General features: G+C 33.3%; 4 protein-coding genes across 4 annotated transcripts in view; all 4 read right to left on the bottom strand.

The window, feature by feature from the left end:
- Positions 1-33,157: 33,157 nt before the first annotated feature.
- Positions 33,158-35,206, bottom strand: LOC131074974 (putative anthocyanidin reductase). Its single transcript, XM_058011732.2, has 5 exons — positions 34,981-35,206; positions 34,536-34,699; positions 33,832-34,201; positions 33,513-33,717; positions 33,158-33,421 (listed from the first exon to the last, which is right to left on the bottom strand). The coding sequence occupies exons 1-5, from the start codon at positions 35,108-35,110 to the stop codon at positions 33,277-33,279; spliced, it is 1,014 nt and encodes a 337-aa protein (XP_057867715.2). The 5' UTR covers positions 35,111-35,206; the 3' UTR covers positions 33,158-33,276.
- Positions 35,207-41,770: 6,564 nt separating this feature from the next.
- LOC131074981 (putative anthocyanidin reductase) lies at positions 41,771-43,571 on the bottom strand. The gene is made up of 5 exons (XM_058011735.2): positions 43,376-43,571; positions 43,042-43,202; positions 42,338-42,707; positions 42,006-42,210; positions 41,771-41,915 (listed from the first exon to the last, which is right to left on the bottom strand). The coding sequence occupies exons 1-5, from the start codon at positions 43,503-43,505 to the stop codon at positions 41,771-41,773; spliced, it is 1,011 nt and encodes a 336-aa protein (XP_057867718.2). The 5' UTR covers positions 43,506-43,571.
- A 3,905-nt stretch (positions 43,572-47,476) lies between these two features.
- Positions 47,477-49,035, bottom strand: LOC131876041 (putative anthocyanidin reductase). Its single transcript, XM_059220808.1, has 5 exons — positions 48,906-49,035; positions 48,570-48,730; positions 48,031-48,400; positions 47,712-47,916; positions 47,477-47,621 (listed from the first exon to the last, which is right to left on the bottom strand). Exons 1-5 carry the CDS (start codon positions 49,033-49,035, stop codon positions 47,477-47,479), a joined length of 1,011 nt encoding a protein of 336 aa, XP_059076791.1.
- Positions 49,036-71,443: 22,408 nt separating this feature from the next.
- The window catches only part of LOC131876040 (phenylacetaldehyde reductase-like), a 46,804-nt gene continuing 46,158 nt past the window's right edge, over positions 71,444-72,089 (bottom strand). Inside the window, exons 2-3 of the mRNA XM_059220807.1 lie at positions 71,941-72,041; positions 71,444-71,658 (exon numbers count right to left, since the gene is read on the bottom strand). Coding sequence (XP_059076790.1) covers positions 71,486-71,658; positions 71,941-72,041 — 274 coding nt within the window. The 3' untranslated portion in view covers positions 71,444-71,485. The remainder of the gene's footprint in view (positions 71,659-71,940; positions 72,042-72,089) is intronic.

Below are 72,089 nucleotides of genomic sequence, written 5' to 3'. Positions count from 1 at the left end.
TTTGGAAATATGACATTAAGTAGCCTTAATGTGGAATCATCATGTTTAGATCCATCTTTTTTATGATGCTCAAATGAATTAACATAACATGTATAACAACACCACTCTATGTGAAATTATAATAACAATGAATAAAAGATATCATTACTATAAGATATCAATAAAGAGGCACAAATAAACAACATAAAAGAAGATCACATAACACAAGATTTATATGGAGGAACCCTTCCAAGAAGAAAACTCCACCAAGGAGGGAGGTCAAGTATGTATTATCTTTGAAATAAGAAGTAGACGTATGTCTAACAACCCTAATCACAATCAAATCATAATATTTTTTTATAATATTTATAATATAAGTATTAGACTCATGTACGACTGTGAAACATTTTTTTTAAAATTTTATATAAAGTAGATAATTATTTATGAATTTTTTACTACAACTTTTCAGAAATTCAGAAACTCCTACGTCTGACCATCTTAACTTGGTCAAAACCTTATGAAATTTAATTTTTTTAAATTTTCCCCTATAGTAGAAAAAGCATAGGATGTGATGCATGTTTCAAATTCAAAAAATGTTATACCATTTGAAAGTTATGAGTGTTTTACAATCAGTCTATCAATCAGGACTATTGTCAGAATTCAATTAGACAATAAATAATAATTATTTATTAAAGTCAAAATAAGACAAGCCTTATATTGTTGGAAATCTGGGAATGTCCTTAAAAACCCCTTTGCATTTTATCAATTTTGGCTACAAAAAAAGTCGTCAGCCACCGATGTAAAGTCTGGAAAATCAAGGAATACTGAAAAACACGTTTTTCAGTTGACTTTCTAGGCTTGTCACTTCCAAGCCAAATATCAAAGCACTCCCGAGCCAAAATTTGAAATTGGAAAATTTAACTACAAAAAATTGGATATCCGATTTTAATAAGTAAATTCTCTAACTAAATTTGCCCATAATTTATCTAATGTTTGTTAATATATTAATATATTAATTTATAAATAAATTAGTATATGATGTTAGGGAGAGGAAGAGGGAGAGGGGGGAGTGGAGAGAGAGAGAGAGAGAGAGAGAGAGAGAGAGAGAGAAGGGATAGAGAGAGATTAGGGGAGAGAGAGAGAGAGAGAAGGATAGGGAGAGAGAGAGAGACAAACAAATAGACAGACAGAGACAGAGAGAGATTAAGACACCATAGGACCCAAAGCGACCCAATATGGTGTCATAATGGGTCGTATGGTGTCGTAAGGGGTCATAAGGGTTCATGGTACACCATATGACCCCTAAAGACAACATACGACCCCTTATGACACCATATGGTGTCGTTAGGGGTCATATGGTGTCCATAGGCATCATATGGTGTCCTACGACACCATATGACCCCTAAAGACAACATATGACCCCTTATGACACCATATGGTGTCGTTAGGGGTCATATGGTGTCCATGGGCGTCATATGGAGTCCTACGACACCATATGACCCCTTAAAACACCAAATTGTGTCGTTATGGGTCATATGGTGTCCTAAAGGGTCCTAGGACACGATATGACCCCTTAGGACACAATATGACCCAAAGCGACCCAATATGGTGTCATTAGGGGTTATATGGTGTCCTAAGGGGTCATATGATGTCTTAAAGGGGTCATATGACACAATATGACCCACTAGGACACATTATGACCCATAATGACCAAATATGGTGTCTTAAGAGGTCATATGGTGTTCTAAGAGGTCGTAGGACACCATATGACCCCAATGGACACCATAGGACCCCTTATGACACCATATGGTTTCCTAAGGGGTTGTAGGACATAATATGACCCCTTAGGACACCAAAGGACCCAAAGAGACCCAATATGGTGTCATAACAAGTTGTATGGTGTCCTAAGGGGTCATAAGGGTTCACGGGACACCATATGGTGTCGTTAGGAGTCATATGGTGTCCTAGGACACCATACGACCCCTTAAGACACCAAATTGTTTTTTTATGGGTCATATAGTGTCCTAAGGGGTCGTTGGACACCATAGGACCCCTTATGACACCATATGGTGTCGTTATGGGTCATATGGTGTCCTAAGGGGTTGTAGGACATAATATGACCCCTTAAGACACCATAGGACCCAAAGCCACCCAATGTGGTGTCATAGCAGGTCGTATGGTGTCCCAAGGGCTCATAAAGGTTCATGGGACACCATATGAGCACTAAGGACAAAATAAGACCCCTTATGACACAATATGGTGTCGTTAGGGGTCATATGGTGTCCATAGGGGTCATATGGTATCCTAAGACACCATATGACCCCTTAAGACACCAAATTGTGTTTTTATGGGTCATATGGTATCCTAAGGAGTTGTAGGACACAATATGACCCCTTAAAACACAATATGACCCAAAGAGACCCAATATGGTGTCATTATGGGTCATATGGTGTCCTAAGGGGTCATATGATGTCTTAAAGGGGTCATATAACACAATGTGACCCACTAGGACACAATATGAACCATAACGACCAAATATGGTGTCTTAAGGGGTCATATGGTGTCCTAAGTGGTGGTAGAACACTATAGGACCCCTTACGACACCATATGGTGTCGTTAGGGGTCATATGGTGTTCTAAAGGGCTGTAGGACATAATATGACCCCTTAAGACACCATAGGACCCAAAGCAACCCAATATGGTGTCATAACAGGTTGTATGGTGTCCTAAGGGTTCATAAGGGTTCATGGGACACCATATGACCCATAACGACCCAATATGGTGTTATTAGGGGTCATATGGTGTCCTAAGGGGTCATATGATGTCTTAAAGGGGTCATATGACACACTATGACCCATAACGACCAAATGTGGTGTCTCAAGGGGTCATATGGTGTCCTAAGGGGTCGCAGGACACCATATGACCCCTATGGACACCATAGGACCCCTTATGACACCATATGGTGTTGTTAGGGGTCATATGGTATTATAAGGGGTTGTAGGACATAATATGACCCCTTAGGACACCATAGGATCCAAAACAACCCAATATGGTGTCATAATGGGTCGTATGGTGTCCTAAGGGGTCATAGGAATTCATGGGATACCATATAACCCCTAAGGACAACATATGACCCCTTATGACACCATATAGTGTTATTAGGGGTCATATGGTGTCCATACGCATCATATGGTGTCCTAGGACACCATATGACCCCTTAAGACACCAAATTGTGTCGTTATGGGTCATATGGTGTCCTAAGGGGCCATAGGACACCATAGGACCCCTTATGACACCATATGGTGTCATTATGGGTCATATGGTGTCCTAAGGGGTCGTAGGATACAATATGACCCCTTAGGACACCATGTGACCCCTTAGGACACAATATGATCCCTTAGGACACCATATGACCCCTAAGGACAACATACAACCCCTTATGACACCATATGGTGTCGTTAGGGGTCATGTGGTGTCCATAGATGTCATATGGTTTCCTAGGACACCATATGACCCCTTAAGACACCAAATTGTGTCATTATGGGTCATATAGTGTCCTAACGGGTCGCATGGTGTCCTAAGGGGTCATAAGGGTTCATGGGACACCATATGACCCTTAAGGACAACACACAACCCCTTATGACACCATATGGTGTCGTTAGGGGTCATATAGTGTCCATGGGGGTCATATGGTGTCCTAGGACACCATATGACCCCTTAAGACACCAAATTGTGTCGTTATGGGTCATATGGTGTCCTAAGGGGTCGTAGGACACAATATGACCCCTTAGGACTCCATATGACCCAAAGCAACCCAATATGGTGTCATTAGGGGTCATATGGTGTCCTAAGGGGTCATATGATATCTTAAAGGGGTCATATCACACAATATGACCCATGAGGACACAATATGACCCATAACGACTAATTATGGTGTCTTAAGGGGTGATATGGTGTCCTAAAGGGTCGTAAGACACCATATGACCCCTATGAACACCATAGGACCCCTTATGAAACCACATAGTGTCGCTAGGGCTCATATGGTGTCCTAAGGGGTCATTGGACATAATATGACCCCTTAGGATACCATAGGACCCAAAGCGACCCAATATGGTGTCATAATGGGTTGTATGGTGTCCTATGGGGTCATAAGGGTTCATGGGACACTATATGACCCCTAAGGACAACATATGGTGTCCTAGGGCACCATATGATCTCTTAAGACACCAAATTGTGTTGTTTTGGGTCATATGGTGTCCTAAAGTGTTGTAGGACACCATAGGACCCCTTATGACACCATATGGTGTCGTTATGGGTCATATGGTGTCCTAATGGGTCGCAGGACACCATATGACCCCTTAGGACACCATATGACCCCTACAAACAACATACGACCCCTTATGACACAATATGGTGTTGTTAGGGGTCATATGGTGTCCATAGGGGTCATATGGTTTCCTGGGACACCATATGACCCCTTAAGACACCAAATTGTGTCGTTATGGGTCATATGGTGTCCTAACGGTTCATATGGTGTCCAAAGGGGTCATAAGGGTTCATGGGACACCATATGACCCCTAAGGACAACATACGACCCCTTATGACACCATATGGTGTTGTTAGGGGTCATATGGTGTCCTAGGACACCATATGACCCCTTAAGGCACCAAATTGTGTCGTTATGGGTCATATGGTGTCCTAAGGGGTCATAGGATGCAATATGACCCTTAGGACACCATATGATCTAAAGCGACCCAATATGGAGTCATTAGGGGTCATATGATGTCTTAAGGGGTCATATGATGTCTTAAAGGGGTCATATGACACAATACGACCCACTAGGACACAATATGACCCATAACAACCAAATATGGTGTCTTAAGGGGTCATATGGTGTCCTAAGGGGTCATAGGACAACATGTGACCCCTATGGACACCACAGGACTCTTTATGACACCATATGGTGTCGTTAGGGGTCATATGGTGTCCTAAGAGGTCGCAGGACATAATATGGCCCCTTAGGACACCATAAGACCCAAAGCAACCCAATATGGTGTCATAACAGGTCGTATGGTGTCCTAAGGGGTCATAAGGGTTCATGGGACACCATATGACCCCTAAGGACAACATATGACCCCTTATGACACCATATGGTGTCATTAGGGGTCATATGGTGTCCATAGGCATCATATGGTGTCCTAGGACACCATATGACCCCTTAAGACACTGAATTGTATCGTTATGGGTCATATGGTGTCGTAAGGGGTCATAGGACACCATAGGACCCCTTATGACACCATATGGTGTCATTATGGGTCATATGGTGTCCTAAGGGGTCGTAGGACACAATATGTCCCCTTAGGACACCATATGACCTCTTAGGACACAATATGATCCCTTAGGACACCATATGACCCCTAAGGACAACATACAACCCCTTATGACACCATATGGTATCGTTAGGGGTCATATGGTGTCCATAAAGGTCATATGGTTTCCTGGGACACCATATGACTCCTTAAGACACCAAATTGTGTCGTTATGGGTCATATGGTACCCTAATGGGTTGTATGGTGTCCTAAGGGGTCATAAGGGTTCATGGGACACCATATGACCCCTAAGGACAACATACGACCCTTTATGACACCATATGGTGTAATTAAGGGTCATATGGTTTCCATAGAGGTCATATGGTGTCATAGGACACCATATGACCCCTTAAGACAACAAATTATGCCGTTATGGGTAATATGGTGTCCTAAGGGGGGTTGTAGGATACCATAGGACCCCTTATGACAACATATGGTATCATTATGGTTCATATGGTGTCCTAAGGGGTCGTAGGACACAATATGACCCCTTAGGACACCATATGACCCATAACGACACAATTTGGTGTCTTAAGGGATCATATAGTGTCCTAGGACACCATATGATGCCTATGGACACCATATGACCCCTAACCACACCATATGGTGTCATAAGGGGTCATATGTTGTCCTAGGACACCATATGACACCTCTCTCTCCCCCTCTATCTCTCTCTCTCCCTCTCCCCTAATCTCTCTCTCTCCCTCTCTCTCTCTCTCCCTCTCTCTCTCCCTCTCTCTCTCCCACTCCTCTTCCTCTATTTCTCTCTCTCTCTAAAATACGACTAATAAAATCCGATATCAGATTTAATCGAATATCCGATTTCTGCCATTGCCATTTATTGGATATCGAATTTTAATGTACATAAAAAGAGCCTTGTGGGCCATTTTGTGGATTCCAATGGCCCACAGTCTGCATATTCTATTTTCTATTGACGATCACAAGTTTTTAGATAGGTTGAGACAAATTTGTGCTTTTGGGAGATTCTTAAAGTCAAATCTTACATTGTCAATCATGTAGGAGCATCTGTGTGGAGGGAAATGGGGAGTAGTAGTCATCGGAAGTCTAAACGCAAAAGAAAACTTTCAAATGACCAAATTGAAGTGTATAGAGAAAGAGATAGAGAATGTCATAGGAGGAGAAGACAAGGTATGTTAAATATTGCTAATGTTACTTCAAGTGAAGAGGAAATTGAATTTGAAAATGTGCCGCAAGTTATTGAAAATGAAAATGTAGATTTTGAAAGTGAAAATTTTGAAAATGTTGAAAATGTTGAAAGTTATAATGAAAATGCTCAACATGTGGAAAATTTTGACATAGGAGGTGAAAATGTGGAAAAATTTGATATTGAAGGTGGAATTGCTCAACCAAGTGAACCATATGTAACACCTAATTACTTTAGAAATGAAGACCCTCTCATGGATGAAAGACAAATTCCAAATCCAAGACCTTCAAGAACCCCAAAATAGTTATTTTAAATCGATGAGAACATTATTGCAAATCTTGAAGGCAAGAGGTCAACAAGAACCATTCGGTTGTGGGCTACACAAATTTTCAACCAAAATTTTAGCAATAAGACATTGACTGAGCAATGCCAACTCTTTGTTCAATTGCTAAAGATTATAAAGATGAGACCATTGCTAAACAAATTGAAGATTTGTATGAACAAGAAGATGGAGAGAAATTATTTTATTGCAAAAAATCTATTTGATGCTCTCAATTCTATTGGAAAGAATACCAAAGAAAGAGATAAGAGAGCCATTCGAAGAGTGATTACAACCTTCTTGGTAAGCCATCAATTCAAGAAGGCTCGTCAAATGAGACAAAATTGTGTTGATTTTAACATAAACTGTAAAACTTTGGATAGAGCACTTGCACGAAGACAAAGACTTGACAATCCACTTCAACAAGATACATGGGCTTTTGGTGGAAGGCTTCCACGTGTTGAGAGAAAGTTGACTGACAATGTGAAGGAGGAGATTCAATAATTTTGGCACTCTAATTCTAGAGTGTCACCCAATGTAAAGGATGTTTTGAAATTAAGAATTGGCAATCGAGACTGCACACTGCATCCCAAACATTTCTTGGAATCATGCCAAACAATGTTGAACAATTTTTTTTGTGAATTACATCCAACTTTGCAAATATCACAAAGGGCCTTTGAATCTTTGAAACCATTTTATTGTGTTCCTCTTAAGATTCACAATACTTGTTGTTGTTGTAGACACCTAAAATTGTCCAGTCTAATTAAATACATATTTTATTTATTTAATTACTTAAGCCTAACTCTTCTATTAATTGAATAAATCTTTATTTATTTAATTAATTCATTTATCCTCTTCTAGCCTTATTTCTCATTTAAATAAATACAGTTATTTATTTAAATTCTCCTTTTCCTAAATTAAATAAATACTTTTATTTATTTAATTGATCCCACTTCTTCTATTAATTAAATGAATCTTTATTTATTTAATTAATTCATTAACCTTTTCTACCTATGACACATGTCATTCATCTCTTAATTCCTACACTACCTACCCTTTCATTATTTTATTATTTCTTTTACCTACCCTCTAATCATAGCCGGCCATTTATCTTTTACACCTCTCAATCTTATCCCTCCATTTCTTATAGTGCCTTCTATAGAAGGAGATGCTTCCTTCATTATCAACCCCTGACTATGCTTTCGAACTTGCATATGCAATCGAGCCTACTTGCAACCACATTTCTATTCTTTGTTGAGCTCTTGTGCACATATAAAATCTGAGAGCAAATATATCAAGCAAGATCAATGGAGATAGGAAGAATGGAGATCCAAACCCTATTGGACATGTGATGGTATAATCTTTGTGATTTCATTTGATTTTCATTGTCTTAGGTAATCTTCATATGTTATGGTGGATCTTTGTTGTTGTTAGGCTAGCGTTTTGTGGTTGAATTCATTTAGTCTTTCAATATTATTGTTGTTTCCATTTTCACCATAAACAGTTGCAAGTACCATGTGGAGTTTTCAATGTACCATGAACTTTTCTGTCATATTCATTCTATGATGCATACTAATGAGATGTTGTAGGAGTGTGGTGCAATGCTATTTCTGAGATCATCAAGAGACTTGCAAGATCTATTTTTATGCCCTAGAGATGATGGTTGCTATTTCTATAGAAATGATTGTTTGAATGAGAAGTGCTCAGAATGTGGTGGGTTGTCAAAGTTTGTTTCATGTTTTCATGAGGGCAGCGAACACGAGTTTGGAAAGAATTATGTTGATAAAAAAAGATATGAGACAGTGAAATATACTTTGAAGAGTGGAGGTGAAGGTTCTAGATGCGAATTAGTCTCAAAAGAAGTGAGTATTGCTGATTTTATTTTGGATTTTAAGGAAAATCTTGTCTACAAGTATGCAAGGCACATCCATATGTCTCAGTGGTTGGATAATAGATGTCAAAACCAAATTTAAATTATATTAGGTTTAATGGGCTACAACCCAAAGGATGCAACAACTCCTTGAAAATAGTTTTATGGCTACAACCAAAGGAAGTTTGCTACTCTCTATAAACCATTACACTTAAAAAAGGAGGCTACAACCTCATAATAACATGAATTGTTGATTAACTTCCTCTGCAACACCTTTATTGAACAATTTCAGCTGCCTTTGGCTCATTGCCTCCAACACACTTCCTCACTCATATGAATAATGCTACCTACAGCTCACTACCTCTAGTATATTTCAAACATTTCTTCACATATTCTTCTCTCCACCTTGTAATAGATTTGATCTTCCATTTATATCTTCAACAAACATTAATAAGCATTCTCCTAGTCGGCCAAGATGAAACATGTAGACATGAAACATGCATCCCCCAAAAAAGTCAGCCCGAAAGCTTCCGTGGATGAAGGGAAGTAACTGTGGTCCAAACAAGGAGATAAACAAGACCAAATTCTCCTTAGCAGGCTTTGCGAAGTGACTTCTCTTTGCTTAGGAATGTGACAATAATTAGGAGATGAATTAGGCTATATTGGAAGTGATTAGAAGAATCTAGAAGGGGTTTAGGAGGTAAGTGGGAGATGTAGGAAAATGCAAGTGGACGAGGGAAAAGAATTTGAATTAAAATAAAATTACTTTATTTCAACTAAAATAGATGCAACTTGTATAAATACATGCGGGGGGGGGGGGGGGATTTAATAAATAAATTAGATTTATTTATTTGCAAGGATCAATTTAATTAAATGTAAATTTAATTAAAAAGGGAGAAAGGAGAATTTAATTAAATAAAGTGATTTATTTAATTAAAGGCTAAAAAAAAGTTTATGTGAATTTAATTAAATAAATTGAGTAATTCATTTAATCAAATAGATGAAAATGAAGAAATTAATTAAATAAGATTTAATTAATAGGAGGATAGGGTTAAAATGAATATTAAATATTTATTTAAGAAAGTGGTCAGATTTATACGTCTACATATTGTATTGACCCACTAACTGAAATGAATCTACAAAATAAAGAATCAACTAGAATAAAAGACAATATTATTTTAAATAACACAGTGTCTTGCATTTTGTTTTTAAACAATAAATATCACTAACTCCATTCTCATGATATTTTTAGATTCTCATAATACACTACTAAATAAAGACTCTACCATTACATTAGGTTTAATGGGCTACAACCCAAAGGATGCAACAACTCCTTGAAACATATTACACTATCAATATACTCACCGATAAATCAGCCAAGTGCTCACCGATCATCTAAGAAGTGAGTGTGAGTGAGAGTGAACCTAGTTGAAGCATTCAACCGGTAGGAGAAGCAGAACTAGTAGTGGTTATTACTCTTTTTCGATTGGCACTATTGTATCAGTGGTTGATTTTGCAGAGAACTATACATTGCAACCACAAAATGAGGTATAGTCTCAATACTACAATTCAGTCCAGATTGCTATATTTGTTCACATTACATATAGACATGCTCTTGATAGTACAAAAGAGGACAGGAAGATAATCAGGGAGTATCATTTTTATATGAGTGATGATAGATCATACTCCTCCGAGTATGTGCAACATTCTTTCGAGAATTTTTTTGAGTTCTTGCATGAGAAAGATATTGCAATTGACCGACATATAATATGGTCAGATAACTATACGGGTCAATTCAAGAATGCTCGTATGTTTTATTGGTTGAGTAGAATGCATGTAGAGAGGCGTATACCTCATATTTGGTGTTTTTTTGAGGTAGGGCATGGGAGGGGAGAGCATGATGGAGTAGGTGAATGTTTGAAGAGAGCTCTAGCTAAGGAGCAATTGAGGATTTCAGGTGCAAATTTCTCTGATGCATGTTCTGTTGTTGATTGGTGTAGTTTGGTATTGTCACATGGAGGTACTCTTGATTCAGCAGTGACTATATTCTTTTTGTTGGTTGAGGAGGGAAAAGTGGGAGATAGATTGGATTGTCAAACAATTAAAGATTCTTCAAAGATGCATTAATTTTTCTGCTCAAATGCAAGTACATGGACCATTTGGACTCGAGCGTTGGCTTGTTTTTGTTACAGTTGTGTTTGGTGTGATTGGGATTAGTGCGAGTCAAGTGAGTGGGTTGATACATGTGTTCCCCACTATCTAACTCCTTTATCTCAAACAATATCCTTGTCAAATGATGACATGGAAAGTTCACTTGAGTATGACTATCTATCAGATCTTGTACAACCAGGATATGTTTTTGTAATTGTCGCACCGCAAGGGAATGAAGAGATCAGAATATTGGTTGGCATGATGTGTACAAGGAAAACAAAATCTAACACAACCAATGATAGATGATGACGGGTTCACATATCTTATATGTTCAATTGTTGTTGTGGTAACTTGGTTGCGAACATACATGACTAGAAAGAATGGCATACCTGCATTTGAAGACAATGAGAGACACAAAACATTATAATGTATTCACACTTTATTATAGCTACAAATATCAAGTTGTTGAAGCATCAAGCAAAACTGAATACCAAAGAGCTATGGACAGTGACTACTGCTGATCATGACGAAATATTGGATACTCTTAAGAAAAGAGATGAGCCTTCAGGCACACTTGAGTAGTAGGTCTTTAATGGTGCCTTATTTTTTCTTGTCATGCATTTCATTTCAAACAATGATCATTAAACCTTAATGTTCAAGTTTGTTACGTGTATATTAAGGATGTGTTCAAAATGCAGGTCTATTGATGAACATTTTTTTTTGGCAACATGGTTTTTGCATGCACATAGTGGGTACACTTGATATAATCGGAAGGGACATATTTTTGCAACACAACTTATTATCATGCATTTGATGACCTTTACAATTTTTGTTATTAGAGAACACTATTTGACAATTTTTGATGATATAATTATCGCAAAACCTTTATGCTCATGCAGGTCTTTTTGATGATATACAACAATATGACATTATGATTTTTGCGTCAACATAGTGGGTTCTGTTGATATAATTCGAAGGGACGTATTTTTGTGGTATATAATCACACCTTTTCATTTATTATCATGAATTTCAGTTGAAGTGATTATCATAAAGCCTTTATGTTTATCCATGCATTTTATGTGTAGACTAACAATTCTTAAAAATATAGGTTCATGCTAGATCATTCGCCGTTGACAAGACCCTCTCTTGGTGATGGTACATATTCCTTTGAGAATTAATGAGATAAAATTTTGTGCATAAACATTAAGTAAAGTGAATGTATTGCTATTTAGAAATGACCATATCTACCATCATCTTCAACCATGCAAAGAAATGCAATGAAAAGGGCTTTAATCAACATGCATCTTTCTTCAAAGTTATGCTTGTATACTTTGTAGAGAAAGTAGTAATTTTCATAATTATACAATCTTGTACGTCTTAAAAATGTTTCAAATGATCTATTTATAATTTTCCAAACTAATTTGTATTAAGTTTTATAATTTGTTTCTTATAGAACATTCATTCTACATAAAAATATTACTTATTTTGGTCTCCATTTATATGCAGGCATTGCTGTACGTAAGCTTTTCTCTTAGGACATGAGGATGTCTAATGCAGATGAAGTGGGATGTTGTATTTGTATATGGATGTGAATTGATGTAACACTGTTATGATGATATACAATGTCCCTGAGAAAATTTGTTTAGTTATATTGATGATAATGTCCATGTATCTGTACATGAGTACATTAATGTAGTTGTATTGATAATGAAAAAAAAAATCATGTTTGCATATCCCTTCATGGATGTCACGTGCAAGTGTAATGGTAATTATGTGTATACACTATATGGAAATATTGATCATCATTATGTGTCTAAAATGTAATGCTTATTTATATATAATTGAATTGTTTGCAGGTGCCACAGATTCTGAGTTAGGGCCCGTCAAAGTTTGACAATTTTTAGCACTTAGGGCGCTCAAGGGACGATGCCAGTAGGGTATGACCCTGAGCATTCGATCGAGTGGGGGGAAAATAGGAGCATGCATAGGGTAATAATGCCTAACTGGACATGTCAGAGTTGACAGTTCGTCATCGCGACAAGCAGAACGAGAAATTGGCCATGCGACAACATTCGATTGAGTGAGTGACGATTTTTTCGCCAACTGAAAAATTGCTGCCCTAATAAAACCGTAGGGAAATTTAAAAAACCAAGATAGGATTTTTTAGGGACCCCTCTCATGACCCCATAGGTTCAAACAGATCATTCGTAGGTGCCACAAATTCTGAGTTAGGGCCCGTCAAAGTTTGACAATTTTTAGCACTTAGGGCGTTCAAGGGACGATGTTGGTAGGGTATGACCCCAAGCGTTCGATCGAGTGGGGGGGAAAAATAGGAGCATGCATATGGTAATAATGCCTAACTAGACATGTCGGAGCTAACAGTTCATCATCGTGATGAACTGAACGAGAAATTGGCCACGTGACAACATTTGATTGAGTGATACTAACAATTTTTTTGCCAACCGAAAAGTTGCTGCCCTAATAAAACCGTAGGAAAAATTGAAAAACTGAGATAGGATTTTGTAGGGAGCCCTCTCATGGCCCTGTAGGTGCAAATGGATCATTCACAGGTACCATGGATTCCGAGTTAGGGTCTGTCAAAGTTTGACAATTTTTAGCACTTAGGGCACTCAAGGGAAGACGCCGGTAGGGTATGACCCCGAGCGTTTGATCGAGTGGGGGGGGGGGGGGGGAATAGGAGCATACATAGGGTAATAATGCATAACTGGACATGTTGAAGCTGACGGTTTGTCATCGCGATGAGCAGAACGAGAAATTGGCCACGCGACAACATTCGATTGAGTGAGACTGACGATTTTTTTGCCAACCAAAAAATTGCTGCCCTAATAAAACTGAAGGGAAAATTAAAAACCAAGACATGATTTTGTAGGGAACCCTCTCATGGCCTCGTAGGTTCAAATGGATTGTTCGCAAGTGCCAAGGATTCTGAGTTAGGGCCCGTCAAAGTTTGACAATTTTTAGCACTCAAGGCGCTCAAGGGACAACGACGGTAGGGTATGACCCTGAGCATTCGATCGAGTGGGGGGGAAAAATAGGAGCATGCATAGGGTAATAATGCCTAACTAGACATTTTGGAGCTGATGGTTCATCATCGTGACGAGCAGAACGAGAAATTGGCCACGCGACAACATTCGATTGAGTGAGACTGATGATTTTTTTGCCAACCGAAAAATTGCTGCCCTAATAAAACCATAGGGCAACTTGAAAAACTGAGATAGGATTTTGTGGGGACCCCTTTCATGGTCCCGTAGGTTCAAACAAATTATTTACAGGTGCCATAGATTCCGAGTTAGGGCCTATCAAAGTTTGACAATTTTTAGCACTTAAGGTGCTCAATGGATGACACCGGTAGGGTATGACCCTGAGCGTTCGATCGAGTGGGGGGGAAAAATAGGAGCATTCATAGGGTAATAATGCCTAACTAGACATGTCGGAGCTGACAGTTCATCATCGCGACGAGCTAAACGAGAAATTGGCCATGCGACAACATTCGATTGAGTGAGACTGACGATTTTTTTGCCAACCAAAAAATTGTTGCCCTAATAAAATCATAGGGCAAATTGAAAAACCGAGATAGGATTTTGTAGGGACCCCTCTCATGGTCCCATAGGTTCAAATAGATCGTTCATAGGCACCGCAGATTCTGAGTTAGGGCCCGTCAAATTTTGACAATTTTTAGCACTTAGGGCGCTCAAGGGACGATGCCAGTAGGGTATGATCCCGAGCGTTCGATCGAGTGGGGGGTAAAAATAGGAGCATGCATAGGGTAATAATGCCTAAATGGACATGTCAGAGCTAATGGTTCATCATCACAATGAGCTGAATGAGAAATTGGCCACACAACAACATTCGATTGAGTTAGACTGATGATTTTTTTGCCAACCAAAAAATTGCTGCCCTAATAAAACCGTAGGGAAAATTGAAAAATTGAGATAGAATTTTGTAGGGACCCCTCTTGTGGCCCCGTAGCTTCAAATGGATCATTTGCAGGTGCCACGGATTCTGAGTTAGGGCCTATCAAAGTTTGACAATTTTTAGCACTTAGGGTGCTCAAGGGACGATGTCGGTAGGGTATGACCCTGAGCGTTCAATCAAGTGGGGGGGGGAAATAGGAGCATGCATAGGGAAATAATGCCTAAGTAGACATGTTGGAGCTGACGGTTCATCATCGTGATGAGCTAAACTAGAAATTGGCCACGTGACAACATTTGATTGAGTTAGATTGACAATTTTTTCGCCAAACGAAAAATTTCTGCCCTAATAAAACCGTAGAGCAATTTGAAAAACCAAGATAGGATTTTTTACGGACCCCTCTTATGGCCCCATAGGTTCAAACAAATCATTCGTAGGTGCCATGGATTCCGAGTTAGGGCCCGTCAAAGTTTGACAATTTTTAGCACGTAGGGCGCTCAAGGGACGACACTGGTAGGGTATGACCCCAAGTGTTCAATCGAGTGGGGGGAAAAAAGGAGGATGCATAGGGTAACAATGCCTAACTGGACATGTCGGAGCTGACGGTTCATCATCGTGACAAGTTGAACGAGAAATTGGCCACGCGACAACATTCGATTGAGTGAGACTAACTATTTTTTTGCCAACCGAAAAATTGCTACCCTAATAAAACCCCAAGTGTTCGACCGAGGTGGGGGGAAAAATAGGACGATGCATAGCGTAATAATGAATTGTATCAAGTATTGTTCATTAAATGAATTGTATTGTATTATTCATTAAATGAATTGTATTGTTCATTATATGATTTGTATTGTATTGTTGATTAAATGAATTGTATTGTTCACTAAATGAATTGTATTGTATTGTTCATTAAATGAATTATATTGTTCATTATACAAATAAAACTTATGATGAAATGAAATGAATTGTATTGTTCATTAAATAACCATTATTAACCATTGTTAATTATTGGAATGAAGTTTAAATATTTCCATGATAACACCATGCACACATGAGCAACAATTTATATGATCAAATATCAACTTCTGTATATGTAAAAATGTCAAATGATTACAAATGTATGTCCATACACAAATATGGCATAAACGCCAACTGAAACAAAATGTATGTCTAAATATGCGAATGTATGTCCATATACAAAATATACATGCCAAATAGACATGTAAGCATCCCAAAACTATCTATAACATCCTAAGCTACAGATGAATCATCAAAATCAATCCTCTTCACCGTAGTGCTCGGCTCTGAAGGATCCTGCACAAGAAAAACAAACCACGATTAATATTAGTTATATTATATAATTCACATTCGAAAAGTTAACTAAAAAATGAACTATAATTGAACTATTCATGTTTACCTCATCTCCATGTTTTCTCTTCGGCTTTGCAGAACTCTTGATGTATGTCTTCGGTAGAGGAGGTATGTTTTGAATATTTTCATACATAACCTACATATGTTCAGAAACATGACATTGATACAAGTTAGCATATAATTGTCACTGATAATAACAAATTATATCTACTAATCATAAAATAAAATAAGCACACATCTACTTGAGGCATCTCTTCTTCTTCTTCTTCAGGTATACTGGGTGTAGTCATCAAGGATGTGAAGCCAAGAATTCTCTGTATATATACACAACAAGTATATGAAACTATCAATCTATGTCTAGATGTGTATAATCACTATAAGCTATTTAAACTATTCATTCAATCATATTTGCATTCAATTACCTTTCCCTTGTCTCCAACTACACTACCAGATCCTAAATCACATTGCCCCACACTCGTGCTGCTTGTGCCCTACAAGAGTAAAATAAGATATACGTGCAAGTTACTACATAATCTAATTAATACCAATATAAATGATGAGCATGTATGTATAATAAAATACAAACGACTAGGTGCAATAATATATATATACCGTCAAGCTATCAAGGCCAAATGAAATGGTTGACAAGGTGCCCTCCTGAATTTGTCTCAACTCCTCCTCGGTCATCAACTGCTAAATAGACCATGTAAATAAAAATTAGTACTTAATATTATCTAGATTATAAATATTCATTTAATATATAACATGAACTGTGAAAATACAAATCTTACCACTACATCATCAATGTATGATGATGGTGCCTCCTCGCCTCTAGCATGTGAGGACTCCCCAGGGTATCCTCCAGTTTGTGTAATAATATCTAGTGCATCATGCATCTCATGCACCTCATAACTGCACTATCTATAGGAGGATCAATGAGCTATCCAACTGGACCGAAGCATATGTGCCCACACATGACACAACTATGGGGCACACATATGTGTGGAGCTGAGGATGACATGTCAGCACCACCGGATGCACCACTACCATCAAGAGTAGGCTGAGCTATTGACCCACCCTAAGGAACCAAAAGGCTACTCAAAGAGTGAATAGTCGATATGGTCCGTGAAGCTGCCTCACAAATGATATCAGGATGCTGCACTGCAGGTGAGGGATCAACAAGAGGAGGGGGGACATATGGGCCCTGAACTACTCTGACTGCCCCAGGTCTATTTTGGGGCATACCTAAACCTACACCCTGGAAAGGTTGGATGTCAAAGTAGTTAACATGTTTGCATGAAACAAATTCAACATACAATTTTTTTATGAAATAAAAGGGGGCATCAAGATTGTTGTTGGGTGGTCTGTTGAAAACCATCCACCAATGATCCCAAAAGTTTTTCACAGTACCATCATTTGTGTGCCATTTAATAGGAAGTTTTGTTTTTTTGGGATCTACGGGTTGAACAGTGAGGCAATATCAGCTTTGGATATCTCGAGATCCTTGATATCCTTATATGACAAGCCATCTGCATATTTTTCCCTCATAGAATCTCACCACAAAAGGGCAACATTGTGCTCCTCAGTCATGGTTTCCATACTCTTTATGATCGATGTCAGAGGATCAAACATTGGGTTTAGACAAGGGATCCTATGATATACTTCTGCAATCCCCCTCAATTCATTCAAATTTTGTCCAATCAAATCTTGAATTAAGGGGGGTTTGGCAAAGGAGGGTTTGGTTGTTGCAGTTGTGGTTGATCAATGTTTTCATTGTTATCCCTCATTTTTAACCTAATTGAATGTAAACAATTAAATTTAGTTAACAAATTTAAACAATTAGGTATTTGATTTTAAAAAATCTAGTTTTCATGAAAAAACCATATTTTCAATGAAAAATCAAATAAACATTAACAAAAAATACAAAAAATGAATGAAAATGATTGAAAATAATAAAATTCTTACCTTTCAATCTATTTTTTATACTTAAATTATTTTAAAATAACATATATAATATAATAATAACATATACAATATAATATAAAATAATATATAATATAATATAATAATATATTATATAATACGTATTATATAATATATTATTATATCATATATATTATATAATATTATATTATATAATATAATATTATAATATAATAATATATTATATAATACGTATTATATAATATATAATATAATATAATCCTCACTGGCACGAAGAGGAGGATATATATAATATAATATATTATTATATTATATAATTATATAATATATTATTATATTATATAATTATATAATATATTATTATATTATATAGTATATAATGTATTATATAATATATAATGTATTATATAATATATTATTATATTATATAATATATTATTACATTATATATTATATAATATAATAATATACTATATATTATATAATATGTAATATATAATATATTTTTTAATTTAAAGTTACAAATAAAAATCGGATATCCGATTTGCATAGGTAATTACCATGTCAAGGTGTACTGACACCCAGGCCAAGCAAAAAGTCAACACAAATTTTCACGTTTTTAGGTGAGTGAAGAAGGCAATTTTTTTCACATCGCCACTTTTTGGCCCCCCATGTTCATGCACTAACCCTCTCCTCTTTGCTTCCAACATGACAACACCTAGATGTACTTGTGAATAACCTTTTATTGCTTCAGGCTATCCTTATTCCTACAAAATATGACTGCATTCAACTATTCCTCCTCATGTCGACATACAAAGAGCTAATTTTATAGAGTTATAAAGAGGTTTGAAGCACCCAAAATGGTTCCCAAAGATGACCCTTCATTACAAATCTCGCAACCTTTTCTTGCTTCCTTAGAATGTGAAACGACATAGGTTTTGGCTCTAAAGCTTTCCCTCCAACTTAGGTGCCCAAACTTGAAAATGAAACATCATATTAAATACCATAAATGCTGGAATATCAAGAGACACTTGTTTCCTCTTTCTAGACATCTACTTGGAGAAAACCAATACTCAATCATTTGTCCTCTCAACTTTCCTTTTACTAGATCCCATTCTAGGCATCCACGTGTGAGAAAAATATTGATTAACTATTTATGTTCAAAAGTCACCTTACCACTACCAGTGGAACCCATAATCCCTTATGAATGTACTACAAACAATAGTGAATATACATACTATAATTTTTCAAATACATTCTAAGTGCCCAAGGACACTTTCCAAGGATGTTGGAACCATACAATATGACATAGAATTTACAAGGTAGATGACACCTTAATCCTAACACTCAAGTGTGTTAAAGCACCATTTTTATATTTCATATCTCAAATCAAGGGGCCAAACCTTTAGCTAGAAATAGTGAAGAATCAATCTCAAAAGGGTGATCCCACAATAGTGTTTCCCATTTTTTGGCCTAAGTGGGATGTTGGAATCAACATTTTTCAACGTGTGAATTATCAGGAACAAATTGTCAAGAATTTAAATACAACGTCAACTAGTGAATTCATTTTTATACTTTCCATATAGAATGAAGCTATAATTTAAAAAAATAAAATAAAAATTATTTCTATCATTTTTTGTTTTTATATTCACTCAGTTTTTTTATTTTTTTGTTATTTTTTATTAGCTGATATTATTTCATAACACATAACTTTCACTAAAATTAGAAAATTTTCACAATTTGTTAGAATTATGCAGCTAACTCCAAGGTCTAGTGCATGCATAATTTATGGTAATATTTTAGTAAATATTTCATTATTATTATTTTTTTAATTTTAGTATTACAAATTTAGATCTAATATTATTTTGTAACACATTTGTCTTCACATTTATCAAAAATAATATTTAATATTTTTAGTAAAATAAGGAAATCCATGTGTAAGATAATGCATAGTTAAATATTTCTTAAATAATTTTTTATTATTTTTCCTAATGTCTTGAATAAAGATCATTATTGTTCACAATGGGCCTACACTCATATAGATATATGTATGTATGTATGTATGTATGTACATATGCGCGCGCACGCGTGTGTGTAATATAATATAATTTTTGAATTTAATGCCATGACCTACATACTTACAAAATGATATTTCCAAATGATTTCATTTTATCCCCCAATTAGTAAAGAAAAAATGCCCTATATCAATATTTTGATAAGTGAAAAGGAGACTTTGTTAAGAATTTTGTGGCGTTATATCAAAGGATGTTTAATATAAGGGGATTGTATCTAATCCAATTCATAAACTCCCCCTCATGTGGAAACCCTCTAAGGGTAAATCGATATTTTTTCTAGAAATATATGATGCTAGGAAAGAAAGTAGGATACCCCACAAGTTGGAAACACACTATCATTAGTAATGTCAATTATTTCCAATGTGTAATATATTAACTTTGATTTTCATCTCGTTAGGTCTTTTTATGATGTACTAAATGGTAAAATGAGGTAAATTATAATTAAAAAGAGGAATGGAGGTGAGAACAACATAAGTAATAGGTATATTATAGATATGTTGGGGGATAAAGGAAGAATGCAATTTGAAAACATGCTAAAAGTGAGCACAAGGCTAGAGAGATGAAACTTAAACATAATAGAAGTGGATTAAACATGATAAATAAGAATAATAAGAGGATTTGAATGATAGATTGAATGTTATAAGTAGGCATGAGGAGTGAATTCACAAAATTATTTATGTAACATGGATAAATAGTAAAGAGTAGAGAAAGAACACATGGCATACCATAATTGGGCCATGAACAACTAAGAGGAACAAGAAAAGAAAAGGGATCAACTTTTATTAACTAAGCATTGAAGCATAAGCTAAAATTGACAAAGGAAAGAGGTGTTTGTCTCTATGTATAACATTGAATAAACTATTGTAGCATGTGTGCTATGTATATTCAAACCTAGACTTCTACTATTGAATTGCACACATGACCCTTACATGGAAAATCATTGCCTTGAACTCATCATGTGTCATTAAACCCATTTTGCAAATTGAACCTATATTTACATCCTTGAATTGCATTTATGGTCCTCAAAATTTTGTTTTATTTCATGTATCTAAAAATGGTGAGAAAATTCATCTTGCTTGATTCTAGTCAAGCATTGCTAGACTAATAAGATAATGTTTGAACATTTTGAAGACATATATCAAATAGAATATGTGTCTATGCACACATCCTTATGCTTACATAAATTAATGCAATACTTTAGATAATAATAAAATGATATATGCTAATGAGTTGATATATACATTCCTAAAATGATCTAGTCCTTTGTCCTTTTATACAACACCCTAGTCCACAAATTTAAATATTTTGTGCTAGATTTAGAAGGCACCAATCAGTTAGAGGCAATGAAATAAATAGTTTTTGGATTTGATTGCGTGCAAGATTTTTAAACATTTTATTTATTTTTATTTATATATTATTCTTTTTGGTTTCATTGTATATATATATATATATAATTTTTATAATTTATGTTTTATTAATTTTATTAGTTCTTTTTCATTTCCTTTTGTGCCCTTCTTCCTTTGCTCTCCATTAGATGTCATCTCTTTAGTTTGAATTTTTCTTCTCTTTTGTGGTTTTTTCCTCCTTTTTCTATTTACTCTCCCATCCTTGGTCTTCATGCCAACCCCTCCTCTCCTTCTCCCCATACTCTCTCCCTTGTTTATATTGTCCCCCCTGGTTTGCAACCAACCATCTTTCATCTCCTTGAATTCTCATTCATCTTGATGATGGATCATGGAGTGTGATTTGAAACATTTATTGAAGTTTAAAAATTTGCACACAATCAAATCCAAAAACTATTTACTTCACTATCATGGATTGTGGAAATCTAATCTAACTGAGTTAGAGGAAAGTCAAATTGGCTCTATAATTATTTTGAACTTGGAAAAAGGGGTTTGAAGGTGTAGTTGTGGAATTAAATTAGGTTGAGAGCCACATTGATAATATTGACTCAAGATTAACAATAACATACTTAAAGGTTGGGTATAAATTATTGGGGAATACGAACTCAAAAAGTGATTGGGTTTAGACTAAATGCAACCTCTTATGCAAAAATACACCATTTGAATATTAGTCAATTATATTAGAAATAAATAGTCAAAATAAAGATACACTTCTACCCTATGATGTGTTAAGGATATAGCTTCATTCGGATTGAAGCAAGTATTATATACATACATACACACATGTGCGCGCGCGTACACACACACACACAAATATATATATATATATATATTAATTAACATGTTCAAGAATTACTAAAGTGGAATAATTCCGATACTTATCAGGATCTAAATAGTTAGTAAGCCGAGCATCATCGTTATTGTTAATAGTAGTGAACATTGGATGAAAGGTCATGTCCCCGTAGGGTAAGCCACGTAGAGTCATGCCCCTACTTGGACATGACTCTCCATCATTTTATTTATAACCATCGACACTTGCTGTGAATTGATACCAATAACCATGGTAGTTTCAAGAACCAACAAGCTGTTGATATCATCCTAGAAGTTTAATAGTTAGAGTTATATATATACACATCGGAGGTAAAACATATTCATTGTAGTGATCTTATTAAAGTCTGTCCTCACTACATACTACCAGACTATTGTATTCTCTATCTCTGATTTAAATTCCTTAACATGGTATCAGAGCCAGGTTGGTAGAGAAATAATAAAATAGTGACACCTCTTTTCTAAAATATTCAGACTTGCACTCAGAATCAATGGAAAGACAATCATGGTGAACAGTTTTAGAGTGGAGGATAGACTCGAAGGCGCATCCAACTTTGTCTCATGGAGAATTTGAATAACAAAAATTCTTCAAGAACTCTAACTAGATGAATACATAGAAGAAGATACTAAGATGACCGAAGACGAGCCAAAGAAAACAACCTGGAAAAGACACAACAAGGCTAAGGAAATCATAATTGATGCTATTAAAGATCACATTCTCCCAACCATCTCAAAACTAACTATAGCGCATGATATGTTCAAGACCATTCAAAACTCGTATGAAATAAATAATGCAAGCATATTGCTCAATTTAAAATAACAATTAATGCATATCTACATGAACAAAGGAGAAACAATCACATCCTATTTCATGAGGATTTCAGAATTAAAAGACCAATTGTCAACTATTGGGAATAATATAGATGATATGGAGCTATCTCTAATAGCACTTAAGGGATTACCATCCAGTTGGGAATCCTTTATTGAAGGCATTAGTGCTCATTCGACACTACCAAAATTCGATCAACTCAAGAATGATTGTACTCAAGAAGAATCTATACTAATCACAAGAGGATTAGGTCCAAACAAAGAGGGAGAAATTCAAGCACTACATGATAACACAAGCAACAAAGGGAAGAAAAGGAAGTTCAAATGGAAGAGAGGAAATAATCACAAAAGCAAAGACTTCTCCAAGATTCAATGCTACAAGTGTGATAAATTTGGACACACTCACAGGTTTTGCTCATAAAGAAAAAAAGCTCAAGCAACCATAGCTGAATTCAAAGAAGTAGAGAATCTTCTATTTTTCTTAGCCTTATCAAGCGAATTAAACTCAAACAACATATGTGGATAATTGCAAGTGGAGCATCTCAACACATAACCAGATTTAGAGGTCAATTTGAAACCTTTGAAGGCCACTCAACTGAAGAAGTTACAATAGGAGACAATTCCACCTATCCAGTGAAAGGAATTGGGACCTTCTCAATTCAATTAAGAACAAGAGTTATATTACAATTGAAAGATGTTCTCTTTGTACCAAGTATCAAAAGGAATTTGGTCTCTATTTCAGGACTAGCTGATCAAGGATATCGTGTCACCTTCCATGAAGATAAAGTCTTATTTTGGCCTAAAAATTATAACATAAAGAATGCTATTCCTACAGGATCTAGAGATGGTAGTTTATACAAATTATGTAATACTAAAAAACAAGCACTAAATCATGAAGTATCAATCTCTAATAAAATTTGGCATAGAGGATTAGGACATCTTCGATTTAGTGCCCTACCTTCTATAGGAAAAATTACCATAGGATTACCCAATCTAAAATCTGATCATGTTGGAACTTGTAAAGGATGTGCTCTAGTGAAGATCTCAAAAGGGTCCTTTCCCTCAAGTGAACACAAATCAAAAGTTGTACTAGAACTTTCCGCATTGATTTGTGTGGTCCAATGTCATTACCATCACTAGGGGGATTCTTGTATTATGTGATATTTGTTGATGATTACTCTAGGAAAACTTGGATCTATTTCATAAAACTCAAAGAATCAAATGAAGTGCTATCGAAATTTAAAGAATTTAAGGCCCTAGTGGAAAATCAAACTGGGAAGAAAATAAAGACTCTAAGATCGGATAATGGGGGTGAATATATCTCTGAAAATTTTAAATAATTTTGCATTTCTATTGGGATTAAGAGGGAGTGTACTATACCTTATAATCCTCAAGAAAATGGAGTTGCAAAAAGAAAAAACAGAACCATCATCGAAACTGCTAAATCCATGATGCATGATCAAAGTCTACATATCTCATTTTGGGCTGAAGCCTCAAATACAACTGTGTACATTCAAAACAGATGCCCTCATTCAATCCTAGAGAATATAACACATGAAGAAGCCTTAATACAGGAAATAAACCAGATTTAAGCCATCTAAGAATATTTGGTTGTCACATGTATATTCATGTTCCTAAAGAAAAGAGAACCAAACTAGAACCCTCCGGGAAGAAAGGCATATTTGTTGGCTACAGTGAAACCACTAAAGGATACAGAGTCTATATTCCAGGACGAAGATCTATTTAAATTAGTAAAGATGTTAAATTTGAAGAAGATGATCTAATCACAGAATCAGATGAAAATCCTACAATTGAAAATCAAAGGGAGAATAGCATAGAAAATAATGAACTTCAACACCTAATTTCGAGAATGCTGAAAATCTTAATAACAGGGTAAGTGCACAAAGATGGTGGTCAAAAAGGGGGTATAAGTGCACACTTTTTTTTTTTTTTTTCTGAAATCAAGTGAGCCTAAACTTGGAGGCAAAATTTGAAAGTCATCCACTCAAGATATGAAGATAATCAAAGAACAAATATTGTAGTACTCTGAATCTAGTTTCCAAACTACTAAACTTTTTCAAAATTGGATAATATTATGGGGGTCAAATCCTTCGCGCATGAAAAACTGACCTTGATTTTTTCTGAAAAACATAACATAGTGTCTGACGTGCGCATCAAAAAATTCATAATTAGATTTAGTATTTTGACAAATCCTTTGGTAGAAAGATAGTTAAGAGTGAGAACTAGAAGATGTGTATTTTTTTGTAATTTTTTGTTGAGTATTTTTTTTAATGATTTTTCCAATCGAGCACATCCTGAAAATTAGGTACCTGTTCGTGCGTGAAACATAAGTTGCACTAAACAAATCGAAAATACAATTTTTTTTTAAATTGTAAAGAATCAAGTGCACTATAATAATATATAATTTTTTAAAAATTTGGATAAGTATATCAAAAGTTATTCAAAAAATGATGCACCTATGTCTGTGAGAACTATGGAGACACTAGTAAAAGAAATTCAATAATAATATGTTATTGTTGTTCAAATTGAAAACAAATTATATGGTTAGAAAGCTCAGAAGATGGGTGAAAATATGGTGGAAATTTTAGAAATACCCACTTTATGAAGTGTAAACCTGATGACGACAAAGTCGATAAACCAAGTTAATAAAATAAAACACGTCAAAAATGAGAGAAATAGAGGGAAATCAAACTTCCAATCCATAGCTTTGTCATCCAGGCCTATTTCCAAGCCTAAACAGTCAAAAGCGCGTACGTGCTTGTTTCCCTATATACACCATGTATGCGCTATTGTATGATATGATATTCTATATATAATATGTGTATATACATATAATATATGTAATATATAATATGTGTATAATATGACATTGTATATATAATATGTTTATATACATATAATATATGTATATATATAATATATTAAACATATATATACACATGTAAGTGTATTGTCTCCCCCTCTCAAATGCATACAAGCTCTCTCTCTCTCTCTCTCTCTCTCTCTCTCTCTCTCTCTCTCTCTCTCTCTCTCTCTCTCTCTCTCTCTCTCTCTCTCTCTCTCTCTCTCTCTCTCTCTCTCTCTCCATACACCATCCCTCTTTCTCTTCTTCTCTCCCTCCCTCCCTCCATACCCCACTGCAACTGTGTCTGCACTTCTATAGAAGTAAGTGAATTTATTTATTGTCTGCAACCTCCTCTTTGATTTTTATCATGTATCCTCTCCTAAAAAAATTGACTGATGGATTTTTGTGTGTATATTGAATAGGAGGAATAGGGTTTGAAATTGAACCACAGGTGTATTACCGTGACAAACAAGGAAACCTGTAGCAATATTCTTCTCGAATGTGTTTTTATGAGCAGAGTAGATGTGGAAAATAGTGTCAACAAAGCAACATGATGAGTCAAAGTACCTGCAATATGTTTTCAGAAGAAAACAATAGGTAGGAAGAGAAAGAGAGAGAGTAACACATATGATGTCTTGTAGAATGATAGTGGTGGGTATGCGAGAGTTCCCGTGTTGTTACACAACGCCTGTCACCTAAAGAAATTAAAGTTTGTTGTATGCATGGCAGTGGTAGTATATGATGATCATCACTTGTCAAACAGCTTGAAACAGTACATACCCATGAAAGAAATCAAGTGTGTAATTCCTATAGTCACAATTGAGATCAGTCTTATAACCTTGCAAATTTAATAGCATCATATGTTTTAGAACTTAGGCAATACTCTTAGGGTTAGGTCAAGCTCTTACACTTGCTTTTTAGTGAAGCCTTATTGTTTGTTCGCTTGGAGTCTCGTTGTATAATGTTCTATTCATCACTTTAAATTTAATGTATCATTTTATTAGCCCACCATATGACCCCTTAGGTGTCATTAGAGGTCGTATTGTTTCCTAAGAGGTCATATGGTATCCTGTGACCCCTTAAGACCCCTCCTCTTTCCCTCCCCCTTACTCCCCCCCGCTCTCTCTCTCTCTCTCTCTCTCTCTCTCTCTCTCTCTCTCTCTCCATACCCCTTCTTTTCTCCCACCCCCCTCTTCTCTCTCTCCCTCCCTCTACCTCTCTCCCTCTCTCTACTTTCCCTCCCCCCTCTTCTCTCCCTCTCTCCCTCCCTCTACCTGTCCCTTCCCCCCTCTTCTCTCCCTCTCTCCCTCTCCTCTCCCTCCCTCTCCTCTCCCTCCCTCTCATCTCTCTCTCTCTTCCTCTCCCTCCTTCCCTCTCTTCATCTCCCTTCCTCCATACCCCTTCTCTCCCACCCCCCCCCCCTCTCTCTCTCTCTCTCTCTCTCTCCATACCCCTTCTTCTCTCCCTTCAGAAGAAAACAACAAGTAGGAAGAGAAAGAGGGAAAGTAACACAGATGATGTCTTGTAGAATGATAGTGGTGGGTATGTGAGAGTTCCCATGTTGTTACACAACGCTTGTCACCTAAAGAAATTAAAGTTTGTTGTATGCATGGTAGTGGTAGTATATGATGATCATCACTTGTCAAATAGCCTGGAACGGTACATACCCATGAAAGAAATCAAGTGTGCAATTCCTATAGTCACAATCGAGATCAGTCTTATAACCTTGCAAATTTAATAGCATCATATGTTTTAGAACTTAGGCAATACTCTTAGGGTTAGGTCAAGCTCTTACACTTGCTTTTTAGTGAAGCCTCGTTATTTGTTCGCTTGGAGTCTCGTTGTATGATGTTCTATTCATAACTTTAAATTTAATATATCATTTTATTAGCCCATCATATGACCCCTTAGGTGTCATTAGAGGTCGCATTGTTTCCTAAGAGGTCATATGGTATCCTGTGACCCCTTAAGACCCCTCCTCTTTCCCTCTCTCTCTCTCTCTCTCTCTCTCTCTCTCTCTCTCTCTCTCTCTCTCTCTCTCTCTCTCTCTCTCTCTCTACCTCTCTCTACCTTCTCTCTCTCTCTCTCTCTCTCTAAGAAAAGTGGACACCACCCAAAAAAAACTTGGAAAAACAAGCAATGTGTAAACGGTTTTAAAATTTGAAATTCCCGCGTACGTGCTTAGGTTTGTTCTTCTCGAGGCTAGAAAAGGTAGCGCGTACGCGCTGCTTTTAGGAAAATGAGCGCGTACGCGCTACGCCTAGGAAAATGAGCGCGTATGTGCTGCTCATAGGAAAATGAGCGCGTATGCGCTGCTCATAGGAAAATGAGCGCGTATGCGCTGCTCATAGGAAAATGAGCGCGTATGCGCTAATAATCCAAATAAAATCGCGTATGCGCTAATAATCCAAATAAAATCGCGTATGCAATGCTTGATAAAAAAAGTTTTTTAAAAAAAACTGGGTCTCATTTACTCATGAATCATGTTTTTAACTTTGTTTTTTCCCCATTTCCTCTCCTAAACCACGAACAGGGTGCTAGATTTGTCCTCCAGGCTATGGATCAAGGTTAGTTTTTGTTTATTTTTGTCTTTCTTTCCAGTTTATGCAATTTGTTTTACATTTTGAATTTAATTTCATTAATTTTGATTAGGTTTTTTCATTTTTTGTTTCAAAAACTAGGTTCTTCTAATCCAGAACAAGAACAACCAAATGCACCTCCTGAAAACCCACAAGAACAACCAAATGCACCTCCTGAAAACACACAAGAACAACCCCCAATTTCTCCTTTTGACTGCACAGCCGAAACACAGGAAGAATTAATTAATCAGTTAGGACAAAATACATCTAAAATCAATAAAGTGATTGTAAAATTGAAAACTTCTAAACTTGACCATCATCAAGACCCCTCTCTCTCTCTCTTAAGAGGTTGTATTGTTTCCTAAGAGGTCATATGGTATCCTATGACCCCTTAAGACCCCTTCTCTTTCCCCCCCCCCTACTGATATCCTGACCAGATTTGGTATGATAGATTGTAAGCCTCTATCCATCCCAATGGAAACAAATCTTCATAAGCTCAAAAGTGAAGCAATAGATTCAGAACCTACAGATCGTACACACTATAGATAAATTATTGGATCTCTTATGTACCTAGTAAACACTCACCCTAATATTTGTTATGCTACCAATGTGTTAAGTCATTTCATGTGCGAACCTAAGAAGATTCACGTAATGGCTGCTAAGCATATTCTGAGATACTTGCGTGGCACTATTGGACTTGGCCTGAAGTATAAAAATGTTGAGATACAACTCCAAGGGTATTCTGATTCCGACTAGGCAGGAAGTTCCATTGATCGTAAAAGTACAACGGGGTGTTTCTTTAGTCTTGGATCAGCTATGATATCTTGGTTTAGCAAAAAACAGTCAGCAATTGCCCAGAGTTCCACTGAAGCCGAATATATGGCTGCCTCAGTGGGAGCATGTGAGGTAGTATGGTTAAGAAAATTACTAGTTGGACTATTTAGGAAGCCCCTAAAACCCACTGTGATTCACTGTGATAATCAAAGCTGCATCAAACTTTCTATAAATCTAGTTTTTCATAATCTATCCAAGCATATAGAAATCCCATACCATTACATAAGAGATATGGTAGATAGAGATGTCATTAAATTGACCTACATCAGCACTGAAGAGAAAAGTTCCGACATATTCACCAAACCTCTCGCAAAGTTTAAAGTGGAGTACTTTACTTGGTATGACCAAATTATAATGGAAATTTTGAATATTAATCTTAATCACATGTAATTGATATATTCATGAATATCTTGAATGCAATATTGCATGTATGTGTTATGTCATGGAAGGTGACGATCTTTCATGTGATGTAAGTGTAAGATCGCTATTGTAAGGTGACGACTTTCACAATAGCCTGATCTGTTATCAAGGTTGACTACATTAAGTTGCTATCTCGGAATGTGTCGGAAATCTTGATACTAAATTTGCTATGATGAGTTATTGAATTGTTATCATTCAATGATTGTTTCGAAATATGTCAAAAATTATGATAACAATCATATCATGATTGACTACATTAATTTGTTGTCTCGAAATGTGCTAGATATAATGATACTAAAATTATTTCACCTGTGATAATGACAATGTTACAATTGTCACTAAAAGCAAGATTGTAATCCGATAAGACTTCAAGTAGTTGTTGTCCCAGTGTGCTAGATATCAGATAACCCATATCTCTCTAAGATATGAATTATTTCACTAGTAAGTGTTACTGAGTGAATGATCATGTCAAATGAATGTGTATATCTAGAATTTTTCTCCTTAAGACTTAATTATGAAATTAAATCCTCTTTTGCTAAGAGGGAGTGTTAAGGATATAACTTCATTCAGATTGAAGCAAGTATTACACACACACACACACACACACACACACACACACACACACACACACACACACACATATATTCATTATTTTATATATTAATTGACATGTTCAAGAGTTACTAAAACGGAATAATTCTGATACTTATCGAGGTCGAAATAGTTAGTAAGCCAAGCATCATCGTTATTGTTAATAGTGGTGAACATTAGACGAAGGGTCATGTCCCAGTAGGGTAAGCCACGTAGAGTCATGCCCCTACGTGGACATGACTCTCCATCATTTTATTTATAACCATCGACACTTGCTATGAATTGATACCAATAACCGTGGCAATTTCAAGAACCAACAAGCTATTGGAATCAATGACAGTCCCAAACACACTGAGAAAGGGGGGGGTGAATTAGTGTCTAATCGGTTGAGAGAACATTTATACTTATTTAAAAAATTTCATCCCAAAATCGTGTACCGATAAATAAGAATTAATGCACCAAATAAGAATAATAGAGACAACATAGAGAACACACCATAACACAAGATATTTAACGAGGAAAACCGGTGTGGGGAAAACCTCAATGGGATTTGTAACCCACAATATTCACTCACTGGCCAATGAATAAATATTACTTACATGAGGGGCCTGCACGTGCAGGAAGGCCAACAGCCTAGAGCTCACTACTCAACTACAAAATAGAATTCTCACTGACTTACAAAATGGATGATTAAATCCAATACAATGTACTGCTCAAATCAGCATCAACTATGTCAGGTTTAGTACCGATTTAAGCTCAGCCTATAACCAAAACCTTGTTGTCCTTATACAAAATTCTTCTATTAGTTTCGCATCATATCATTCCTCTTTCATCACACACATCACACACCAAAGTGACCTACAAGACTTCATACATATATGAGTCTTTTACAATATATCAAGTCGGCTTACAAAAAGATAATTATATTACAATAAAAGATATTTCCATGTCAGCTTGAGTGTCGGTATACTGTTACCAATGTAATTTGAATGCCGGTGAAAGTGTCTACCATTGCTGGTGCTTGCCGATGTATGTAGAAATCTTAATGCCGGTGAATCCCAGTCGGTTGCCTATCAATTTGTCAATCAGTTTGCCATCAATGACAACACAACCATTCTCATAAACCATTTTCATAAGAGTGTAGAATGCCAACAATCTCCCCCTTTAGCATTGATGGCAACACTCATGAGAAAAAACAAAAACTGTTATCCAAAAAGATGTGCTCCCCCTGAGCAAATGATCTCCACTGAAAAATCTAAAAGATGCATTTTTCTCCTTTACTACTCCCCCTTTGGCATCAATGACAAAGGATGTCATAAATGATCAAAAAAGAGTATCAAAATGTTACCTCAAAGTTTGTAATTGGTTGGTTACAATCTGAAAAATGTCTCCCAAAACCAAATTTAGACTCTGCATGAAGTTGTTGTTGTTGGTAAGAACTGCCTCAGTCTGCTGGATCATACCGGTAAGATAGTGCATTTGGTGCTCCAGTGATCTTTCTCTCTAAATTGTAGCCTTAGATAATTATGCCCTTTGTGTAATAAGACTGTCCAGTTTTGGACCAAGCTTACATTTTAGTTCCCGGGCCTTAGACCTTATCTTTTCCTTTCCTTTTTCAAGTTTCTCCATATTTTCTTCAAAAACTATCATTTCCTTCTCAAAAACTGACATAAGACCATAAGAGCCTATCATATTGTCTGCTATGTCATCAATTTCTTTCCGTGTCTTCTCAATCTCCTTGTCATTATCCTCAGTTAGTTGGTGTGGTTTACATGCTTCTCTGTACAACTCTTTATACTCCAAAATTGTAGAATTAAGTACTGATAATAATGTATTCAGATGATCAGTACAATTATTTATTGTGTTTTCAAAGAATGCATTTTTCTCTTTATCAACTCTTTCCTTTATTGTATCCTCATTGACCTTTTCTATTTTTATAATATTATCAACAATATATTTGGACAACGTGTCCAATTTACCTAAAGAATCTTTGACATGGTCTACCAAACAGTTAGGTGCAACCATTTTCAAAATGGGTAGAGTGTTGTCAATTGCCTTATATGCCAATGCATTACAATATGTTATCCTTTTAATAGAATACAACACAAGCTGTTGATATCATCATAGAAGTTTAATAGTTAGAGTTAAATATATACACATCGGAGGCAAAACATATTCATTGCAGTGATCTTATTAAAGTCTATCCTCACTACATACTACCAGACTATTGTATTCTCTATCTCTGATTTAAATTCCTTAACATGATGAATCTATATATTATATTTTATAAACAAAATTTATTTATTGATAATTATTTACAATCTAAATATTTTGCAAATTTAAATATTTAAAAATTCAAATTTTCTTTTGATTTGATGAAAGATACATGTAAGATGTATATGAGATAAACTAATAGGCTATCTTTTTTTAACTTAAACTCAAGTAAGATTGAAAGAAAAAGAATCTAACAAATTAAAAATGCATTATTGAAATTATATTCAACAAACTTTTATTTGCAAAAAAAAACAAACTAAATATAAAATTAAGAGAATTAGCACATGAAACTAAGAGTAGAGAGTTTTTTTTTAAACAAAGGGAAATACAACATGTCCCAAGGAATATATCAAGGTTTATTAAACTGCAACATTTAAAGTTTATGAAATTTGATGATAGATTTATTAGGATAATTGTATGGAATAGAAGTGTGTGGTTAAATCAATCTAATTAGGATAAAGATCTATATTTTGGATTATTAAATCAGAAGCTTATTTTTCTTGGCACATCCTATACCATCTTCAAAAGCTAGTTCCAAACTATACTTGTAAGAGAAGCCCATATCCAATAATTTTTTGGAAGAAAATGGCACATAATTGTTATCCGAGTCCTCCTCATGAAACCTAAAATAAAGATGAAAGAAAAATGTTATTAATGTGTATCTAGTCTAGACCAATAAAACAATTGAGAATTAACTAAAAATTATTTACATACTTGAGTGAAGTCTTTAACTGTTTTGCAAGAAAGTCTTTAAGAGACTTGATAGTTGTAGAATCAACAGAGCAAATATGGCGGCCTTGTGCACTAGGATGCTCCATCAAAAATATATGGGCATTGCATGCATCCTCGATATGAACTATTGGTATGGAGCCATACAAAGATTGGGTATACTTTAATACTCCATAGATCCTATCATTTACTGTTAAAAACAAATAATATTAGAAAGATATTAGAAAGATAGAGAGAATAATATGTATTTATGTATACCTCAACTCAGGTATATAATACTTTAAAATAATATCTATATATATACCTCCAATTAGGGCAGATATTATTTGGAAAGATGATAAATCATGTGTGTTTGTAAACCAAGGCCCAATGACAAAAGTTGGTTGCACTGTTATCACCTCAAGATTGTATTTAGCACCATAATTAAGGACTTCCTGTTCTGCTAATGTCTTCGCACACATATACCAAGCAAAACCATGTGCTTGAGATTTAAGGAAATTCAAAGGGCTCCAACATGACTCGTCAATGTGTGAATGAGCTAATTCCCCCTTATCATTCAAAGGACAATTAGCAGCCCCAGATGAAGTGAAAACCACTCTCCTAACAGATTTAGCTCTTGTGCATGCTTTCATCACATTAAGTGCACAATTTATAGCAGGCACAATGTAGCCTTCCTACATTTCATCAGTTTTATAGCAACAATTTAGATTTGTAACATAATAAAAACTACTCAATTGATATACCAAAAGATTTAGTAGTCAAACAATAATTTTTGACCTTATTTATGAATAAAAATATTTTTAATGATCTTGCAGTCACTAACAATTTACACATTATCTACATATAAAAAGTGATAAATAATTATCTTATGTTAAAATCTATATTTTAAAATTTATAAAAAATTATCCTATTTTGTTTAATGAAAATTCAAACATTGCACTCATTTAATATCTAAGTTTGTCATATTTTTAAAAAAAATACCTGTAATTGTTAAAATATATTACTAACCGGAGAAGTTTGAGCACCCATAGGACCGGCTACATGAAAAACTCCTTCACAACCCTCCACTGCAGAATCGAAGCTTCCCTCTTTTAGCAGATCAGCTGAGAAGAGCTTAAGCCTGTCCTTTGCTCCTGCCAGATCTAACAAAGGACCAGATTTCCTCTCGTCTCCTGCAATTTTTTGGTGAAAATCCATCTAAAATTCTAAAAATAGCAGTCTCTATTTAAACGTTAAACACAATTTTTCTAAAAATGGAATCTTTAAAACACATTATTTACTGGTAATTATTTAGGATCTGGCAGATTTAAAATTTTAAAAATAAGTCTCTATTTAAACGTTGAAGATAAATCTTTTAAAAACAAAGTCTTTAAAACACATTACTGACTGGTAAGGGTTTAGGATCTGGCAGATTTGAAAAAGGCAGAGGCTTTAGGGTAAGAATAAGAAATACCTGGATCTCTGAGAGTTGCGTTCACTGTGTAACCCCTTTCCAGAAGATTCTTCACCAGCCATGATCCAATGTATCCTGATGCTCCAGTCACACACACTCGTTTCACAGTCTGCTCACCCTTTTCCGCCATGCCGGCCGTCAAATGGAGAACTCAGGACAGGGCCGCTTAGGACATAATATTTTCAGCTAGGTCTCTGTAATTACTTATAGAAGATTGTGAGGTAAAATGGACCTAAAATATTTAAACCATTTACAAAAAAATAGTCCAAAAAGAGTGCTGATGAGTTGTAATCTGTTTTGTATTCGTTAAGCGGCTGCCTTACTTTTTTAAAAATTTTGAGAGTTGAATGACTATTTTTGGAGAGTGTTGGTTTGTATCGTTCTTCTGGATTAGGTAGTCTCAATATTAAATTTGAGTTGTAATGTGTTTTGTATTGTATTAAATTTGAGTTATAATATGTTTGATTGTATTTCTGGATTAGGTACGCTTTCAATATTTAATTTGAGTTGTAATGTGTTTTGTATAGTACTTCTAGATATTAAATGTATATATGTGATGTCTTTTCAAAATGAATATGTTATTTGTTCTAGTGGTGAATATAATGTCTAGTCTATGAAATGGTAAAAAATAATGAGTTATATTATTGTCCATTTTGATAGGCATTCTATTCATCATTAATATGCCCCATTTTAACTTTTAGTTGAGCTTATTTTGGAATGGATCCGGTTAAATTGGTTCCAAAAAGGGGTCATAAAACTGGTGTTATTGACTTTTTCAAAAAAATTCGAAAAATCAAAGTTGGAGCTAAATCTACTGATCACAATCAACGATTTATAGTTTTTGAAATTTTTTGTGTTATTGACATGCGGTTTTGGAGCTAGTTTAGCCACAACCTTTTGGAATTTGTGTATCTTATTGTAAGATTTGAGATATATACAAGGTGGTATTATTAACAATCTTTTGGGGTCTACTATCATCTTAGTAAAGTTTTTGTCACTTTCTTATATACGAGCCTAGGTGTTTTTCACTATTGTAACCAAATAAACGAGATTATAAGAATCACCATTTAAGAATATTATTGGTACATTAAATATCAAGTTTAAATTTAGTTTAATAATCTTTAATTTTTAATTTGTCTAATTGTGAATTTTAATATTATTGTTTTCAATTTTGAATTTGTGTGATGCTAGTTTCTAATATAACCAACATTAGCTTTTAATACAATAGATATTGGATTTGAATGCCTCTATCACTATTTTTTCAATAGATGTTATTGAATTCCAACAATATCATTATTGGTTTATCACTACATCACATTATTTAAACATAATTAGTATACCGATGAAATGTATTATAGATAATTAATTTGAGTGGATAGTTAATCTTGAAATTTACAATTACAATACCAATTGTTGAATTACTATGTACAACAATTCGATCATTCTAAAATTATTACAAAAAAAAACATCTATTTCAATCATACTAAAATTATTACAATAAAATGGTCTTCATAGAACTTGATTTGCAATAGAAAATTCATTACACTTCTAGCTAGGAGGACTCTCTCCCCCTCTCTCTTGTTTCTTGTGTTAAATACAAGTTAAGTAATTTTCATTCTCGTTATAGCATCCTAAATTGTACTCCCTTACAATTTAGTCCACATTTTGGGCCCTCACCTTAGTGTGCATCTCTCAATGCTTAATTAAGACCTGATTATGCCTTCATCATGCAAATATGGCTTCATTTTCATTTCATGCATCACATGGCCCCTTAGTTCGACCCCAAAATAGGGTAGGACTAGGGTGTGGCCCTCTGCTCCTCACTAGGACCAGGGTGCCACACTTTGGTCCTCCTTAATTGGGCCCTATCTTGGCCCCATCTTTCATTCTCAAATTTGGGCCGGAAATTCCTCCCTGTGTCGACCTATGTCGAAAATTTATTTCATTTTTCCATTGGGAAGAATATAAGGAATCTTTCCCCTGTCATTTGCAGATACAAGATACATGAAACAAGGACGGAATTATAATCATCAAGCATTCAAGCATTGAAGCATTCATCATCAAGCATCTCTAGAGGTCTTCAAGGTTGCATTCTTCATTCATCAATTGTGGAGCAAAATTACATCTTTTATTTGCAAGCATGTGTGTGTGATTATGGTTTTTTCATATGCATGCCATTTCATACAACATATGTGATTATATTCAAGAAGAAAAACATCATTACCAGTCATTGCAGATCTGAGGTATATCCTTCCATTATTTATTTCACTATTTGCAATATTTCAGTCAAGGTTAATTCCTAAACCAGGACTTACGCAAGCCCCTATTCCCAACCTATTTCCCTTTCTTTCTATATGTAGGAAACCTATACAAATCTGTGATCTTCAAGAAGAATTAACCCCTTTTGGTGTGTGAAAGCTAGGAGGACCAAAGTGCCCAGTCCCAACATTTTTGGATCTTTTTCGGGGATCAAATTTGAATCTGCTTAAATTGCTCAAATCCAGTGCATGTCTCAGTCTGGCATCTATAACTCGCTATTTCCATGTTTTTACCCCTCTTTTGAATGTAATGATAAATTAATGGTTTTCACATATCTAATGGTGGAAAGCATAATTTTTCCCACATTACACTCATTACTAGATATGCGGTGTGTAATGAATATTGATATCCTTCTAAGTATCTATTGATCCTTCTAAGTATCTATTGATTGTCCCTTAGATATTTTTATTGTGGATCTTTATTTGTTTCACTTTTACCAACTAGCATCCACCATATGTAACATGTGATTGCCATCATTCTAAAGGTTGAGATTCTCCGTCACTTGACCTATCAAAATTGGATAATTTTTTACAATATTGAAACATTAGACATATCTTCTAAATCTTCCTCATATTTAGGTTTAGTGCCATTGGTAAAATACTTTTAACTAGCTCATATCATCTAATCGTCCTCATATTTAGGTACCATATGTAACATGTGATTGCCATCATTCTAAAGGTTGAGATTCTCCGTCACTTGACCTATCAAAATTGGATAATTTTTTGGATAATTTTTTGGACCTAACAATATTGAAACATTAGACATATCTTCTAAATCTTCCTCATATTTAGGTTCAGTGCCATTGGTAAAATACTTTTAACTAGCTCATATCATCTAATCGTCCTCATATTTAGGTTTAGTGCCATTGGTAAAAGACTTTTAACTAGCTCACAATCTTACATGTTATTTATGCCATGGAAAATAGTGTTCACATACACTGTGATTATCAAATATATCTATTATTATCATTAATTAATTATAATCTATATATTTTTAAATGCTTAAAAGATTTATATTTTCTTTTAATTTAATGAAAGACAAATGTAAGATTCATATGAGATAAACCAATAGTCCATCTTTTCTAACTTAAAATCAATTAAGATTGAAAGATATTCATACCAAGATTTAAATTTAAAGAATCTAACAAGTTAGAAATGTATTATTGAAACTAAATTCAACAAACTTTTATTTTATAAAGAAAATAATCCAATAAACTATAACATTTTATTATAAAATTAATAGAATTGTCAATGAAGAGAACACACTCCAAGAAATATATTAAGGTTTTATTGAACAATTAGAATAACAACATTCAAATTTCATGAAATTCTATGATAGGTTTATTAAGATAATTATACGGAATAGAAGTTTGTGGTTAAAGTAAATCTAATTTGGACAAAGATCTATGCTTTTAATTATTAATTCAAAAGCTTATTAGTACTTGCCATCAGGCAATACTCTTGTAATGAAAATTCATTTTGAGTGCTTAAATGGTTATTAAAAGAAACTATTTAGATCAATCATAAACAAATATTTTTCTTTTTTAATTTTTTTTTAACTTATGTTAAAGTATACATGCATATTTGTTAACTTTATAATTTTAAAAAAATATTTATCTTCTTAATGATTGGCTAATATTTTTTTCCCTGTTATAAACGGGTTTCTCGGAAGCTTGCCGAGCAGTTCCATTTTCCTCGATGCCACTCCTCCTAGCCAGGGTCTGCTGTCTTGCATGCAAAAAAATTTCCCCTCACAATCTGAATTTTATTTACCTATTTAAACTGCTTATTGGCATGGTATTTCAGAAAGCTTCATACATTGCATACATCGACTTCTTCAGGGAGTAGAGAATGTAAGCATTACAATTGGATTTTCAATTTGCTTAACTTTCTGCTAATACTTTATTTTGATATGAGCAGAAATTATCAAATATGTTTCTGGAAATGAGCATAATGTTTGTTCTGCTATTATATGGACATTGTTTAGGGTTTCTCTATTCTTAGCGATAGTTTTTATTGCAGAGTTGTTTAGGGTTTCTCCAAACCAAATGAAAGAGTCGTTCATAAGTTTTCACTTTCTAGCTTTCATGGCACAATATTTCTAAAGTTAATGTCTTCGATTCTAAAGGCTCTGCACGAGCACTTTCTGAAGACAAGCATTTGGTCCTATTGAAGCTTGTCTTTCTACCCTGTGTAGAGATGCCCATAATATGTAACTTGTTCATCAATTTGAGTTGTGCATACAGCCCCAAATTGTTCAACCATCTGCCATAGAGGATGAAGATGTGTCTGAGCTTCTCCAACAGGGAAAACTCTACTAAAAACAACTTTACAACCCATTAGAATCTTCCGCTATTCTGCTGCGAGAAAATCCCGAACATCTACTTCATGTAACAATTTACTTGAGAAAAAATTATGGTGGATTTTCTCAATCACCTGTTTTCCATTGAAGAGAATTGACATTAGCAACAGAGGTGACAGATTAAAATTTGGAAAATATCCAAAAACATTGAGTAACATAAATTGATTTCTAACATCTTACTGCTAAAGAGGATGCTAGTGTTCCATCCTCTGCTCTTTCATCAACATCTGCTTCTAACAAGGATTGACCTGCCAGCCCAAATTGGCGCCTACTACATGGGAAATACATGAACCAGCACACGGTAGTCTCCATATTAAGAACAAGAATTGCGCACATCTGCTTGCCACTTGGCATTAAGGAAAAATAAAATGTGCAATCACAAGAACTGATTACAAAAGGTATTATAGTTGAGATTGAATTCACTGAATCATGCATCTGCTGACCTTGATCAGTTATATCTACTTCTGATCTTCCAGCTTTCTCTTCCTCACTTTGAGACTGTATCTTGAAACTTAAATTACCATCGATGGGATTTGATTGAAGTTGATTGCTTTCATAGGCAGGGCCCACTGCCACATTTGCCTGATAAAAAGACTCAGTCTTCAGTCTGTTGTTTAAATTTCCATTTTTAATGAACACACACACGGAGAAACTTTTAAAGTCTGCATCTCACACACACTCGTACCTTCAAATTTAAGGTTAATGCATTTTCAACTGTCTATTCTTATAAATTGAATGTAACAAATTGAAATTGATAATGAAATCCAAGGCTACAGTTGGAAGATGGCATAAGATTTAAGTACAAAATCTTCAGACAGGCTTGCCCAAACTCAAATGAAAGTTGCCTTTGCTTGGAGGTTCTAAAAGGCAAAGATACCAAATTTGACTACTAATACTTAAGGAGAAAATAGTTTAAGCATCTCCAGAAGAATACTTAGAAAATACAAACTGCAAAATCCGAGAAAGAAATTATTGCCTTGTTAGAGAAATTGAGCAAGATGACTTGATTATTATTTTCAATTGTAATACAATTTAAAGGAATTGAAAGAATGTGTCCTCCTTGGTTGACTTAAGCTGTTCAATATTTTAATAATTGATGGTTTGTCTTCCCATTCATATTCTTCTACATGTACTCAACATGTTCTATATGTGACAACCAATTGTGGTGAAAGCATTTTTTATGCGATAGCAAAATACTAAGTTGTGGGATTAATATGAAGCAAAAAGAAACATTGTAAACTCTTATGCATTCCTAGGTTTTTCAATTAAATTCATGACAAAGTTATCATTACGAATTTTGTGAAAACTCAAATTTAAACTTTTGTCTCGCAAATAATTCACTAAATTTCAAATTCTAGTTATAATTAATAAATATTGTTAATAAATGCATCTAATTGAAATTTAATTGACATGTTTACACTTATATATTTTAATTACATAATTAAACAAATACAATTTTTGTTAAAACTTAAATTAAAACTTTTGCCGTACCAATATTTTGCTAAATTTCAAATAATAAAATAAAACTAAACAAATTTAAGAAAATAACATACTAGTTACAATAAATAAATATTTCTAAACATGGATATATAATTTTCACCTCTATACTATGATAATTTTGTATATACTTTTTAGTAGAAAAAAATAAATATTAATAATCAATAATTTGAATATATAATTTGCATGTTTTTGAACTTTTGAATGTTTAAATGATATTATAATTTATTTTAATTCAATAGAAGATACATGCACTCATATGAGACAAATCAATTGTCTATCTTCCTCAACTTGAAACCCATTAAGATTGAAAGATATTCATGCTCCAATTTAAATTTAAAAGAAAAGAATGAAAATAAATAAGTAACTAAACAAACTAAAATATTTTTATAGAACAAATAAAATTTTCACATGAAATAAAGATTAGAGAATTTTTATAATGAAGGGAAATCCAACATGCTCCAAGAAATATATTAAGTTTTTATTGAACCAAGAGAATTGCAACATTAAACTTTTATGAAATTAGATGATAGATCAACTACAATAATTATATGGAATAGGAGTTCGTGGCTAAAGTAAATATAATTTGAACAAAGTAGGATGTTTTGAATTATTAATTCAAAATCTTATTCTTTTTGACACATTCTATGCCCTCTTCAAAAGCTTGTTCCAAACTATGTTTGTAAGAGAAGCCCATATCCAATAATTTTTTGGAAGAAAACGGTACATATTTTTTAACTGAGTCCTCCTCATGAAACCTAAAATAAACATGAAAGAAAAATGTTATTGACATATATCTACTTTAGACCAATAAAATAGATAAGAATTAACTACAAATTTTTACTTACTTCAGTGAAATCTTTAATTGTTTAGCAAGAACATCTTTGAGAGACTTGAGAGTTCTAGAATCAACAGAACAAACATGACGGCCTTGTGCATTAGGATGTTCCATCAAAAATATATGCGCATCGCATGCATCATCAATATGAACTATTGGAATGGAGCCCAATACAGATTGCATATACTTAAGTGCTCCATAGTATATATCATCTCCTGCAACAAAAAAATAAAATAAATAATCATATGAAAAATATAGAGAATCTAGAGTGTTTGTAATAATAATATGTATATTTAAACCTTCAATTAGGATATAAATTATTCAAAATGTATTTCTGTATACCTCCAGTTAGGGCAGATATTACTTGGAAAGATGTTAAATCATTTTTGTTTGTAAACCAAGGCCCAATGACAAAAGCTAGTTGCACTGTTATCACCTCAAGATTATATTTGGCACCATAATTAATTGCTTCCTGTTCTGCTAATGTCTTTGCAGTCATATACCAAGTTGCACCATGTACTTGTGTTTTAAGGAAATTTAGAGAGCTCCAACATGTTTCATCAATGTATGAATGATTTAATTCCCCCTTGTCATTCAATGGACAAGTAGCACAAACAGATGAAGTGAAAATCACTCTCCTAACAGATTTGGCTCTCGTGCATGCTTTCAACACATTAAGTATTCCATTTACAGTAGACATAATGAAATCTTCCTGCAATTATACCAGAAATTTGGATTTGTAACATAATAAAAATTATTCTATCTAAACATCAAAAATTCTAATAATCAAATAATTAATATTTATTGATCAAATAATTAATATTTATTGATGAGATGAAATTTCCATAATCTATAGATTATTTGTAGTAAGCTTCATCAGGATGAAATGATCACACTCCTGATTATGAATCACAAAATGTGATCCGAAATGTTAATAAAAAACTCCACACAATCACTAATCCAGAAACTTACTACATATAATTAATATTTATGTTTGTCATATTTTTTTAAAAAATCACCAGTAATTTTTAAAATACATTACTTACAGGTGAGGCGCCACCCATAGGACCGGCTACATGAAAAACTCCTTCACAACCCTCCACTGCAGAATCAAAGCTTCCCTCTTCCAGCAGATCAGCTTGGAAAAGCTTAAGCCCGTCCTGTGCTCCTGCCAGATTCAACAAAGGCCGACATTTTCTCTCGTCTCCTGCAATTTATTGGCAAAGATTCATCTAAAACTTAAAAAAAAATAGTCTCTATTTAAAAGTTAAGCATAACTTTTTAAAAATAAAATCTTTAAAACACATTATTTACTGGTAAGGATTTAGGATCTAACAGATCTTTAAAAGGCAGAGGCTTTACGGTAAGGATAATAAGTACCTGGATCTCTAACAGTGGCGTTCACTGTGTAACCCTTTTGCAGAAGATTTTTCACCAGCCATGATCCAATGTATCCTGAAGCTCCAGTCACACACACTCGTTTCACAGTCTGCTTACCCTCATCCGCCATGGCGTGAATAATTTTTCTTCGAACTAGGTCTGTAATTTAAGGTAGATGATTGTAAGAGAAAATAGACATAAAATATTGAGATCCATTTATGAGAAGATGGTCCAAAATGAACATCGTGAAGCAGCTGAATGGATTTGTTTCTAGTTTTCGCTTGCTTTGGTATTTGTGTAACATTTGGCAGGAAATTAAGGCGGCATTATTCAAACTTCTTAGTTCTTGTTATATTATAGTTGAAGTTTGTCACGTTCTCTGTCTTTATGTGTTTGTTGTTGTTATTTACAATGCGCACTAAGAGTAATTGTGTGTTTTTATTGTAATATTTGAGTTGGAATTAGGTAGGGTTTCATGAGGTGCCTTTAAGTTCTAAAATTTTCCTAAAAAATTTCAGCTGCTCCCCTTCTATTTTTTAGGAAGTCCTCTTTTATGGGACCCCAGCCTTATTCACAGTTTTGGATGTTTATTATTATTTTAATTTGTTTATGTATTATATAACTTTCATTGTTGTTCACAATGCCTAAAAAAAATATTTGAGATTATATTTAAGAATATTATTAGTATATAAAATGTTAAAATTGGATTCAAATATAACCAATTTTAATTTTTAAGTTGTGTAATAGTGGATTTCAACATTGTCGTCTTTAATTTTTAATTTGCTTGAGGTTAGTTTTTAGTATGGTTAACATTAGTTTTTAATAAAGCAGATATTAGATTTCAATACCTCTATCACCACTTTTTTCAATGGATGTTATTGGATTTTACCAATCTCATTATTGGTTTATCATTGTATCACATTATTTAAACATAATTAACACATAGATGAAATGTATTATAGACAACTAATTTAGGTACATAATTCATCTTGAGTCGTGTAGCCATGATGCAAATTGTTGAATTAAATGTTACAAAATTTCAATCATACTAAAATCATTACAATAACAATGTCTTCATGGAGATTCATTTGCAATAAGAAATTCACTATGCTTGAGAGTTAGGAGGAAAATATTTCTCTATATTTTATTATATTAATGCTATATGAGTGGCTTTCATTCTTATTACTATCTTTAAGTTGTGGAATGAATACTTTGTATCCTTTTTTGGTATCTTGATGTGGACTCTACTCATAAACTTACTAGGTGGAAATGCCCCATACTATGCTCTTCAAACTAGAGTGCACAATTCAGTCACTATTATTTTTCATCTATTCTTCATCCATTAGATAGTTTTGACATGGACCTTTTTGACTCCCCTCTTACCTATTGACATCCACCATATGTGATTCAATGAGGATCATCTAATAAGAAATGAAAAAATCATGAACAACACTTAGTAATTGATGTCAATAGGTGGTTTGTACACAAGTAAAAGGGGGGCAAGATCATAGAGTATATCATTATAACTTTAAAAGATATTAATGATGTAGGATCATGGAAATTAGGTCATGATAACAATAAAAAAAAGGTCTCTTATGATAACGTATGTATGGTATGTATGTATGTATAACCATTCTAGACCAAGGAAAAATATGATGTATCAATTGCAAAAAACTATTTTAACAATAACAAGCTTAGTGAAAATATATGATTATCCTTTAGAGATAAAATTGCAACCATAGACATAAGAGAATGTTAGTGATCTAATATGCATGAATTAATAATAGGTTAAAACATAGGATCATGCATATTGAAGAATAATGTAATATTGACATATATATCATTATATAATAAGCATCATTTGATACATCAAGATATTATCATGTGAAAAATGATATGATGTGCTCCAAAATCTTCTCCTAATGGTGAAGACAAACAATTACCATAATATTAGCTAATATATGTACATATGTATAGATGTAATATAAAATATAAGCATGTAAGTTTTAATATGATAATATTAAGGTCCAAAAGTATTGAGAAATATTCGATGAAATTAAAAACATAATCAATAATAATAACATAAAGAGTACTTTTCTAGGTAGAGGAAATGTAACAAGTATCATATGGGCACAAGTGACATCTATTAGATATTCTTAGATAAGAGATAAAACTAAAAACTAAAAATGAAGAAAGTATTAAAAAAAAGATGCAATATTTATAAAATAAGAATTCACATAAAATAAAAGAGGATCAACAAATGCATCCGTCAAGAAGGTCTTTATCATCCCATTCATTAATTTTAGTGTCTTCATATTTAAGCTTTCAATCCTTTTTGTACGAGAAGATCTTCACTACTATGTAATTTACTAATCTTGAAAAAATGTTAGAAAGAGTAACCTTTTCTAATTTTATTTTCCATAATTACAACCCTTATTTTTTTTTAACACACATCTTGTAAGGGCATGTGCACCAAGATGGGGGACCAAAAAGATGCCAATACTTTTTGACCCCCATTAAGCTATTTGGCACATGCCAAATAAGGTTCTCACCCTATTTGGTACATTCCAAATAGGACAAGTGCCTTATTTAGCACACACCAAATGTAAAAGATAACATAAAACCAAAAAAATATTACGTTTGATTAATTTTCTGTTATATGAATGTATTCATGATTTTAAGCTAGATTCCAACCTCTAGGATTTTAGGCATCAACCTATTGAAATGTCCAAAAGTGTAGAGGATTTCAATCCTTGATTGAATTTTGTTTGTTGATCACTGACCATAGAAGCTATTGATTGAACGTGGCTACTTCATCAGAGTTCTAGGATAATCAATTAGAAACACCAACATGTCTTTCAATTTTTCATATCTAGGTATTGTTATTCTTTAGTAACCTAGATGACCACTATATTTTCTCTAATGAAAAAACTCTAGTGAAATGGAAAATACAAAATGTTTCTTATAATAATTGTCTACTTAAAAATATTGAGATCCCATTCATCATTTTATGTACATTGACTTAGAGACTTGTAGTTAATGTAATTAGTTAATTTAGAAGTAGAGTACGTATTAGGATACATGACCTATGACTTGAAATGATCTTGTAATTCAATGTTCAAACTCTTTTGACTAATTTTAGGCTACATTGGGACCTTGCTCTTTGCTTCTTGTTTAATTATCTGAACTACATTCAACATAGATTCTAGTAATTTGGCCTAGATGGTTATCTATATTTAGCCTCAAGGACCAACCCTCTTGGTTACATGATTTGATGTTAGATGGTTAAGTCATTATATATAAATAATATCTATTACTTAAATTATCTTAATGTGTAGAATAAAGTTTTTTTGAATGTAAGGTGAATCAAACCATAAAATGCTTCATATATTGAAGTTTTGTAAATAAATAAATTACTATTTTCTCATAATATATAAGTTCCTAAATATTTGTATGAGTCTTTGAACTATAGGATTTTTTCTTTACCGTTTATGCCAGATTAGCATAGTGAAAAGTCTAAAACAAAAACAATAAAAATGACACGTACTAGACAAAATTTAGCATTTCTTATTCAACAAGTATGTTTCTACATAGGCACTTTTAAAACACTTGAAGGTATTGGATTCTACAGAATTTGACACCTACACATGCCCCTATAGAATTTGGTTATCCATAATGAAAAGATTACTTCACTAATGCCCAATACATAATGAAATACATTAAGGAATAATTTACATTTATCCATATCTCTAAAGTAGTACCAAGCCCAAAAAAATGCTAGCTAGAATTGTTCATATATATTTGTAATTTTGTTTTGATGTAATTTTTATTTCAATAAAAAAAATAGTTAAAGCCTACATATTACTAACTAATGAACCCTTCATACGACATTATAGTAACGCCTACTACTGTACTACTTATATCATAGTTTAAAATATAGGAAAAATTTTGTATACATAATGATAGCTTATATTGAACCAAGATAATTGCAACATTAGAAATTTATGACATTAGATGATATATCTATTAGGATAATTATAGGAAATGAAAGTTTGTGGTTAAAGTAGATCTAATTTAAGCAGAGGTCAATGTTTTGAATTATTAATTCAAAATCTTATTCTCTTTTGCGCATTGTATGCCCTCTTCAAAAGCTTGTTCCAAACTATATTTGTAAGAGAAGCCCATATCCAATAATTTTTTGGAAGAAAATGGTACATATTTTTTGAAGGAGTCCTCCTCATGAAACCTATAATAAACATGAAAGAAAAATGTTATTAGCATGTATCTACTTTAGACCAATTAAATAATTAAGAATTAATTAAAAAAAATTACTTACTTTAGTGAAGTCTTTAAATTTTTAGCAAGAAAATCTTTAAGAGACTTGAGTGTTGTAGAATCAACAGAGCAAACATGACGGCCTTGTGCACTACAATGTTCCATAAAAAATATATGGGCATTGCATGCATCCTCTATATGAACTATTGGTATGGAGCCCATTACAGATTGGGTAAACCTTAGTGCTCCATAGTATATATCATCTCCTGCAAAAAAAACAAATCGTATTTGAAATATAGGGAATTGGGAGTGTTTGCAACAATATGTAGATTTATACCTCCAATTAGGGTAGAAATTACTCGAAATGTATTAACATATACCTCCAGTTAGGGCAGATATTACTTGGAAAGATGTCAAATCATGTGTGTTTGTAAACCAAGGCCCAACGACTAAGGCTAGTTGCACTGTTATCACCTCAAGATTGTATTTGGCACCATAATTAAAGGCTTCCTGTTCTGCTAATGTCTTTGCAGTCATATACCAAGTCGAACCATGTACTTGAGTCTTAAGGAAATTTAGAGGGCTCCAACATGATTCATCAATGTATGAATGAATTAATTCCCCCTTGTCATTCAATGGACAAGTAGCACAAATAGATGAAGTGAAAATCACTCTCCTAACAGATTTAGCTCTTGTGCATGCTTTCATCACATTAAGTATGCCATTTACAGTGCATGTTATGAAATCTTCCTGCAATTATACCAACAATTTATATTTGCAACACAATAAAAACTATCTATCTAAACATCTAAAAGATCTATGCTCAAATAATTGATAGTAATTATAAACTTCATCTGCAAATTAAGATATTCTCATATTTAAAAAAAAAAACCTGTAATTTTTAAAATACATTACTTACAGGTGATGCTCCAACCATAGGACCGGCTACATGAAAAACTCCTTCACAACCCTCCACTGCAGAATCAAAGCTTCCCTCTTTCAGCAGATCAGCTTGGAAAAGCTTAAGTCTTTCCTCTGCTCCTGCCAGATTTAACAAAGGCCGACATTTTCTCTCGTCTCCTGTAATTTTTTGGTAAAAATCCATCTATAATTTTAAAAATAACAGTCTCGATTTAAACGCTAAGCATAATTTTTTTCAAAATAAAATCTTTAAAAGACATTATTTACTGGTAAGGGTTTAGGATCTGGCAGATCTGAAAAAAGGCAGAAGCTTTAGGGTAAGGATATCAAGTACCTGGATCTCTGAGAGTGGCATTCACTGTGTAACCCTTTTGCAGAAGATTCTTCACCAGCCATGATCCGATGTATCCTGATGCTCCAGTCACACACACGCGTTTTACAGTCTGCTCGCCCTTTTCCTCCATGCCGTCAAATGGAAAACTCAGGACATGTTTTTTCTGGAACTAGATCTCTGTAATCTATGGTAGATGATTTTGAGGTAAACTGGACCTAAATTATTAAAACCCATTTGCAAGAAGATGGTCCAAACAGAGAACTTTCGTTAAGCGGCTGAATGATTCTTTTGAATTAGACAATTGAATGTCTCTTCTTGGAGATTTTGTATAAGTAGTAATTTGTTTTGTATTTTACTTCTGGATTTCTCTCTCTCTCTCTTAAATTATGATCTGTCTCATTCAAAATGCACTGTCATTTAAGTTTGAAATTTGTGAAAATGTTTGTAATTGTTAATTGGTTTGGAATTTTTGTATGCTTATTGTAACATTCGAGGTGAATTCAAGGATGTATTACTGACATTTCTTGGTTTTGCTATAATTGCAGTTTGTCACTTTCTTGTGTCTTATATAAGCTTCGGTGTTGTTTACAATGTGTAATAAAAATAATTGAGATTATAGAGTCATTATTCAGAATATTATTGTTATACAAAATGTTCAAATTAGATTTTAAATAATAAGTTTTAATTCATCTAGTTGTGAACTTCAATATTTAATTTGTGTGAGATTAATTTTTGGATTAAATATAAAGTGTCAAAATTACATCTTCACCACATTAGTTCATGAGTCAGATCAGCAGGGGACGAATCAAAACTTACAAAAATACATCATACACACTTACAAAACATAGGAGTAGCATAGAACAAAAACAATAAAGAACTACACCCCATAGTCAGTCAAATGACGTGTCTATATCAGGTAAACTGTTGTTCCCAGCTAGGGGAACCCATGCAGTCCATCCATGGTCCCCTTCCATCCAGACTTCAATCAGACCATTAACAATCTGTTCTACATGAGGGTGTACATTTTGGGTACAAATTCGTTCTTCTTCTCCACGAACAACATCCATCCTAGCTTGTCTTTGTTCCAGCTAGTGCATGAACCTCAATAGGGCTTATTCAAACTTACTACCAACCCGATCCCATGTACAACCATCAGATAATTCCTTCAAATAAACCTGAGGACCACGGTAACCTGTAGGGAAATTAAGTGAAAAATGAGTCTCCTCAGAGACTCAGTAAGGTTCCTAGATTTACCAGTAAAGACATCATCATTGCGAAATTTCCATATCAGCCATAAAATCTCTAGAGAAAGACAAGACCAAAAGAGACCAGCCATCTTCTTGCAACCTTTAATGAATCCAAGGCAAGCATCCAAGAAAGAAACAGAGCTATCACCAACTTTTATACCAAAAATTTTCCACACCTCCTTAGCAAAGTGACAGTGAAATAAAACATGATTTACAGTCTCAAGGAGGCGACATATTTTACAAATGAAGAAGTTTCTCTCAAAGTCTTTCCAGATACACTTGAGACCAATCTATAAAGTAAACCCAACTACCTTTACTTCATGTAACATTAGACAATCTAACTGATTCTGCAAACTAAGGAATCTTTTAACAATAAATTTCCTATCAGGAGATTCAAGTCCCCTAATATTCCATGAGATTGTCTTGAACATCATAATCAAATTTAAAGAGAGGTATCCATAGAGGGCGTGAGCCCTTCATCACACTTTGGTCCTACAACATTATCAGAAGAAAGATTAATCCCAACTAAACTTGAAGAGTGATGCCTACCCCTCTTCTTTCTGGAATCAGATATCTGCTCAAGACCTAGAGAGTCCTTCCTAATATTATTTTCTTTATTCACTCTAGGAGATCTCTTCTTCCTACCTTTCTTGGATTTGACATCAAAAAATACTTCCTTAGCAACGCCCGATCCCATATCAAAGTTAGGAGCCTTTGGACAGAAACTTTGAGCGTTAATCTCAAAGCAGCATTAATCTACATCCGTAGACATTACACCTTCCAATCCTCCATTCAAGGTAGGGGTAGAAGGTATAAAGATGAGAGCACTATCACTAATAGGGTCACCAATAGTAGATCTGGGGGTGTCCATATTTAATGGAGGACCCCCAATTTCTTCATAAGTTTCAAGGAGAGTTTTAAAAGACTTTAACCCCAAAATAGGGCTACAGACTTGATCCCTTGCATTCAAAAAATCTTTATTACAACCCCCAGAAGGGTCTAACAAGCATCCCACTATCCCCAAATCTACACTAATGGCTTTATTAGCAGAAGGAGACCCTTCCTCTTTCCCTGTATCCCTATCCAAAGTGGGAGGATAAGGTTGGACAAGAGTCAATTTCAACTTTATGAGAGGCGATAACAAATATCAACTATTTTCTAGCCTCTACGACTCTTTTTAACTTTTCCAAGACCAATTGTTGAGCATTTTGAGTTCTAGGTCCCTTATTTTCCTTAGAGGAACCATTATTACCATCGAAACAAATTCGACAGGACTAGACGCATCTTTAGCTTCTGCAAGGGCCTATTTATAAAATTGAATGCTTTCATCAATGGGGGGAGCAGGCGCTTGAGGAGAGGGAACGAGAGGTGGAGGCAGAAAGGGAGGCACATATTCAGGGTGGGAAGGAGAAGGAGTGGGGCGAGGTGGATTGGGCAGCCCAGATTGTCGGGAGTTATGTGAGGCAAGTATCGGGCAACCCTTTTTAATATGGCCACCCCTCCTACAAACAAAGCACACATCAATGTCACCCAACACCACTAAATAGAAACAATAGGAAACTTTGTCAACAATAATTTCAATTTCGGTAGGGATATCACAAGCAGGGTTAAAAGCAATTAGGGCTCTCGCATCCATGTACGAGAGAAGAGCAGAGGAGGAGTCAATCTTCAAAATTTTGCCCAGTGGTTCGGCAAGCTTAGGGATAAAATTCCACAAGAACGGAGGAATATTTTTAATAACTACCCATCTAGGGTTAGAGAAGGCCATAATCTCTTCCGCACATGATTCTGGAGAACATTTTAAAGCCGTAAAATAGGCATTACCAATATTCCAGAATAGTTTATCTAAAAATTTACTTTGGCTAGCAGGGTCATTGAAAAACAAAACAAATAAACCTCTTTATATAATTCTACAATATGAGTAATGAAGTCCAAATTTCTTGCTCCATACATCCTACAACCATTTATTTAAAAATTGTCTAAGCGGGACCTTGTCTACATCTAAGGCAACAAGAAAGATGGCAGACTCCCTAAGCCTGGTAATTTCACTAGAAATAATAACAGACATAGAATCATTAGGCTTAATGATAATCTTGCCGGTAGGAACCTTACCTTTGAGGTCCATTGACTCGATTGCAGCATCCTCGATTTCAAATCTGCCCTCCGCAGGGAAATCAAACTTGTTGCCTTCTAGTGCTTTTCGAAAAGAATGACGCCCACCAACCGCACCTTGAAAAACTTCTCGAGAGTTCGGCCTAGCAAAATGATCGTCTGGAATCTGGGAGCCAATTTTATTAACCTCCATTAAATGTAGAGGAGATGCGAAGAAAAAGCAGGGGCTCCCCAACCCAGCTTGGGAGCCCCTGAACCTTGATGCGACCTGCAACCAAGGATACCAAAAGTCATGCCCTAGTTGCAGAGAGTTTTTTTTCTCTGATGTGTTTAAAAAAGCCTTCCAACATTTTATAGATTGTATTCTAGCATTTACAACTCAAATTTCAACATTTGGTTTGCTACAAATCCTTCAACTCATTAAACAAGAAGTAGTAAAACTGTTTTTATAACTCGCAATCATTTTAGGTTTAGGATTTGCATCTTACTTGCAATAAAAAACATAATTATGACTAATGTGAAGAAGATTTTCTTAGTCATCATGCATTGATGTGAACAACAAAACATAAAGCTATAAAATTTGAGAGCTCAAGAAATGTAAAAAATCGTGAGATTAATTTTCAATATGACTAATATAGATTTTAATAAAATCAAAATTGGATTCCAATCATTCTATCATTATTTTTTTAACGGATGTTATTGGATTCTTATGCTCTCATTATTGATTTACCAGCGTGTCACATTAGTTAAACACAATTCATGTAATATAGACAACTAATTTAAATACATGTACTTAATCTTGAGTCTTATAGCCATTATTTCAATTGTTGAATTAAATGGTATGGAATTTCAATCATGTTAGAATACTTATGATAACAAAGTCTTTTGGGGTTGGGTTTGTGGTTTTGGATAGATGTGGTAATAATATTTGTTTTGGAGCCAAAACATTGATGGATGTCATGAATAATGAAGTCGAGGGCCAAGAGGCCATCTAAACAATCAAATTGACAAGGAAACTATCGGTCCCAAAACTACATGCATTGTGCAAGAGCAAGGCTTAATGTCTCTTAAATTCTTCCTTAATTGGTTGTGTATGAAAACCTCTAGTCATCAACTTGAATATCTCTAATATTTTCCCGAATCTATATTGAAACGTTGTCACGAACCGTATTTTTGATAATGTGTTAGTAAGAGATATAATGTAGGTTTTTATTTATGAATTGAAATTGAAATAGATATGAACATTCATTTTGAGGATAATTCAGTTGTATACAAATAATAAAAATGATGTATGCATTTTATTTATGCAATATGTAATTCGATATCTAGTATTATCTTAATTGGGGATCATCAATGCTGATGAATTATTGAGTGCAAGTGATGCAGGGACAGGTGAATGAAGTTGACAGTGAGAACATGACTTAGGTAGAGTTGTTTTTAACTTATGACTTCGGTAGACTAGGGGAATCTCTCACACATCACATTAGGATTATAAATTACATCTTGTAATGTTGGACGATTTAAATGACCTTATTTGAATGTTTGTTTTCATTACAATTATGAACTTGGAATGAGTAGTACATTGGTTTAAATATTTATACATGTGCATTTATTGCATGATTTGAGTGGTGATTGAATTAAATCAAAGTTGTATGAGTGATTGTGAAATATTATGCTTTATTGTTAAAAGAGATGAAATGTGTAAATGATTCAAAAACGAATATTGACCCTGGGTTTATATGTTCTTTTTGTTTAGATGTGTATAAATGTATAAAAAAATCATACTTATGAGTTTAGTTTTGTAAATTGGGTAATAGTATAATATATATATGTATATGAGAAATTGATTCAATCATGTACATATATATATATATAGTTATTATATAAATATTCTATGATTGTGGAATCTAATTACGTCATGAATTTTATTTTATCTATACATAATCATTTGAGATTAAATATGTATATGTATTATATATGTATTAGAGTTATAATAATGATTCAATTATAGACTTATAAGTACGTATGTGAATATCAAATATGTAGATAAATTTGCATAACTAAATTATTTAATGAAAATCGATATCATATATATATATAATCATTAGAATGGTTTAATAAAGAATTTTTTAACGCTTTTAATATTTAATATATATAAATGAAGTCATTATTTATATATATGTAAATATAAATAAAATAAAATAAAAATAACCATTGGAAGGCGACTTAATTGAAAACCTAACGATGGAAAGGGATGGTGGCGGTTTAATGCAAAATAATGTTAACAAGGGTGGTCGATAGTAATATCGACCACCCCCCTTAATTAAAGGGAGGGGTCGGTATTACCAGCGACCACCCTCCTCCCTTTTAATAAAAGCAAACCACGTTGAAAAAACACTTTCTCCCATGTCTAATAAATTAATACACCGACCTTGTTGCAGCCACGTCTAACAATGTCATGCGATGATAGGGTTTAATGTCAGGGTCGTAGTCAAACCCACGTAGAAGCCATTAAGACTTGAGAGTTCACTATTTACGTAACTGGTTGTTTATATGCACAAGTCAATAGTCAAATTAGTAAAACTGTAGTTAACCCCTCCATGTGGTGGCTTGCGACCGTTCGGGGAAGAAAGAGACTTGGCACGTAGTGCCATGGTAATTTGAAAACTGTAGACCTCTTCCCATTTTATAGTGGCAGTAGGAAAGACTGCAGTTCCCGCGGAGATAACTGAGAAATCAAACAATCTCCTCCACGATCCAAGGCTAGAGGAGGTCGACTAAGCTGCAGAAAATAACAGTAGGGATCCAAGCACTCTAGACGTGTCGACAAGGTAGTTAAATAAGAGGTAGATGGACTGGGGAGTCTCCTAGGAAGGAGTAGGCATGGGGAAGAAAAGTGAGAGACCTGTCAAGAATGTAGCTAAGGTGTCGAACCCATAGCAATGTCTAAACCAAAATAATAGCAGAAAATGTAGCACAATATTAGTTTAAATAGCAACATAGGCTCGATAGAGAGGAGGCAAAAAAGATATAGAGGAAGATAGCAAATAGCAAGTTGGAGCAGAGAGAAATAAATAAAAAGATAGGAAGTTAGAGGAGAGAAAGATAGAGGAGAGCAAGAATGTAGAAGAGCGACAAGACATTAGAGAGAATGGAATAGTGGAGATTTTGATGTGTTTACGACTGAGTTGTAAAAGATCAATGATGATCATCTATGATTTGGTGTCAAACTTAGGGGTTACGCTCGTGAATGAGTGTTAATTACTTTATTATTATCAGAGGAATTCTCAGAATATAGAAAGGGTAAGGACTAGGAATAGAGAGCTCCTGAGATAGAAGAGCATCGAGAAGGAAAGTATTGGAATCCGGACTTATTGTCGACAATTTGAAGTTATCAAGGATCATTATAGACCTGGATCACGTTTCTTGAGGTAGGCTCAAATCTAGTATGTTTTGTTGAAGAAATTTAGGAGATAAAGAATGATCTAGTTTTAGATTTATGAAATATTCTAATGGAAGAGTTAGAGTCAGAATATGAATCAATTTATAATTGTTTAAATTATGATCATGCAAATATAGATGCAACAATGATATATTTTATGAAAGTTTGTTGATAAAACTTAATGAAACTCTTAGAAATTAGATCACCCAATCCTATAGAAATAGAGTAAGAGGATAGAGAGAGAAACTCTAAAATTGAACTGCGAAGAAGATGAAATATTAGGATTATGACTTATTAAATAGTGAAGTTTATTTTAATATCATAAGAAAAGACTTACACTTTCAAATTAGATCCTTGCATGAAGACAAAAGCTGGTTATTAGGTGTCTCATTAAAAAAAAGGCCATATAGATAGGTGCTTTATGAATTTTCATCATGTTAGATTGTTGTTATGGTAAATTAGTAAAATTAGTGAGTTAAGTATTTAAATCATGAAAAGTCACATATTAGTATTAAACTAAATATGATGTTTTGAGAAAAGAGGTAAATGAACCAAGACACATGGAAAGATAGAGAGCTTAGACGATATAAAACTTAGATTTCTAAACCATAAGAAATGGAATGCATGTTAATGATTACGCTATTTAAATGTTTTGATAATTGAATAAAAGAATGTGTACTCATTTTATTCAATTTATATGTAAGATACATACATATGTTACACCTTCTTCTTACTTTGTATTTATTTGAATATTTTTGATGAAATTATATTTGCTTTTCAAATTACGAAAGATTGTATTCATTTAGGTGAAAGTAACAAAATATTGTTTAATTTATGAAAGTGATAGGGAAGATGTTATATCAATTAGTCAAAATATTGTATTCTTAAAATGTATTCTTGTTTGTGGGAACCAAGCTATAGATAGGCTTGTGTATAGAAAGTTACCTTCCGGGACGAGTGCTGAATATGGAATCTTAGAGAGAATAGTTTCTTTTTCCAACTATTTATTTTTGCTATGCATGGCATTATACTCGGATGAGTAATGAATTGAATTATCCATAGAAATAGATGAAATTCCTTTTTTTATGCTCTCTACCATATCCTTGCATGATAATGCTTATTTCTTAAAAGAATTAGAAAAATGAAAATGCTTGTATCATCTAGGCATGCAGCAAATTCCCTCTTGTCTTTCGAATTATTTGGTTAAAACAATTCGTGCAAGGTCGGGTATTCTTGATTGACCAAGAATTCTGGGGAAGCATAATCTTCAAGGTTGGGCGGAAAAAGTGCCCGAATCTTGTTCTTGTCTTCATTTGATGGATTGAAAGGAAGCGACACAAATTGGAGATATACAGATGTATCTCACTTTCTTTATGCATTTATATTACTTAAGACAATATGAAAGCCTAAGTAGGGTATAATGATATGTAATGAGAAATTTGTACCTTCCATTTTATATGAAAATTGTATTTAACTCTTTGATATCTATGATTGTTTTATCAATTTATTTAACTTGTTTTATATTATGTATGAAATAGACTTCTTACTTGACCTATGAGTTTATTTATGAATAAAAAGTAGATTATGTCTTATAGATTAATTTACGTCTTTACATTTTGGTATCAGAGTGCGGTTTATAACTCTAGGGCCTATGAGTCCGCTTCATTAATGAAGTCATGTGCTTGACAAAATTTATATTGGATATCTAATGCATGAAACTTGCAAATAAAGGAGCATGGAGCCTTTTCAAGGTGAATTGATGACAACGACCTAGAAGAAGGAGGATGGTTGATTAAGGATGAAATATTTCCCTCCTACTATGAAATGAATTCAGGATATTTAAGATGAGAATGATAAGGTTGAGGAAAGCAGTTGTTTACTTCTAGGATGAAAGAAGAAAGGGATCAACTCCTAAAGCAAGAAAGAAGAAATAACTAATCAAGCTGAGTAGGGTATCAAAAATCTCACCTACCATTCCCTTGGGAGACAAGAATAGTTGGACTATTCTATTGAGGAGATAGATGAAGAATATCTATATGAGAATCTCCCTACCGAGTCGACTATATTTAGTTTAGATGAATCGAAAGGATGTACCCCATTGACTGCATGAGAAGAGATATAAATTTGGGTGATATCATTTATGAACGATTGATTTAAGTAAAGTTGCTTTTTGCAAAATCAACATGTTGCCTGGATAGATTGAGAAAGAGTATCTCCTAGAATGACATACCTAATGGACACATTCATCGGATGATAGTTTATTGAGTAAGAGTTGGGTGCTTATATAGTAAGTTCTGGTTGAGACTTTATTGATATAAAAATGATGGTTGTTATTAGAACCTAGATGCTTGAGATGCTTGATTTATTAGACTGATAATTATTCTAACTTATCTCTTGCGAAAGATATTATTCTATGTCTATAGTGTACGAGGTAGGTACTATATGGATAGGAATTATGGATGATATGATGAAATCTGCATAGGACTCTGTATTTTAGTTTGTGTCATTATCTTCAAACATGAAATTGTAGGTACTATGTTTATACTCTCTCTCTCGCACACTCTCGAAAAGATACCCCAAGGTGTTGTAACACTCCTTAATATGTGATTAGTCCTATTCACTTAGTATATTTGATATGTATTCAGTTTGATGCTTTATTTGGTTTATTGATGAATTATTTGATCATTGATTTTTGGATTAGTTTTGACTTCTTGACTTGATTATATTTTCTTTTTATTTTCTAAATGGACAAGCTGCCAATTTTATATTTTGTGACCCTTGGTCACACTTGACTTAATGTTTCATTATGCACATTTTATAATTTACTGTTGAAATTGATCACTTAACCTTTATGGTGGCTTATCTAATGTTTAAAAAATTTCATTGTCTTTTGGTTGCATATTGCATTTCGTCCTTATCATGTTCATAGTGAACCCCTGATAGTATGAGAGTGTGAAAAGCGGAGAGTGTACCAAGCATAGGTGTTGTGTCAGTTAAGGAAACAATACTATGTGTTGTGTAATTTTTAGTTTGAGTAAATTCAACGTGTCGAATAATAAGAGGATAGACCTTGCAAAGGTAAATAAATTTTTATATACATATTTAGTAGATAGATAAATTCAAATTAGTTCATCAATTATATGAGATCTTACTTCCTTAGTTTTTACCTTTGAGATCATGTGACCGTGAAATATGTCTTTTGTAAGTTTTGGAGTCTTAAACATCCAAAAATATATAGTCTTTGGCATTAAAACACATTTGAGATAATTAAGTATAAGGTTGTGCTAGTAGTTGTATAACATATGTTATGATGTTAGAAAATTTTCTGTCGTCATCATTGCCTTATTATTTGTTGAATAAAAGTATACATAGTAATTTGGAAATCTTATGGATTGATAGAAGTAAGAGGTATGAAGCAGATTGAGTTGGTTGGAATAGTTGGAAATAAAAAAGGATGTCAAGTGATGGGTTCTCATAGATCAAGGAAATTTTATCTACCATGTTTACTAAATATCAAACTTGAGATAGCAATAGATGCATAATCACTTGGAAGAAAAATATTATTGAGGTTTTGAAAGTAGATATATTGGATCATATATTTGATAGATTTGAGAAAAGAACTTGAGGGTAATTAAGAACGTCAATGAAGGATGTACTCACTTAGAGGCATAAACTTGAGGAAGTAAATATTTCACCATATTTAAAAAATTTGGAAATATCTAGTTAGTCTAGAGATTGTTGATAAAGATGTGACGAACCTAAGAACTTTGGAAAAGATAGTTAAGTATGTGGCACAAAGTTTAGCAATCAAAAATTGAGCAAGATCGTATAATAGGACTTTTGTATCAAACTTGAGTATAGGTGGTAGGAAATCAATATGAAATTTATTCAAGAATTGCTTTTGAGTAAGAACAAGCATGATATTATAGTTGGATAGTGTCAACAGATTGACAAAGATTGCATATTTCGTACTTCGATATATATAAAGATGAATCATTAAATCTTGTGAAGACATTTACTCATTCAACTTATCAATTGCATGGAGTTTCAAAAATAGAAATACCAAATAGGAATGTTTGGATGACATTTTTTGGAATTAGACAATATTGAATATATCGTTGGGAACTAAATTAAATTGGCATGACATCTTTATGTAGATGACCGAATGAAAAAAGAAAAAGGTAAAAAGAAAGAGTTAATCAAGTTGTGGAAATTTCTTTTTAATATATCACATGAATTAGAAATACGAATGGAAGAGATATTTGCCTTTGGACTGATTTGGCATACAACAAAAAAAATTCATACATTTTTAAGGAATGATACCCATTATGATGCTTATGATAGAAATGACAAACATTTGTCAGTTGGGATAGAATAAAGATAGGATCATCATTGGTTCTAATATGCTTAAAAAAAATGAATGAGCAAATGAAATTGATCAAGAATATATTGGAAGAGATAGTCGACAGACAAGAAAAAGCTATGATAAAAGAAACAAGACTCTCAGATAATTGTTACTGAAGAAGAAATTCTTTTGAGGGAGAAGTCTCATAAGAGCTTTAATTTATAGAGAAAATCATCAAAGTTGGTACTAAGATATGTGGGACCCTTCAATGTGCTGGAAGTATGAATTCAGTTGCTTATGGATATAGGATCCAGAAATGGTGCTAGTGGAGTACATCCAAATTCTTGATTGGAGTAGCGTTAAGTTACATAGTAGAGATTTCAATCAGTATTGGATCCAATGGGACTGATATTATGATGATAGTGCTATTTGGAAAGATGATGCGATGATTGACTATCATATTCATCTTTTGTTTTCTTAGAGTAGTATTTGCTTGATGCATGAAATACTTGAAAACTGATTTTTATTTACATGTTCTAAATTTGGATAGTATAGATGATACTATTATTGTTATATTTGATTGAGACCACAATGTATGGTTAGTCTTTGTGATATTGAGAAAGTATGTGATTATTAATGAGTAGTAAGAAATTGAGACGATGTCTCTTCCAAGAGGGGAAGGATGTCACAAACTGTATTTTTGATAATGTGTTAGTAAGAGATATAATGTAGGTTTTTATTTATGAATTGAAATTGAAGAAAATATGAACATTCATTTTGAGGATAATTCAGTTCTATACAAATAATAAAAATGATGTATTCATTTTATTCATGCAATATGTAATTCAATATCTAGTATTATCTTCATTGGGGATCGTCAATGTTCATGAATTATTGAGTGCAAGTGATGCAGGGACAGGTGAACAAAGTTGAAGGTGAGAACATGACTCAGGTAGAGTTTTTTTTAACTTATGACTTTGGTAGACGAGGGGAATCTCTCACACACCACATTAGGATCTATAAATTACATCTTGTAATGTTGGACGATTTAAATGACCTTATTTGAATGCTTGTTTTCATTAGAATGATGAACTTGGAATGAGTAGTAGATTGATTTAAATATTTATACATACAGTGCATTGATTGCATGATTTGAGTGGTGATCAAATTAAATCTAAATGGTGTGAGTGATTGTGAAATATTATGCTTTATTGTTAAAAGAGATGAAATGTGTAAATGATTCAAAAATGAATATTGACCCTATTTATATGTTCTTTTTGTTCAGAAGTGTACAAATGTGTAAAAAAATCATACTTATGAGTTTACTTTTATAAATTGGGTAATAGTATAATATATATGTATATGAGAAATTGATTCAATCATGTAAATATATATATCTATATAGTTATTATATAAATATCGTATGATTGTGGAATTTAATTACGTCATGAATTTTATTTTATCTATACATAATCGTTTGAGATTAAATATGTATATGTATTATATATGTATTAGAGTTATAATAATGATTCAATTATAGACTTATAAGTACGTATGTGAATATCGAATATGTAGATAAATTTGCATAACTAAATTATTTTATGAAAATCGATACCATATATATATAATCATAGGAACGGTTTAATAAAGAATTTTTTAACGATTTTAATATTTAATATATATAAATGAAGTCATTATTTATATATATATGTAAATATAAATAAAATAAAATAAAAATAACCATTGGAAGGCGACTTAATTGAAAACCTAACAATGGAAAGGGATGGTGGTGGTTTAATGCAAAATAATGTTAACAAGGGTGGTCGATAGTAATATCGACCACCCCCCTTAATTAAAGGAAGGGGTCGGTATTACCAGCGACCACCCTTCCTCCCTTTTAATAAAATCAAACCACGTTGCAAAAATACTTTCTCCCATGTCTAATAAATTAATACACCGACCTCGTTGCAGCAACATCTAATAGAATCATGTGGTGATAGGGTTTAATGTTGGGGTCGTAGTCAAACCCACGTAGTCATAGTCTACCACGTAGAAGCTATTAAGACTTGAGAGATCACTATTTACGTAATTGACCGTTTACATGCAGAAGTCGATAGTCGAATTAGTAAAACTGTAGTTAACCCCTCCTCATGGTGGCTTGCGACCGTTCGGGGAAGAAAGAGACTTGGCACATAGTGCCATGGTAATTTGTAAACTACAGACCTCTTCCCATTTCATGGTGGTAGTAGGAAAGACTGTAGTTCCCATGGAGATAACTGAGAAATCAAACAATCTCCTCCATGATCCAAGGCTAGAGGAGGTCGACTCAGTTGCAGAAAATAGAAGTAGGGATCCAAGCACCCTAGACGTGTCAACAAGGTAGTTAAATAAGAGGTAGATGGACTGGGGAGTCTCCTAGGAAGGAGTAGACGTGGGAAAGAAGAGTGAGATACCTATCAACAATGTAGCTAAGGTGTCAAACCCATAGCAATGTCTAAAACAAAATAATAGCTGAAAACATAGCACGATATTGGTATAAATAGCAACATAGGCTCAATAGAGAGGAGGCATAAAAGATATAGAGGAAGATAGAAAATAGCAAGTTGGAGCAAAGAGAAATAAAGAAAAAGATAGGAAGTTAGAGGGGAGCAAGATAGAGGAGAGAAAGATAGAGAAGAGAAAGAACGTAGAAGAGTGACAAGAGATTAGATAGAATGTAATAGTGGAGATTTTGATGTGTTTACGACCGAGCCGTAAAAGATCAATGATGATCATTTATGATTTAGTGTTGAACTTAGGGGTTAGGCTCATGAATGAGCGTTAATTACTTTATTATTATCAGAGGAATTATTAGAATATAGAAAGGGTAAGGACTAGGAATAGAGAGCTCATGAGATAGAAGAGCGCCAAGAAGGAAAGCATTGGAACCCGGACGTATTGCTGACAATTTGAAGTTATCAAGGATCATAATGGACCTGGATTGTGTTTCTTGAGGTAGGCTCAAATCTAGTATGTTTTGTTGAAGAGATTTAAGAGATAAATAATGATCTAGTTTTAGATTTATGAAATATTCTAATGGAAGAGTTAGAGTCGCAATATGAATCAATTTATAATTGTTTAAATTACGATCATGCAAACAAATATGCAACAATGATATATTTTATGAAAGTTTGTTGATAAAACTTAGTGAAACTCTTAGAAATTAGATCACCCAATCCTCTAGAAATAGAGTAAGAGGATAGAGAGAAAATCTGAAATTGAACTGCGAAGAAGATGAAATATTAGGATTATGACTTATTAAATAGTGAAGTTTATTTTAATATCATAAGAAAAGACTTGCACTTTCAAATTAGATCCTTGCATGAAGATAAAAGATGGTTACCAGGTGTCTCATTAAAAAAAGCCCATATAGATAGGCACTTTATGAATTTTCATCATGTTAGATTGTTGTTATGATAAATTAGTAAAATTAGTGAGTTGAGTATTTAAATCATGAAAAGTCACATATTAGTATTAAACTAAATATGATGTTTTGAGAAAAGAGGTAAATGAACCAAGACACATGGAAAGATAGAGAGCTTAGACGATATAAAACTTAGATTTCTAAACCGTAAGAAATGGAATGCATGTTAATGATTACGCTATTTAAATGTTTTGATAATTGAATAAAATAATGTGTACTCATTTTATTCAATTTATATGTAAGATACATACATGTGTTACACCTTCTTCTTACTTTGTATTTATTCGAATATTTTTTATGAAATTATATTTGCTTTTCAAATTACGAAAGATTGTATTCATTTAGGTGAAAGTAACAAAATATTGTTTAATTTATGAAAGTGATAGTGAAGATGTTATATCAATTAGTCAAAAGATTATATTCTTAAAATGTATTCTTGTTTGTGGGAACCAAGCTATAGATAATTCATGTAGGGTTGGGTATTTTTTATTGACCAAGAATTCCAGGGAAGCGTAAGCTTCAAGTTGGGCAGAAAAAACACCCAAATCTTGCTCTCGTCCTCTTTCTATGGACTGAAAGGAAGTGACACAGATTGGAGATCGACAGATGTATCTCACTTTCTTTATGAATGTATATTAGTTAAGGCAATATGAAAGCCTAAGAAGGGTATAATGATATGTAATGAGAAATTTGTACCTTCCATTTTGTATGAAAATTGTATTTAACTCTTTGATATCTATGATTATTTTATGAATTTATTAAACTTGTTTTATATTATGTATGAAATATAATTCTTAATTGACCTATGAGTTTATTTATGAATAAAGATTAGATTATGTCTTATAGATTAATTTACATCTTTACAAACATCTAATCGTCAACTTGAATATCTCTAATAGTTTCCCGAATCTCATCGGTTTGGGCATCATTAATGGCAACCACCCAATTTGATAGGATGTTAGCTAAAACATTACCTTCCTACCTCGTATGGGATAATTTAAACTCATCAAACTTTGGCAGCTCACTTCTAATGATTTTAGTTAATTTTTTTTATCTCAAGGGTTGAGCATTATGTGGTAGGAAGAGAAGACAAACTAATGCACAATATAAAAAATTAAGTCTTTTATCAAGATTTTTTGGTTAAATAGAGTTTGTAAACTCTATAATTATGTTATATTTATTTGGAAGGTCTGTTCATAGGCATTGATGCTTGGTTTTTATCTATCATACCAAGAAATATGGATATATGTGTAGTAAATAGAATGTATGGGTGGTGGGTAGTTCTCAAATGGGGAAAATGATAGGATTTTGATCTCTAATTTGGTTCATAGTTTATCAGTGGATGAAGCGACAATTTATTACTCAATTATATATGAACACTTAACTATTAAATATAATTAAAAATCATATTTATAGATTTAAAAAAGGTCTTCTTGGAGCTTGATTCGCAATAAAAGAATCCATTACACTTCTCTCTCTCTCTCTCTCTCTCTCTCTCTCTCTCTCTCTCTCTCTCTCTCTCTCTCTCTCTCTCTCTCTCTCTCTCTCTCTCTCTCTCTCTCTCTCTCTCTCTCTCTCTCTCTCTCTCTCTCTCTCTCTCTCTCTCTCTCTCTCTTTTAGTACATCAAATACTATTTGAGTTACTTTTATTCTTGTTACTAGCTTTAATTTGTATTTATATGAAGAAATTTGATTTCTTCTTCTAAAACTCTATCTCTCAAGACCTAATTTCTAGAGAATTTTTCATCTTTTGAAACTTTTACTTTACCCCTCATATGCAACCCTTTGCTTATCCTAAAATAACACCTTCTTTTCCTCTACAAAGAATAATCACTCCATCAAGAAGATCTCATTTAAGAAAAAAAACTTCTGTTGTAAAGTATCCTTCTCCAACACCCAATCCTTCAAAATTATAGCAAGTCTATATTTAAGTTGAACAATAAAATATTCAATTGTATAGAGATTTTCAATAACAATTTTATAAAAGGGAAAGAAAAACTTATAAGATCAAAGTTCTTCTCAACAATTGGCAATAGGTGATAATGCTCCTAAATCAAGTTTAGTAATATAATACAAAGAAAGAAGTGAACATTTTAGCATCGTAGTGATGATTTTCTCAATTCCTGTCCATTTTTTTTAGACAACCTCCCTTAATAAATCTTGGGTGAGATCCACCATAACCACTAATGCATAAGGATCTTGAAAAGGTCAAATGACCACCCCATGAATGATGTTCCATAAACATAAATACAACCAATAGATTACACAATTAGTACTATTACAAATCAAGGAAGCCAACAAGGGAAGAGAAAGCATAGATAACTAAGTCTTTAGTCAAGTGGATGTTAAAGAAAATGGAAAAAAAGCCAAATCTAATAAAAAGAGCTCAAAGATAAAGTAGATTGTTTAACTTCATATATTAAAAATTATTAGGTCCCATTGATTCCTTTGCAACAAATTTTGGTGCACAATTGTTAGTAGGATCAAAGATACCTAAGGCCAATGAAGCTATGAATATTGTAACTACCAAATGAATATGGAGTAATGGGTTGAGGAAACTATTATAAGACAATTAATGAAACGATAGCAATTTGTGAAAAGTTAAAAAATAAAGAAGTCTAGGTAATAAAGATGCTAGAGGAGGGGACGATCAAGAAAATAGGTAATGATTTTCCTACAATTTTGGAGCTAGTTGCTACAAATCATCAAATTTTGATATGATACTATTTTGGAGGGAAATGATAAGTTATTGCATAAAAAATTATTGAAAAATTATCATTATAGGCAAGGCATTTTGAAAGGTTGTAAGAACAAGTTTGGAGCTTCTTATAATATGATTTAAACTACTTCAAACAAATTTATTTTTCTTTTGAAGAGGATATAATGCTAGATAATTGATAGATAATTTATTCTCAAGGAAGTTTCAATAGAATCCATTTAAAAACATAGTTTTCTTATATAATAAAAGATGACTCACCATGCGGGCCAACTTTAATACTTCTTTAGGTACTAGCCTAATGAGAGTGTGGATGGTAAGTGAAGAATTCAAAAATAATATTTTGCAATATGAAAAAAGTGATAAATAAGGTTTGGATAGTTTTGTCTAGTCAAGTGTTTTCTTTGTTAGTTTATATGGTTCGAGTGCTAATATGGTAAAAGTTGTACATGAATTCTAGGCTTATAAGAAAAGACTATTGCAAAAGGGGTCAAACTAGTGTGTAACAATAATATTATTTTCTTTTATGTACATATTATTTTCATAATAGGATGTGCAAGTGAAAAGTCTAAAATGACTCTACACATCCTTTGTAATTCAAGCATCATATGTATTTTGGAAGGAATGAGTATTGATTCTCCTATTCAAAAGTACTTCCTTATACTTAGATATAACTCATTAGAATTTTGGAAACTCATTGAAATTCAATGTAATATACCAAATTTTTCTCCATTAATTTATGTTTTTCATGTTTCGAAACTTTGAATTTGTTTTCTTTCAATATAGTTTTTTATGCTTTTAATTCAATGAATGTTAACTTACTAGACATGCAATTCAAACCACTCACTTTGTGGTTTGTAAGGTGTCTTGTGTGGTGTCTAGATAATGATGATTAAAGGAAAGTTTATCTTCCACTTTTTATTGTTTCCTTTGAATATTTCAGTGTCTCATGTTTCGATTGTGGGAAATAGTTCAATGGAGATCAGTTTTGGCGTTGAATATTTTCATTTGCACAATGATGTATAGGAGGAATAAGAGTGGATGTGGATTTTTTATTTTCCTTCTCTAACCATTTTTTCTTACCCTTATTTTTCTATTTTAACCATGAGGATGGAATTAAGATTATAATAAAAAAATTCAAATCACATTTAAAGAAATGCATTAAATTTGTAGAATTGTAAGTTTTATACATATGAATGTTCATCTTCAACTTGCATATTTAAGGTTTTGAAAGAATTGAAAAATCACTTTGGCTAATTTAGTTTATATTCTAACTAAGGTGGGCTTCTTTTCATGTGGATTATTCATGTAGCCCTTATGAATGGACCAGCCAATGCTCAATTTCAATTGAGGGGTCCTAATAAGCCTTTTATATTAAATGTGTTATTTTTTCTATGGATTAGCATTAAATGGGTCTAATTCCAAATAAATATTGCAACTCTTTGTATGATTTTATTTATCATACCAGCTATAACATTTATTTTCTTTAAACTTATCTTGATAGTGATATTGATGGTCTTCCTATTCTTCCACTAGCCTTTCACCTTGTCCTTCTTTTCTCCACCTATGATAATCATAGGTTGATCAAAGATTGCAAAAAAATCTTCATTGAATCTCATATTCCAGTAGTCCTAAAATATTTGAATTGAGTGCTTCATAATCTAGGAAATTGATTAACTGAACATAAAGTTTATTGCCTACATGTTGAGGTAAAACCAAGAAAACACGATGACTGAAATGAAAAAAATTCATGGTACATTCTAGAAAAAAATTAGAGAATAGATTACTTAATACATTGGACAAGAGTTGTTTCATAAGACAAACTAATTACAAGCTATGAGTAACTGAACATAATATCCAATTACTACCTAATTACTGCAAGCCCTCTCCTATAGCATCATCACTCAAGATGAGAGAAAGGTCCGGCAAGATATTTTATTTGGAGAGGACACACCAACAAGGAGAGGACAAATTTAAGCCTATGTGTAAAATTTTGAAATTTTTTCCTTTACTTCAAGCTTTGTGGAACCTAGGGGCATATTCCCTTGGGATCTTAACACAAGATTTGGAAAAAGAGAAATATAGAGATAGGGACAAGTCTTTGAATACCATGCCTCAATGGCAATCAAGGATAAGCCTATTAGACCTCATTAACAATAAATACACACAAAGATACATATGAAACAAATGATATGAACTGGTTTACATTTCTTAAAATGAATTTTTCTTTTCTTATGCATATGCATCATTGCAGCTGACATGATTATTCTTTTAAAAAAAAATAATAGACTTTTATATTCAACAAACACATTCGACTTGATCAACTAATCCTTGGCTGTGTACTCCTAGCATGTAACAAAGAACAAGCTTTGTAAAAAAAAATTAAATCCATCAAAGCATAATAGAGGGGATTTTTGCAATGTTTCTAGGACAAGGAGAACAGTTATAGGATGGCAAAAATTTTCCCATATTTTAGGGACAACTACTAAATAATTACATAAAAACTAATATTTGAATTGAAGGACCTAAGATTTTTTTTATTATCTTCTATCTTGGATTTAGCAGATAATGACACAACCAGGGATTTTTTAGATGGGTTGAAGCCATTGGAAAGATACTTGGGTTTCTACAACAACAAGGCTGCCTTTTTTATTAGTTTTTGGAGACGTGGGAGAACATTTTACAGCCAAATGGATGTCTAACACGAGCGCAATTTTTTCATTTTTTGAGTTCTTAACATCGAAGAGTTTCTCTTTCGAAGAATAAAACAATAAGGTGCTTGGTTCTAGATCTATAATAAAAAATAATCTATAATAGAATTTTCTATATTTTTCAACCTATACTTTTATTATTGAAATTGTGATTATGACTTCAAGATATGAAAAATAATGGTTTTGAACCTATCATGTGACCTTAAATCTATTGTACAACTTTGAACCTAGATTAGAATACTTTGAAGTGGGTTTGTGTTCTTTAGAAAATATATAATTATATCTTCATAACTGCAAGTATTAGTTCAATTCTCTCTATAAATGATCAAATAATATTCTAATGCATTGATAGAAGAATTTTTATTAAAGTGATTTGGATTTTCTCCTTTTATACAATGTCCTAGTGAACAAATTTAAATATGTTATTGCTAGATTTAGAAGGTACCAACATGTTCACGAAATTTGAATTATGTCTATAATTGATTTTGAGCTTGGAAAAGGGTTTCAAGGTGAATTTATGGTCTTAAACCAAAATGATGATCACATATATAATTTTAATTTAAGATTAAAAATAATATATTTAACAGTTGTATCTAAATTGCAAGCGAATAAGAACTCAAAATTTGATTTGATATAGGCTAAATGTAACATTGCACACATAATTAAACCATTTGAATTTTAGACAATTACATTAGAAAAAAATAATTAAAATAAGTTCAAAACATAGATACAATAGTTACCTCTTTATTACAATAATTTTATAGAAAAAATAATCATTAATTATTGGATAATTTGAATATATAATTTATATGTTTTAAAACTTTTGAATAAATAAAAGATATTATAACTTGTTTTAATTGAAAAAAAATACATGTAATCATATGGAATCAAGCAATAATATATCTTCTTCATTTTAAAACCAATTAAAATTGAAAGATATTTATATTACAATTTAAATTTAAAGAATCTAACACATTAGAAATGTATTTAAAAAATTAAATTCAACAAATTTTAATTGTGTAAAGAAAACGAATGAAAATAATAAATAATCAAAGAAACTATAATAATTTTTTATAGAACATATAAAATTTTCACTTGAAATTAAGATTAAAATGCCGAAATTAAGATTAAAGACCTTTCAGGGTCAAAGAAAATAAAAAATGCTCCAATGAATATACAAGGCTTTACATTCATTAAGGTTTTATTGAACCAAGAAAATTGCAACATTCAAAATTTATGAAATTGGGCGATAGATCTATTAGGATAATTACATGGAGCAATACAATTTGAACAAATATCTATGTTCTGAATCATTAATTCAAAATCTTATTCTTTTTGGCACATTCTATGCCCTCTTCAAAAGTCTCTTCCAGATTATGTTTGTAAGAGAAGCCCATGTCCAATAATTTTTTGGAAGAAAATGATACGTATCTATCAACTGAGTCCTCCTCATGAAACCTAAAATAAACATGAATTGTTTTTTTATTGACAAGGTATTCACTCTAGAGCTATAAAATAGTTAAGAACTAACTGAAATTTTTTTACTTACTTAAGTGAAGTCTTTAGTTGTTTAGCAAGCAAATCTTTAAGAGATTTGATAGTTGTAGAATCCACAGAGCAAACATGACGACCTTGTGCATTAGGATGCTCCATCAAAAATATATGAGCATTAGATGCATCTTCGTATCGGTATGGAACCCAATACAAATTGGGTGTACTTTAATACTGCGTAATATATATCATTTACTGCAAAGAAACAAATCATATTAGAAAAATAAAGAATTAGGAGCGTTTAATAATAATAATAAGTATATTTATATCTTATAGATATTACTTGAAATGTATTTATGAATACCTCCAATTAAGGCCGATATTATTTGAAAAGATGTTAATTCATGTGTGTTTGTAAACCAAGGCCCAATGACAAAACCTGGTTGCACTGTTATCACCTCAAGATTGTATTTGACACCATAATTAAGAGCTTCATGTTCTGCTAATGTCTTTGCAGTCATATACCAAGCCAAACCATGTGCTTGAGATTTAAGGAAGTTTAGAGGGCTCCAACATGATTCATCAATGCATGAATGAGTTAATTCCCCCTTGTCATTCAATGGACAAGTAGCACAAACAGATGAAAATCACTCTCCTAACAGATTTAGCTCTTGTGCATGCTTTCATTACATTAAGTACACCATTTACACCATTTACAGCTGGCACAATGAAATCTTCCTGCATATCATCAGTTTTATAACAACACTTTATATTTTTAATCCAATAAAAATTATTCTATTTAAACATCAAAAAACTTAATGGTAAAATATTTTACCGTAACTATGAGTGAAAGTATGTTTAATAGTTTAACAGTCATGAACAATTTTCCATATTATCTATATAAAAAACAGTAAAAATTGATATCTCTTAAATGCTGAATAATCATTCTATTTTATTTAACAAAAATTCAAATATTTAACTAAAGAATAACTTACAAAGTTACTCAAAGATTTGTCACATTTTTAAAAGTTTACCTGTACTTTTTTAAATTCTTTACTTACAGGTGAGGTTTGAGGGCCCATAGGACCCGGCTACATGGAAAACGCCTTCACAACCCTCCACTGCAGAATCGAAGCTTCCCTCTTTCAGCAGATCAGCTTGGAAGAGCTTAAGCCTGTCCTCTGCTCCTGACAGATCTAATAAAGGGCTAGATTTCTTCTCGTCTCCTGCAATTTTTGGTAAAAATCCATTTAAAATTTTAAAAATAAGTCTCTATTTAAACGTTAAACATAAATTTTCTCAAAATAAAATCTTTAAAACACCTTACTTACTGGTAAGGATTTAGGATCTGGCAGATCTAAAATTTTAAAAATAAGAGTCTTTATTTAAACAGTAAACAAAATTTTTTAAGAACAAAATCTTTCAAACACATTACTTACTGGTAAGGATTTCGGATCTGACGTCAGATCTTTAAAAGGCAGAGGCTTTAGGTTAAGGATAATAAGTACCTGGATCTCTGAGAGTGGCGTTCACTGTGTAACCCCTTTCCAGAAGATTCTTCACCAGCCATGATCCGATGTAACCCGCTGCTCCAGTCACACACTCGTTTTACAGTCTGCTTACCATCTTTCGCCATAACTTTTTCTTGAACTAGATC

The sequence above is a fragment of the Cryptomeria japonica genome, chromosome 5 (assembly GCF_030272615.1).
Source record: "Cryptomeria japonica chromosome 5, Sugi_1.0, whole genome shotgun sequence".
Classification (NCBI taxonomy): domain Eukaryota; kingdom Viridiplantae; phylum Streptophyta; class Pinopsida; order Cupressales; family Cupressaceae; genus Cryptomeria; species Cryptomeria japonica.
This window is presented reverse-complemented; position numbering and strand designations above follow the sequence as displayed.

Bases quoted from the DNA above. Each gene is read 5' to 3' on its own strand.
- LOC131876041 (XM_059220808.1), bottom strand. From the start codon at position 49,035: ATGGAGGAAAAGGGCGAGCAGACTGTAAAACGCGTGTGTGTGACTGGA. The intron at 47,917-48,030 runs GTATATGTTAAT...TTTTTTTTGCAG, and splicing joins AATATCTGCCCTAACTGGAG to GAGATGATATATACTATGGA. The intron at 47,622-47,711 runs GTAAGTAATTTT...TGTTTATTATAG, and splicing joins AATTTAAAGACTTCACTAAA to GTTTCATGAGGAGGACTCCT.
- LOC131074981 (XM_058011735.2), bottom strand. From the start codon at position 43,505: ATGGCGGATGAGGGTAAGCAGACTGTGAAACGAGTGTGTGTGACTGGA. The intron at 42,211-42,337 runs GTATACAGAAAT...TTTTTGTTGCAG, and splicing joins AATATCTGCCCTAACTGGAG to GAGATGATATATACTATGGA. The intron at 41,916-42,005 runs GTAAGTAAAAAT...TGTTTATTTTAG, and splicing joins CAATTAAAGATTTCACTGAA to GTTTCATGAGGAGGACTCAG.
- LOC131074974 (XM_058011732.2), bottom strand. From the start codon at position 35,110: ATGGCGGAAAAGGGTGAGCAGACTGTGAAACGAGTGTGTGTGACTGGA. The intron at 34,700-34,980 runs GTATTTCTTATT...AAAAAATTGCAG, and splicing joins CGCAACTCTCAGAGATCCAG to GAGACGAGAGGAAATCTGGT. The intron at 33,422-33,512 runs GTATGTAAATAA...TCTTTATTTTAG, and splicing joins CAGTTAAAGACTTCACTCAA to GTTTCATGAGGAGGACTCGG.